General features: G+C 37.9%; 4 protein-coding genes, 1 long non-coding RNA gene and 1 pseudogene across 7 annotated transcripts in view; 4 read left to right on the forward strand and 2 right to left on the reverse strand.

Moving 5' to 3' along the window:
- Positions 1-14,760: 14,760 nt before the first annotated feature.
- On the forward strand, positions 14,761-15,624 carry LOC147494935 (uncharacterized). Its single transcript, XM_086568281.1, has 3 exons — positions 14,761-14,956; positions 15,179-15,249; positions 15,466-15,624. Exons 1-3 carry the CDS (start codon positions 14,761-14,763, stop codon positions 15,580-15,582), a joined length of 384 nt encoding a protein of 127 aa, XP_086424407.1. The 3' UTR covers positions 15,583-15,624.
- A 7,322-nt stretch (positions 15,625-22,946) lies between these two features.
- LOC147494936 (protein tesmin/TSO1-like CXC 2) lies at positions 22,947-38,287 on the reverse strand. Of its 2 annotated transcripts, XM_086566080.1 has the most exons (7): positions 37,915-38,287; positions 37,777-37,831; positions 37,341-37,482; positions 37,163-37,251; positions 36,771-36,837; positions 23,583-23,893; positions 22,947-23,495 (listed from the first exon to the last, which is right to left on the reverse strand). In XM_086566080.1, exons 1-4 carry the CDS (start codon positions 38,158-38,160, stop codon positions 37,164-37,166), a joined length of 531 nt encoding a protein of 176 aa, XP_086422206.1. In that variant the 5' UTR covers positions 38,161-38,287; the 3' UTR covers positions 22,947-23,495; positions 23,583-23,893; positions 36,771-36,837; position 37,163. The 2 variants fall into 2 exon arrangements, with proteins under 2 accessions (XP_086422206.1, XP_086422207.1); XM_086566081.1 differs by lacking the exon at positions 23,583-23,893 and having other exon boundaries at positions 23,476-23,495; positions 37,915-38,286.
- On the forward strand, positions 24,990-26,177 carry LOC147494937 (uncharacterized). Its single transcript, XM_086568282.1, has one exon. It carries the CDS (start codon positions 24,990-24,992, stop codon positions 26,175-26,177), a length of 1,188 nt encoding a protein of 395 aa, XP_086424408.1.
- A 4,251-nt stretch (positions 38,288-42,538) lies between the features above and the next one.
- On the reverse strand, positions 42,539-43,771 carry LOC147494938 (uncharacterized). Its single transcript, XR_015197529.1, has 3 exons — positions 43,585-43,771; positions 42,756-42,913; positions 42,539-42,715 (listed from the first exon to the last, which is right to left on the reverse strand). It is a non-coding gene; the product is annotated as an uncharacterized LOC147494938 (long non-coding RNA).
- A 488-nt stretch (positions 43,772-44,259) lies between these two features.
- On the forward strand, positions 44,260-46,244 carry LOC147494939 (uncharacterized). Its single transcript, XM_086568283.1, has 3 exons — positions 44,260-44,278; positions 45,214-45,896; positions 45,975-46,244. Exons 1-3 carry the CDS (start codon positions 44,260-44,262, stop codon positions 46,242-46,244), a joined length of 972 nt encoding a protein of 323 aa, XP_086424409.1.
- Positions 46,245-71,851: 25,607 nt separating this feature from the next.
- The window catches only part of LOC147494940 (uncharacterized), a 1,718-nt pseudogene continuing 1,480 nt past the window's right edge, over positions 71,852-72,089 (forward strand). Inside the window, exon 1 of the transcript XR_015199538.1 lies at positions 71,852-72,089. This exon is cut by the window's right edge and continues 240 nt beyond it. The product of XR_015199538.1 is annotated as an uncharacterized LOC147494940 (transcript).

Genomic DNA, 72,089 nt, shown 5'->3' on the forward strand with positions numbered 1-72,089 from the left:
TATAATAATAATTATGAACCGCAATTTTCAAACATTCATAGTAATCCATACAATCAAGAGTTTTCTAGTCATCCAAACTATGCATGGAGTCAACCTAACCTAGCACAGTACGAAATCAACCAGAGCTACTCAAATGCCAATAACTATGACTATCAAACACCGTACCAACCAGAACCACACCACCAAGCTTCCCTTCCGCTAACAACATTTGATAAAATAATGGTCTAAAACAAAATAATACTTCAGAACCTAGAACGAACAAGATTGATGCTAACCTCACCTACGCCAGACCTTTCCACCATGCCAGAAATCACCCACCCATCTAGCTCGCCACCCTTCCCAGACCAAATTTCCCAACAAATAGCCAACAATGGAAAAAAGTTTAGAGAATAAAATGTAGAAACCCAAACTATGCTTCAGAATCTATCCAAAATGATTCCCATGATCCCCTCACCTAACACAGAACTTTCAACCTTGCCAGAGACAGACACACAAGATGAACCATTACCTTCCCATGACCCTCCCATTAACCATTATATTAACTCCACACACAACCTGGATAAGGAAATTCTTGAAGACGACTCTATAGGACTTGTTTCGGATGACCATGATGCCATTGAGGAAACTTATATTGTTTTAGAGGACGAGAGTGAGGAAATAGAAATCAACAATTCTAATCTAAGGCATGAACAAGGTAATGTGTAGGAATTAAAGGAAGTAACATCTTTAGAGCAATATGAATCTAAATTTAGTTTGGCAGCTGAGGAAATAACAATGGAAAACATAGATGAAATTCTTACAGATAAAGCCACGAACCACAACTTTATAGGTTCAGCTAAGCTAGATGAAGAATTCTATGATTTCTTAAGAGCATGTGAGGATCCACTAACTGATAAACCATCAACTGACCATTATCCACCTGAGTTACCACCTCCTACAATCCAACCATCTACTACAACTAAGCCATCCATTCACCCACCATTTCAGAAGAACCTCGAATTTGCACTTGAGTCTATTGCCTCAGAGACCCTCTATAATTTTTTCAACCCTCACGGTGAAGAGTGTTTACTTAGTACACAATCCTATGAGTACACCATTCCTATAGTTGAGAGCCAAGCTTTGACCGAGTGTAGTGAGAAACCTAGTTTGTTTTATTTTTCCTCATCTAAGCCTCATGAAAGACATCAAAATCCATACTTCATTCCTTTCTCACCAAAAATATCACTAATTCATCTTTAGGGTCATTCTAACTCTTTAAAACAGCAACAACATGATGGTTTGCATATGTTTTTTGATGGGTTGCATAAGTTTTCTTTCATTCTTCTACATGATTGCTTCCAATTATACAACTTCATTCTGTTTGGATGTGCATTTAGTATCATGTTTTTATGGCTAGACCCCCCAACTCTTTCAACTATTAGTTTATAGTTGACCACAAATCATCTATTTTGTGCCACCCCAGTTTCTTGCTTGTTTAGGGGTGTGCACAGTCTAGGGGAATCTGACTTAAAATGACCCCATATTAAGTCTAGGGGAATCTAACTTTAAAAGACCCACATTTAAAACAAATTTTATAAACTCTGTTCTATAAAATTTGTTTGGGGGTGGGGTGTTTGGTTTTTCCATTCTTGATCACTCAACTTCGTATTCTTATCCCTTCCTCATCTCGTAGCTAGATTTCTTGCTATTTGTTGTTTTGATGTTGTTTTATTTTTTTTTAGTAGATTGGATGTTAAGTTGTTAAATTTGAATTTGGTAGTTAAATGTTGTTTGAATTTCAATTTTAATATAATGTGGTTCTTTTTTAATTGTGCATTGTTTTAATCATTAATCCCACCTTCCCGAATTGTTTGGGGGGTGGTATTATGTATTATAGCATAATTTTTGATATGATCCTCCGGTTTAGAATTTGTGTTGGAGTAAGGGTTGAGAATATTGCCGATATGGGCATCACTATGAATAGATATTGTGATAGGATGAAATCTCGATGAATTAGGCAGTATCTATCCTAAATTCAACCTAAAAGGAATTAGGTTTGTTTTGGAATAGAGAATATGGGTTGTTTTCGTTTTCGGGTTTGGAAATTTTTTGTTTCCGGCAAATTGTCTTAAAACTTTTTGGTAACTTCCCGATTCGTTTTAGCAACTTAAAACCTATAAAAAGTTCATTCATTCTACACTCACAACCCACACTACACCTCACTTTCATCTCTCACCTTTCACTCCCATGATTCCCATCTTTTTATCCATTTTGGCACTATCAAGCTCTCGAGCTCCTCGGGCCCCAGAGGAGAACTGCGCACCCTCCCTCGACAGAATTTCATCGAGCGACTGCCCCTGCTACCAAGCCCCGAAGCTGAGCGACTTGTGCCCACACCACTGGAATTCCAGCTTTCATCCTGAGCGTGACCCGCGCCCATCCCAGGCACAAAGTGAGCGCGACCTGCACCCAAGTGCCTGGAACTCAAAAATCACTAAGGCGCACCCCGCGCCCTATCCAGGCATAGGTGGAGCGCACCCCGCGCCCAGAACCCTGTAGGCAAGAAAAACTCTAATTTTTTGTGGGTTGTTCCAGGATCCTTCGCAGCTATTCCAGCAAGTTTATTGGGGATGACATTCCCTTGTATCATACCGGAACAGGCTTTTGAAGACTTATTCCAAAGTGACACCTATGGTGCGTGGTTTCGCGAAGTGATCATTCTAGTAGGGTGGGAGCAACTATTGGTAAGTCCTGATGAACTTTATTCTCCCGCACTTACATCTTATTTTTATGATAATTGTAAGTTTTTTGATAGACCAGATAGAGAACAAGTGTTCTCCATCACCATCGGGGATGAACCAATGGAAATTTCCTAGTTCTTGATAGCCTTTGTGCTTAGACTTGCTATGCCGGCCAAAATACAAGACTCATGGGCCTATTTGGTAGATAATATGTACATGTATAACTATGATGATTTGCATGAGCATTATGGAGCAGGAATCTTTAGGATAAAGGACTAAGGGGATTATAAAGTCGCCCTTGGTAGCCTGTCTATGAACGTGGGCACTATTATGTTTTGGATTATGCTCAACATTAGAGGGGAATGACGTTATTCTTCTGTGAATGACGAAACTTGTGATATTTTCCTTGCTTTAGCTGGGGGACGTACAGTCTATGATATTCCCCAGACCTTAATGTCTAGTTTAGCCTAAGCCCATGGCAAGAGGCATGAGTACCTTCTTATGCCTGTTTTAATTTGCCGTATAATACTATGTTTCTTCCCTATTTTTTGTGCCCGTTTCACGGATTGGGTTGGGGCCGACATTGTGAGACCCATCAATTATATTATTCGATCGTTCCGTGCAATGACTTGGCAAGGGTGGAGGATACAACCTCATCAGGTTGCGCCTTACACCCCATCCGACCAAGTGGCACTTGACAGGTTAGCTATAGTAGACGATAAATGGCGTGAAGCATGGCAAATTACCATGGTGTGGCAGGATGCGAAGGAACCTCATTTCTTTATTAAGGATGAAGAAGGAAATGCTTGAACGGGAGTTAAGGTTCGTTTTTATTTCAGTTAGTGTCTGCTTATGTCCCAAGCAATTTATTTCTCATTAACCCCATAACGGGTGGAACTCTTATAGAGTTGCGTCAGTTTTTCTTTTCTATATTAGTATGTTTAACCTTATTTTGCATATGCTCCATAATTTCACGCGTTTCAATGGTATTTCTCTACCCTAGTTATTTAAATACTTTGAGGACAAAGCATGCTTTTTGTTTGGGGGGGGGGGGGGGGCATAGAAACAAGTGTAATTAAGGCATCTATTAGGATATAGATATGTATAATATACACTTGTTTTCTAGCTAAAAAATTCAAAATTTTTAAAAATATAAATAAAAAGTATGCTATACACTTAGAAATATTTTTATTGTTTTCTTTCTCTATGCTTTCAATAATCTAGAAGTCTCTACGTAGCTTTTGTATTAGAATAGTTTGTAGAAGCTTAGGCTAATATGTAGGTAATAATCCTTGCATCTATCTATAAATATGTTACATGAGTCTCTATGATTGTTGGTAGTAAGTTTTTGAAATCTAGGCTAGAGTACTTATTCTACAAATCCTGTGAGAATATAGCCTAAAGCCTTATATAAGTGAACATTTGAGAAATGACACAAGGGAGAAGTAAAATCCGGATAGAAAAATCACACGTCCACTTGCTTGATTACTATACCATATCCTAAGCGAGAATTTAGGCCTTCTTTGGATCGATATAGCCAGAAATTCCAACTTATGAATTATTTTCCACTAGTCGCCCCTCTGAGCCTTTCTTTAGCCTTTCACTAATCACAAATCCTTGACCCTGTTACAAAACAAAACAAAATAAAAAAATCAACCTACCCAATTCTTTGAATAAGTTTGAGAATAGAGATGAAGAATAGAAAAGAGAAGAACCTTTGAAATCAAGAATTCATTAGTCGCCTCAGAAGAAAAAAAAAAGTAAGTTTCCATCCAAATAAAAAAATAAAAATAAAATAAAAGGAAATAAAGAGTTAGAACTCCAAAAATATAATCAAGGAGTCAAAAGCCAAAGAAAAAAAAATGGCTAAGGATGGAAACAAAGTGTAGAAGCAAAAGTAAAGAATAAAATTTTCTCTAGTTACATAATATGAAGACTTTATTATCTCAGGCTTGTCCTATTTGAATATCCATTTCTTTCCTTCTTAAACCATCTCCTAATCCCCGCAACACCTAATAAAGACCTCTAGCTCAATTAGGAATAGGTTAGTGTGATAGTAAGTGGAAGATGTGTTTGATCGACTCCGTCTTCCTTGTGTGTCATTGAGTTTGTAAGGTAAAGTGTGCCCACTGCACACTGGAGTAGCGAAACTTGAGCGTAAAAATCAGAGTGGTTTTTGTCTTGACATTTATGTGCGGACCTACTTAAGGACGCTATTCCGAGTTTTCAGAAACGGACCTGCTAGTTCACCTCATAGTATTACTCATTGTATATATGTTTATTCGTAGATGATAGATTATTATGCATATATTAGCTTATGTTTCGACTTGATTATTCTGTATTCATTGCTAGTGAGATGTATAGATAATTGAGACATAGATAAGGAAACAATAGTTTATTTTTGAGTCGTTGTAGTATAGATGAAGTTTGTGAGTACCTTCACTGGAAAACTCTCACGAGGCTATAACTCATCAACTAGGGAATTCCTAGTGGTTTAAGGCCTTGTTGCATATGGTCAATGCAATCTCACTCGGCAAAACGAGATTAGTTAGAACTCCATTTTTGGTCACTTATGCTAATTTCTCATATTTGCTTGAGGACAACCAAAATGCTGTATGGGGGTTGTTTGATAAGAGCCCAATACTGTAGTTTTAACCCCTTAATAATAATACTTTTAAACTAATTATGCGAGTAATAAATAAGAGTTCATGCTAATTATGTGCTTTTATGTTTTTTTAGGCATGAAACTTAATTATGTGCTTTTATGTTTTTTTAGGCATGAAACTTAATTATGTGCAGAAATGTGCTACTTTGGCGATATAAAGGAGCAAAGGGTTGGTTGCTAAGAAGTTCTGGGATTAAAGGCCCAGACGGGCAAAAACAGCACACAAAAGTCAGTAGAACTTCTGAAGATCGTATCTTTGGACTCAGGCCTCGGAATTGGGCGTACCTTATGTCAAAACGATCGTCTCGGAAAGAGCTTTCTAATGGTCTAAACCTTGACCCAATCAAAAGACCAAAAGTAGACGAAAAGCCTGTTGAATTCAAAGCCAGTTGAAAAGGGCCCTGTGGACTGAAGAAATTGGGCTTTGGGCTCGATTTTCAGGCCGAAAATATGGACTCTCAGCCCATGCACGAAAATGTGGATCTGGTCTCCTCCATTTCCACACAGAAGACTTAGCTCTGAAGTATCAATTAGTTTTAGGTTAGAAAGTAGCCATTGAAGTAGCCATTAAACCTTAGTTCTAGATCTAGTTTGAGATTTTAATTAGTTTATTAATTAGTTTTCATTCCTTATTTTAGATTAAGTATTTGAATCATTGTTTATCATTGATTAGAGAAATAAAATAGTTAGTTATTGTTAAATTCGATTTTATTATTTATTGAATTACTTAGATCTAAATTCAGTTATTAGTTATTATTCAATTCTTAGTTGTTAATTTAGATTTCAATTATTGTTTAGTTAAATTCAATAAAGGTAGAATTTTTATATTATGTCTTATTCAATTCCATTAGAGGGGGTTTGATGAAGCCTTGGTGAAAACTTGATTGTGTAGCGTAGAAACGTTGTAAGAGTTTATTCCACTCTAGAAGGAAGTTGATTCGCCATGAGAATGTGTGGACTTCCTCACATGTTAGTTATGAATTGGTAGAAATGCCATGTATAATTAGGGATTAGAAATACCAATTCTTACCGTGAGAACGTAACAATTGGATTACAACCATCTATGCTAGTCTCTTAAGTTGGAGTCGAGGTGGATTCAATACCCCCCTAATTCTTATTCTAGATTCAAACCTTAGTATTCCGTAGTATTCCGTAGTTGAGTTATTCATATCTTGTTAGTTAAATTTGCATCGTAGTATAATTCGTAGTTCTCTCATTGACTTTGGTAGGATTGATAGTCGTAGGAAACTTGAATGCTAAAGAACTAGGAGTGGAAGGAATCTTCTATTCCAACTCTACTTCAATAGATTCGAGAGTAGAAAACAAATATCTTTGATAAGTATAGTATAAGTTCAGTTTATAGTTTTACTTTCGTTTAGAGTTTCATCACTTTATTTGTGAGTAAAACTATCTTTTTATGATTATCAAGCAAACAAAGTCTAGAGGTATCCAATTAAATGAGGTGGTGGCACCATTTCTACATACTCCACAGATTCAAAAGCCGTTCAAATTGACTAGAGAGCATATGGAATCCTTTATGATGCAGAGGACCATTACATCTCAATCCGCGGCATTACATCTCAATCCTTTACGAAATGGGTAGATCCTTTGAATACATCTCAATCCGCGGCATCACAAGTTGGGTCAGAACCTCAAGGACCCGTGATTCACAAGAATCCAAGTCAGCAGCAGGTGATCCCAACTCCTATCACAATCCCCAAGGTCCAGTTTGTGCCAGCCAAGAGTCACGATACCGAGGAGGTTCTATGGAAGAAGTTAATTGAGCCCGAGAAAAGTAAAGATGACTCAGCAATCTCACTACATCAGTTGAAGCAATTAGAACCTAGTTTGCCAGAGGAATGTGTTGAGACTCACGGTTTTGACAAGAGGAGGAAGGATATACAAGCCACTACACTTACAGAAGGATCAGGTTTTGGCCCAACAGCCTGACCTGCCCACGGCTACTGAACCAAAGAAGCAGGATGGTAATGAAGTAATCCAACAATTGCAGAAAACCAAGTCCAACATTTCCTTATGGGGTTTACTCATGGCATCACCCCAACATAGGCAAGCAGTTCTTCAAGCCTTGAACCAGGCTCACGTTCCAGCTTCCATCCAAATTTAACGATTTGGCATGTATGTAAACCCCGGAAGACAAACTCCATAACATTTTCTGATGATGATTTGACCGCAGATGGAATAACCCACACGAAAGCATTGACCATTACGGTGCATTGCAACAAACATAAGGTGTCATTTGTACTGATTGACAACGGATCCAGTTTGAATATTTGCCCGGTCAATTCTGCAAAAGCCATTGGAATCATGCCGGAAGACTTCACTTTCACTAAGGATACAGCCAGAGCAGTTCATGGGTTTGATAATTAGAGAAGAGAAGTCCTTGGCGAGTTCACAACTGACGACCAAATAGGTCCAGTCACATTCTTGGCTATGGACATTGAGGCTAATTACAATTTCCTTTTGGGTAGACCATGGCTACACCAGGCTGGTGCAATTCCCTCTACACTTCACAGAAAGCTTAAGTTCTTATGGCAAGGGAAGATTATATGTATCACTGGTGATTCGGATGATTTGGATTCTTCAGAAGAGCATAAGGTAATACCAATGATTGAAGGAAAGTGTAACTACACTAAGGAACCATTAGGGATTGTGGAGTTTAGAGCACCCGACAAGGAGAAGCTCCCTACCCCGTTTTGCAATGGAAATCCCAAGACGACTCAGAAGTTCCGTGAACAGAACTATTTTCCAGGTGTTTGATTGGGAAAAACCCAAAACGACATCTTAGAACCGCTGCAGATTCCTAGTCAAGATGATCGAAAAAGGCTAGGCTATACTGAGGAGGTTGTGGAAGGACTGTCAGAATTGTTTATCAATTCTAGTGCCACGGTGAATTGTCTCGGATTGGCTCTACCTGATCTAGGGGCAAAGATTGATGCTATTATTGATTCTAACATGTTATGGAGTGAAGATGATGACCCAGATCCAAACTCAGAAGTTACTATTTCAGAGCCAAATATTAATTCCTATTTAGGATATTGCCAACTTAGGTTGGATCATGAGGCTAAACAGTTTAGTTGGATAAATGAGGTTGGATCGACATCCTCCTCGTCAGGTATGGACTATACTCTATCTTTTACTTTTGCTAGTTCCCCAGGGTTAGGATTTGACCCAGGAGACAAGATTGTCACACCTTATCATGTCCAATTGGACCCTCAGACCATACTTGATTTGGATGATCTGTTGAATATGGAATCTATTGTTGACCCAGTTCCAGTGGATGTTGAGAACATGCCACTTTGTGACTCCCAGACGTAATATGAGATTTGGGAAAGGTTTTTAGAAACTTTAGATTCTGATGAGAATCCATTCATTGATGGAGACTATGATGATTGGGGAACACAAGTCATTATTGATCCAATCCCCATCCATCATATTGCTCCGATTGAGCCACCAGATGAATCCGATAGGGCTTAAAGGGCGTGAAACTTTTTGTTCTAACTCATTTTGTATATAGTTATATTTCAAAAAAATCAAATATTTCAAAAAATCCAAAAAAAAATCAAATATTTCCAAAATCCAAAAAAATTCAAATATTTCCAAAATCCAAAAAAATCCAGATATTTCAAAAAAAAAATAAAAAAAGTTTCCAAAATCCCACAGAATATGATTTACCCACTTGCATTAGTGCAAGATGATTGAATGACTTGTGCAGATTATTATGATCCCTTCCCCCCGACGATGAAGAAGAAATGGACAATGAAGCTGCTGAGTCCATTCTTTCTCATGAGCAGTATGAGGATTGACAGACGTTAGTCATTGTGGAGACAAAGACCAGCAACCTTGGCACCACAGATGAACCACATTATGTGCAGATTGGTATAACCTTGATCCCCTCTGAGCATTGAAGCCTGATCAAATTACTGAAGGAATCCATAGAAGTGTTGATCATATCTATGACAATCTATTGTCTTAAGGTGGTACATGATTTTCATTGTTCGTAGGTAAGAGAATCACTCACCGAGAAGAAGAAATTGAGGAGGAAGAAAGTTTAGCACGCGGTTATGTTTGAGAAGATTTTTCAAATGTCTAAGATCACCAACATCAACATCAGCATTCAGCATTATGCATTTACCCTTGTGGAGAGGGCAAAACTCCACAACATCATTTGATCAACTACCCTCCTGAAGAAGGGGAATATTCTGCATTCCATCAATCAGCAGCTACTTAGCCAATCAACCAACCAGTTACCCTACCGTGGAGAAGGCAAATTCCATATTGCATCATTAGCCTCCATCGAAGACATGAGAGCTATCTATCAAAGAAGTCAGCTGACTCGAATCTGACTACATCAAAGAGCGGAATGCTAAGAGGAGTTCATCTATGACCAACATTCTTGAGAGCCGAGATATGAAGGAGGGCATTGATGTTCTACTGGGACTTAGATACCAATGGAGACAGATTGTTGCAAGTAAAGCTGAGCAAACGGATCCAGACTAGAGTGGAATCAATGAACTAGAAAGTTCAAACCCCAACAGTGAATGTCCATTCACTATGAAGATTCTACATGGAAAATCCTACCAATGCCGACCAATTAAAGAGGTACTACTTTTTACCCAACTTTGTTTATTTTAAGACGAAGAGTATAGTGGAAATCTTAGAGAGACGATGGAACATGCCATCTTTGATCGTTTTGTTTTTAGCCTCATAAGCCCACCTAATATCATATGTTCCCGATTGAAGCCCATTTGAGCCTTAGCATATTATTTTGTTTCCCACAATATAAGCCCATATCTTTTAGGAAGCCTAATAAATTCTTAGCCTACTCATAGATTACCCATACCCACTCTTATAGAACTTGTCATGGTCCAGGGGCATCATTCCATCTATCTTTGATCACGAAACAATCACCCCCATGTTATTTATCCCAAGAAGATGTTGAAGAAAATGTGCAAGGAAAAAAAAAAAATCCCCGTCAGAACTCAAAATGCTTAGAGTTGCACAAAATAATCAACACCGGTCCAAAATGGAAAACCTAAACAAGGGACAGTTTCATTTGAGATTTGGCATCTGTATCATCATCTCACTACCATCATTCCAATTACTCCTCCCTTTATATGACAAGTTCTACTCCAAAAATAAATTTTTGATCCTATCCCTTCTTTCTGAGCCCATCACCTAAGCCTACATTATAGTCCTATGAAAGTCCACTCTTGATCTCTAAGTCCACTATATCTCCTAGTTGAGAAGTACTCGAGGCAAAAATATATATATATATATATATATATGGAAGGCATTGGAGGATTCACTACTAGTGATTGGGATGTATGAGGAAGTCGTCTCCAGAAGATTGGTCCTATGCTTTATGCTCTATCTGTTTTGGAAGAAAGTTTTTGGGTGTCGTTCAGTACGTTGTGAAGGTCAAGTAATCAAAGGGAAAAGAATATCATCTAATTCATAGGTGCCAAGTTTGATCGTACTTCTATCCGATGGTCATCCTCATGCTCACATTCTTGTCGGTAACTCATTCCCCCACCTTCACTTGTGATGCAATCATTTGTGGTATTTCTTGTTCTGTGGATAAAAAAATCTTTTGTTTCACATTGTTTTCAAAATGAATTTCAAAAAAAAAAAAAAAAAAAAAAAAAAAAAAAAAATGATTTGTTTTCGAAAACTTGGTTTGCTTTGGATGGCTTATGATGAAAAATTTAGGATTTCAAGTACGTAGAAAATTCTGAAGCCAATATTCCTAACTAAACCATGTACTTGTTTTACTAACATAGCATGCATACACCACAATCTTTTTAACTATTCATGCTAACATAGTTGCATTGTTTTCATGCATATATCATGTATATTTCACTCCATTGTAATATGTGTAGAGAGAAATAAATTGGCTTCAAGGTATGTTTCAAGCCAAAAGAAAAGAAAAGAAAAGGAATGTTTCAAGGTATTGATACTGCCAAATTCCTTCTAAATGTGCAAATACAAGTGAACATTTTTCAGTTTATTTTGAAAGGGCAGCAAATTAAAGTTTTACTGAATCTACATCGGGTCAGTAGTTTTATCGGTGGGAACCTACTTACAACTTGGCAATGCAATTTATTTTACTCAAAACCACCATGATCTAACTCAAATTTAAAGGGAAATCTTCACAAGCAAACAAGCACAGCCTGTTTGGAAGTACATGCAAAACTGTGGGGATTAAAAGTAAGAATTAGAATAGATCCAGTGAAGACTACTTAGTACGTTCATTAGTTCATAGTACATTAAATTGTGTTTTTGGATTTAATCAGGAAATGTTACATGTATCATTTTGATTTTGATTATTACGACCAAAGAACATTAAATAGTTATGAAATGTTAATGTAAATGCAGAAAGCTTGTGTGTTAGAGCATTTTTAGGAGAGACACTATCCTAGCATCAAACACCAAATTTTTATCATCTTCAGGAGAGACACATGTTGATGAAAACACCAAATCAAACATCAAATCGGCACATGTTAAATTTGGTGTTTTATCATCTTCAGGAGAGACACATGTTTATGAAAAGACCAATCAAACACCAAATCGGCAAAAATTTAGTGTTTGCTTTGGTGCTGTATCAAATCTCTCTCGCGGCTTTGGATAAACCACGAGGTTTTGCGAACACCGTGTGGGCTTTGGTGTTAGTTTGGGCCTCTGTCTCGTAGTGTTTCGAACACCAAATTTTGATGCATTGCGGTTTACCAAAAACCGCATGGGCTTGGGCTTGGTCTTTTGCACCGTTTTGCGAAAGTCGCCAGTGTGGTGTCGAATATTTTATGTTTCTCCTGAAGTTTGGTTTGGTATTTGGTTTGGTTCAAATATTTGGTGTCTTTTTGGTATCTCTCCTAAAGATGCTCTTAGTTGTGCTTTATAAACAGGCAGGAGATAGGAACTTTGGCCTCTGAGGACGCGGTGGACCTGTGTTTATGTCTTGGTTGTGCGGTCTGAGGCTCGCCTAAGCTTGAGGTTTCACTCTTGTGCCTCAAGACTAGAGGCATCTAATGTCGCATAGGCACACCCAGCGTCTAGTCAACGACTGTGACTTTAAGTGCATAGCGTCTTGATATAGTCTCGCTTCAAAGTCATGACCAATGGTGAGCAGAACTTCATCAAACCTTCACAGCTTTGTTAGCAACCCAGCAGCAGCGAAGTTCGATTTAAGTTTTGCACCAATGATGACCTCACATTTTTTCTTTTACTGAAAAAAGTGTTAGTTTGTGAAGGCAATAGTTTTTACTAATCTTTGCTTGTTAAGCACATGTCTGGAAGTCTAGTTGCAGTATAGTATTGTCCTTCGCTCCATGATTACAAAACCAACTGCATTTGCCTAGTTGGGGACTTGGGGGAGAATTCCTGCATAGCTGACGATTTTCCTTTTCCTACCTTCATTATCATAAAAATATCATCCACTGACCACCATTTGAAATATTTAAGATTTTGTCCAACATGTTGTATATAATTCGATTAAGAATAAAACAAAGAGTTTGAATTACATTTCCTAGAGTTCATATATATTGTAGAGTGCTCTTGAAAGAACTATAGAGTATAGACTATGGAGTTCTCTCCCCCAGATATAATAATACACCATCACGATGAGAAAAAAAAGACGCTTACCACTAAAACACCATAAGCATTAAGCAGTATGGCATGTCCTTGTTAGTCTATATATATATTATAGCTCTCCCCTCCTCAATTGAGGAAGCATAGCTAGAGTGTCCACGTGTCCAGACTAATTACGATAAATCCGGAGTAAAACTTGCCGATAGAAAAACTGCTCCAACTCAAACTCAAAATGGAAACCCAACAAAACCCACGACTCTCATACGAACAGATCTCTCTCTCCCACTCTCTCTTCTCTACCACCCAACCTAAATCGCCATATATTAATTAATGTCAATCGTATATCAAAGTGAGAATAGTTATTTGATGCTCCTTTTACCGGGTTGTTCTCAAAAACCCCTTTTTTCTCCCATCAATGCAAGAAGATTTGTACAATTGCAAACTTTTGATTAAAGAGAATCTGCTTCGATATTATAATTCCAATCTAAAGTCGCAGTATCCAGTCCTACTTGGAATTTTATAATTTGTTCCTGATGCAGTATCCACTCCTAATTTTGGGATAAAAGAGATTATTGTCGCGCATTACAAGATTGAATTTTACAATTTGTTCCTGATGCAGCATCCACTCCTACTTCCCAAGAGAATATGATAAATTGTCTTGGTCATTCTACTCATATATTCTTCAGATATAATTCTACTCATACCAAGTTTTTTTTTTCAATAAGCGCCTATGCTATTAGCTAGCGGTGACACTTAATTCAATTGATTGATGCTCGACTAAATGCATCACTTTGTTACAACAGATTCAGCACCATGGTTGTGAATGAAAAACTTTTGAAGTAGTCGACCCGCACGAAGGAAGACTGATGCATCATGTGAAAATAGAAACAAGTAAGCTGATGAGGTATTTCCGACTTAACCAAGATATGTGTCATATACGGTTCATTTTTCTTTTTCCTGGATAGAAAAAAATAAATAAATAAAACAATAAATAAACAAATGAAAGGGAGACAAGTCATTGCAAGATAAGTTTTTCTATTGACCAGCATGATTGTGTACTTCTTCGTCTCATTGAGATCTATCTCTGTTTCTGCAGGCTGATGTGCGCGGTTATCAGGTTAGGAAAAAGTACAAGGTAATTATATGGGTTGTTCGTGTTCTAGATAAGGTTGTATTGTGATGGCGTCGTAGAGTAGTGGGTTTACGAGGATACTGTCCAGAGTCAGAACACATTGAAGAAAACGAAGATGAGGACATCACCATGATTTCCAGGAAACAAAAAGTAGACACTAAGCTCTATCTCGCATTAACTCTTCCGCTGTGTTACATTCGGTGCAATTTAAATTATATCCTTTACAAATATATACATGCATATATGCGTGAATATCATATATGCACATATATAGTTGTATGCTTGGAATACAGTTTGTACCTGTAAATCCTTCATTACTTCTTTTCTCGACCTACTTCTTCATTTTCTAACGAAAATCTTTCACTTTATTGTTATAAGTAGAAAAAAAGAACAACTTAATACTGCAGCAGAGGGCCTGCCACCTAAGAATTAGAACAAAATGTATATATATATATATATATATATATAAAACTCTGAACTGATTGAGCTATTAATCAAGAAAATGATTGATTTTGCTTTGAACTTCCTTGCCAATTACAAGATAGGAGTACTCTTTGTTGATTATCTTTTTCTTTTATATGATATTTGCTTTCCAAATTATGTTCTCTTTTGCTAATCAACTCTAGTGCAAGCAATAGATGCTAACAGTTCATGGCATGATTTTAGCTTCAAATACATGGATATCTCCAAGTTTGGGTAGTGAGGGACCAGATGCACGAGAAGGACATAGCGCTGCACTTATTGGGAAAGACCTATTTATATTTGGTGGCTGCAGAAAATCTCCAGATAATTCAAATGAAGTTTATTACAATGATCTTTACATATTAGATACAGGTAAGTTTATTTTTTTTGAAGTTACTCTATAGATCAGTAAAGAATTGAAAGAGGAAGTAAATTCCCCCCTTCCCTATCCAAGATTCTTTTGGATAGGCACAACTATTGTTTATTAGGAAGAATATGCCAATATGAGTTGTATATATCACTGTTCATTTTTCAGATGCAATGTAAGTGTTGTTTCTTTTGTATACTAATTTATGATATTTTCTTTTTTAAAAGTCAATATGGTTGAGTCTCCTGATGCTTGCCAGCAATACAGACGCATACTTGAAGGCTATCGCCAGCCTAAGGTAAACTATGCCATTTACAGCTGTACGTAGACCAAGTTAAAATTTAAACAAATGAATGGGAGACAAGTCATTGCAAGATAAGTTTTGGTATTCACCAGCATGATTGTCGAGTGTTTCTCGATTTACCCACCAGAAATATTTTTGTAATGCTTGGTGAAATTAAAATGACATGTAAAGTTTCATGGATCTCACAGTTCTTCCTTTCGAATTTTGCAGGGTCAAATGCTAACATTAGTTGAATATATGGTGCTTCTGTATCGTGCATTTTTTCCAACTCTTGTCTGGTATCGGTTCTTCTTAAACAAAGAATATATAAGCCTTTTTCATCACTAACCACAGGGTTGTACCTCACTTTCAAACTTACGTCAGTTGTTCAAAAGGTACAATTATTTATTTTGTTTTGAAGACCCATGTAGGACTTTAAGGTAAAGCCAAATACTAATTTAGTAGGTTTGATTTGTCATGGCAGGTCCAATCCTTTTTCACTGTGTTGAAAGCATTGTCACACAAAGAGGTTCATTATAGGTTTTATGCCACTTCTGATCAGGTCAGCTTCCTAGCTTGCATAGATTGTGGCTCCTAATGAAAACAATTTTCCCTTTCAAATGTCGTTAGTTAGAATTTCAAATTGTGAGGTTATAAGATTTTTCTTCTAATTCTTTCCCTGTGGCATTGTCTTATATTTGCCTTGAAGTAACTAATTAGAACATTCTTTTTTTTGTAAAATGGTTGTAGTTTTTCCAAGTGGTATTGGTGCGAATTCACTCTCAATTTGTGGGACGACGATGCTGGATCTAAAACCATTGTTAGTTTTTATCTTTATACTATATTATTTTTCAATTTTTAGGTTTAAATATCAAGATTATGGGCGACTTAGAGCATCTCTAGGTGGACGTATTTATGGTCGCATCCTTCAAATTTGAAGGAATGCGTCGGAATTTCCCGAAATACCATCTCTAAGTGGTCGCATCACCTGTTTGTTCGCATTCTTGTTCGCAAATTTGGCAATTTGGATGCGGATGCGGTGCGACATTGGTAATGTCGCGTGCCATTGCAAATGTCGCCCCACAATTTTTTTGACTTTGACCAGCACCACGCGCGCCAGTTGCACTGTCGCGCGCCACTCTAATAGCGCGTGCTCCAACGGGAAAAAAACGGGCAAAAAATGGCCGGATTTCTACATCCATATATCTACACTCATCTCCTTCTTCATTTTCACATACAACACTCTCAATGTCACAACCAAAATAAGGAAGGGGTCAAAGTTGGACAAATGAAGAAAATATTGCTCTTACTAAAGCGTGGATTGAGATTTGAGAAGATCCTATAATAGGTAATGATCAATCGGGACAAGTTTATTGGGAACGAATTATGGCTAGGATGAATCCAATTCAAGGTTTTGACCGCAACCGTAAGTGGAAAGGAGTCTAACAATGTTGGTCGATTATTTTACCGTTCTTCAACAAATATCATGCTTTACTAAGAAAGCTTGAAGAAAAACCTCCAAGCGGGTGGGGACGTGAAGACATTATAAGATTCGTTTATACTTTGTTTAATTTATACTTCGTTTTATATACTACTTGATATTGATTTTTTTTTTTAATAAACGTAGCTTTCAGACGTGGCAACAACTTATGCGGCTACTACTGGGAAACCATGGATATGACAAGATTGTTATAATCTAGTAAAAAATACGCCAAAGTGGCAAAGAACTCAATTACGTAACAAAACGCTTGCTCCAAGACCAAAGAAGAAAGCAAGATCCGGAGATGTTGAAGGTTTTGATTCTTCACCCTCAACCCCAACCCCTTTCAACGCCTTACTCTACCCCTTCACCTTCACTGTACTCGGAATACGATCCTAACAGTACCGAAGGTTTTTTGGAGAGGTCAGTCAATAGGAAGCAGAGCAAAGATATTGAGAAGAACAAGAAAGTTGCTTCTACTGTCGAGGGTAATGTTGCATCCACTGCTAAAAATATGGATGACTTTCTTGAAGCTTTTAAAGTAAGTCGAAGAAATAAAGAAGAGATTCTAAATGAGCAATTTCAAACTATGATGAAATTGAAGCAAGAGAAGACACAAAAAAAGTTCTTTTTGAAGCAAGAAAAACTCCGTGTTAGAGAGGAGGAAAATGAGACTAGGTTGTTGGCAATGTCACTTTCGACAAAAAGTCAATCCTCGCTTCTTGAAAGGTTTTAGAGCTAAAACAAGATGCAATTGTAGCTAAATATGAAAAGAGGGCTGGATCAAGTAGTACAAATGAAGCTTCCAACGACGAAGAAGCTAATGATGAAGAAAATGATGACTGGCTTGATAACTAGAGTAACTCTAGTAGTATGTAATAGTTGTCTTTTATTTTTTTATTTTTATTTTATGTATTTGCAATCATGTATTAGTTGTCATTCTATTAATAAAAATTACAATTCATTTGCTAAATCAAAGGAAGTAAATTAGAACTTATCAAAATGATCAAATGAACAATCCTAAATCACACAACATAATAATAATCGTCATACACCAAATAATATTATAAATCATCAAGTCCTCACTTCCTACATATGCCTCCTCTGCCGTGAACTCCTCCTCGACTGCCCTTGTGTTGAACTCTCCGACTGGCCATGCTGTGATGAACTCACCCTTGTGCGATCAATCTGAGCCTGTAACTCATCAACCTGGCGTTGCAAATCGTCATAATCCACATGAGCACGGGAAAGAAGTCTCTCTCTCAAACATCAGAAGCGAATCGAGGAGCCAAGCCATCATTTACACGCGAATGCATGTCTCATATCTCATGCATAGCTCATCCCGAAATAATTATCCATTAATAATTTATGACATTTTTATAATAAACAAAAATAAAATAAACCAAAACCAAAAAATAATTACCAGGTAGATGTCCAAGTTCAGCTCTAACCGTATCGACGCGAAAGTGTCATCAATAGAAGAAATGGGTCGGTAAATCGTCCGCCCACTTGGATCACTCAAACCGAAAACCCAAGGCCACTCGGTGAGGGGATCCGGCGGAACAAATGTGTGTACTGGTCCATCTTTGAAATGTCGGTTGTGATAGTGGCCAACTGAATTCCGCCCGACACCCAAATTGCTAACCGTATGAATGTTGCTCAGATGATCCACGGGAGCAAATGACCAATAGATACCCTAAACCAATAACGATAGTACTGCTCATAAGTCTGCAATGTAACTAGGTCAGAAGCCTGTAGCCAAGTCTAATGCACGTTTCTCTCGATGACTTGCTCTAAGGTCGTGTCCTTAGCCTCGATATACATGGGTAGCGGATCGGGGGATACCAAAGCATGGTGTGAGTATGCGTAACATCTATCCCCTAAATACCACTCCATATCACTCCCACAAGTGAATACCATCCTCCTATGAGAAATCATCAATGCGTATCTACAGTCATTCGCGCCGATGTGCATAGATGTCCTCCAAGGCCTCCAAACAATAGAAGCATATGTGCTAAGCTCGATCTGGGTTCGGACAGAAGTTATGTTATGCCTGATCTCACTGGTCAGATGAGCTCTACGAGGTCCATGCCAAGCCCTGAGCCTAGGCCTCTCATCGGTATACTCTGTGAGGATTGGATTTGCAGCACGGAAATACTCATAAAATCATACCTCTAAGAGAATGACAAACCCTCCCATTTGGGGACTACTAACAACACCAGTCTGCCGAGAAGCCCTATCTAAACAACGCAACAAATGATAGTATATGGCTCCACCAAAATCAATACTGCCTAACTCATGCAAGTGCTCAAAGTTGGCTAGATACCCCAAGTTAATCGTGGAATGGCCAGAAGAAAAAAAGAAGACACACATCAAATACATACAGAAAGCTCTTACATACTCATCAACATGTGCTTGACCATCATCAGAATCAAGTGACAAATAATTTATCAAAAACTGCAATCCTGAATCAGTATGCAATGGTGTAATGTATGCAGCCTTGATACCAGAAATCCTAACACCAGCACTATCATATGACTCCTCGGTCAGACAAAGGAAAAAACTCATCATTTGGGCACAACTCTGGAATTCAGTGCTACATCTCAACGGATTACCTAATCCTATACTCAAACCAGAAATCATGGTAAAATCTAGTGGAGTGAAGCCCAACTCTCCCTAAGGGAAGTGAAAAGTATGTGTACTCCCACCATCTCTCAACTAAACCAGCAATAACTCCCTGAATGTCAGTCTTACTATAAGGTATGTCAACTAGATGGCCAAAGGGAGTCGCTAAAATTGCATCTCTAACATGGTCAAGTGCACCGACTTTCTTAATATCATCCCACCATGTCTTAAGCGCACGTGGAGTGCACCGAACCGGATACATAACATATTTCTGATGTACGCAAAATGAAACTAAAATTAAAAAAATAAAAATAAAAATAAAAATGTACGTATTTATAACAACTAAAATTAACTACTACTACGACTAATATATGAAATTAAAATACATACCTGTTGTTCAAGAACAACTCTTGAGACATGCCTATCATGAAACCTCAATGACACCGGCCTAAGATGGTTGAAATCAATAGCATCAACAGGAAATTCAAAGTTGACTTGCTGATACTGAAACAGCAATGGATCGTCAGCCTCAGTGTTTGGTTCATCATCTAGATCACCAATGGGATTGTTCCAAACGTATGCACTATTACCACTGTTTTCTTCTTCCTCACCGTCACCACTCTATCGTGTTTGGTTATTATAGACGTATTCGTCGTCATAATTCATTTTTTTACTAGAACTAGAACTAGAGTAAGTTGAAAAAAAAGTTGTGAAATGACAAAGTCCGACTGTCGCGCGACATTTTATTAAGCATAGCAAGCGACATTATTATTAGCGGGCGCCCGAAGATCATTTGTCGTCGACAATGGTAATCGCCAAGCAGGTGGAGTCTACAATGAATTTTGCGGTCGAAATTTGCGACCACCTAGAGTTGGTCGAAATTTGTGACCAGTTTCTGTGGTAGCATTCTTCAAATATGAAGAGTATGCTACCACCACCTAGAGATGATCTTAGCTTCCATTAAGTTTATTTATCTTTAAGCCGATATAGGATATATATGTTGAGTTATGGTTATTAGTTTATTTATTGTTGAGAAATTCTTGGCTGATGATTTGGAATTGGCAGGAGTAGAGGAAGCACAAAAGAGGGAATTTAATAAGAATGGTAGAAAGAGATCAATGCTGTCCGACTCCAACATGCTGCTGATGTCTCAGCCCTATAACTTTCTACTGTAAGATAAGTTTTGGTATTGACCAAGATGATTGTGTACTTCTTCATCTCATTGAGATTCATCTCTGTTTCTACAGTCTCATGTGCGCGGTTATCAGGTTAGGAAAAAGTACAAGGTAATTATATGGGATGTTGGTGTTCTAGATAAGGTCATATTGCGATGGTGTCGTAGAGGAGTGGGTTTACGAGGACATCACCGGGATTTTCAGGAAACAAAAAGTAGACATGGCTATTGACGAAGCTATTTCCTGGGTGCTGTCTATGGTTGAGTCTCCTGATACTTGCCAGCAATACAGACACATAATTGAAGGCTATCACCAGGCTAAGGTAAACTACTCCATTTAGAGCTGTACGTAGACCTAGTTAAAATTTACTTGCATCAAGATTGATGGTTGTGACTTACTAGAAAGTTGGACCATTTGACGAAACTTCCAATCTTCTCCCCATGCTCCAGTTTCTTTTTGTAGAAGAAGATTGTTGATCCTGTGTTTGATAGCATAGGAAATGAAACTTGCTTCATCAATCAATAACTTCTTTTTCTACGTGTTTAATGTTGTGAGAATGCGTGAAACTCAACAACTGACAGTGTCTAAAACTCAATGTTGCCTCACCTCATGCAAAATCATCTTTAGCTCTTTTGAAAATATGTTAGACCTACAAGATGTATAGACATCTCTTTGTACATATTTGTATACATCTCGCTTTTAAAAGTGGAATTTTGAGAATGAATTTATGAATGTTGATCTGACAGAACATTTCATAATAGACAGGGTACTTTTCCTTCTTATAAGTTTTAGTTTTTCTCTTTATGATTTGTTAAAATTATATGTTTTTTGTTTGAATTGTAAGTCTTTGAGAGTCGTGAAGAACTTATCAGATGGGCTGGGCAAATAGGGAAGGAAACTGGTTCCATTATTGTGATCACGAAATCTGATCATTCTTCAAAAGGAAGGACACCCAGGTTGTTCCTTGGTTGTGAAAGGAGTGTGAAGTTTCATATACATAAGAAAATAGTGACGGATTCAAACTCCTTTAACACATTAGACTGGAAATGGACCTTCCTGTTATCAGTGAGTACCATTTCCTATTAAAGATGTCAGCTCTTGCACTTTATAGACGAATTCAAACTTTCTTTTTGCAGTGATGTCGACTGACGGGAGGACAAGTGCGGTAATGAGAGGAGTTAAGCATGGAGCCTATGATTATTTGATTAGTGTGCAAGACTGGAAGAGTTGAAAAATGTATGGCAGCATGTCGTTAGAAAAAGGTGGAGTGGAAGTAGAGATCCTGAACAATCAGCTAGCATGGAGGAAACTGATCGGCATAAATGAGCTGGTGATGATGTTGAATATGCTTCATCTGCTAATGAAGGAACCGATTGTAGCTGAAAAATTCAGAAGAAGAGGAAAGATGCTAAAGAAGAAGAAGATGAAGGAGAATTGGAAAATGATGACCTTTCTACGTCTAAGATACCACGTGTAGTGTGGTCAGTTGAGCTCCATCAACAGTTTGTCACTGCAGTGAACCAACTTAGAATTGACAGTATGAACTTTGAGCAAAATATTTATGGTTAGGAAAGAATTCTGTTGTCATTAATATGTAATGGTAATGTCAATAGTTTAGTTAATGGATGTGGTTGGCTATTGGTATAAAATTTTACTCCTGTGGACATTTCTCATATTTTTTGTACAAGGTTTTCAAACATGTTTCTACAATTAAACATATTAGTTGTTGTTTCATATAGGAGAACTATTGCCGATTTATTATTGATATGATCAGATGAGCTGTTGCAATCAGGATCATCAGAGAAGTCAGTATTTCAGATATTAACTGAGAAAAAAACCCTCTGTGCTTGCCAGTCAGATTTACTGATAGTAGGAATTATCATGGTTTACTCCAACATCTCAATGGTCTATTCCCTTGATTATGAAATGTTTTGTTCGCTCGAATCATTCACAAAATCACAAATTATTAATACTTTCTTGCAACTTATATGTACCTAATGCAAGTGATAGATCACAAAGAATCCTTTTTTTCATAATCCAGCCATGAGAACGTGGTGAGAAACTAACAATAACGCAACGAATGTATAATGTCCTAGCACAACAGAAACACCGAAGGAACATACAGAAAATGCAAGTAGCAATTCATAAAATATACGTGTAATACAATCGTCTATAGTTGCCATTAGGGTATCCCGTGAACAAGTTCGACAATATAGGCAAAGCTTATAGTGCTAAACTGTTAGCATATTGCTTCGAGTTGCTTATACCTGTTTAAATTTGCTTATACCCATATTTTCAGCATATTACATTAAAACACTAACCGCCCAACTCTTAATAGATTAGTTAATTGATATGTATTAGTTATTGGATATGGATATGGATTAGTTAATAGATATGGATACGGATTAGTTAATGGATCAACGACAAAATTCTTATGCTATACAACTGCTGTCATATTAAAATATATATAAAGACATCAATATTCACGAAGCATTCAACAAAAACCTATTGAAAGCATACGTCAATATACAGAAAGAAATCCTAAGAAAACACATCAATATTCACGAAGCACACACCATCATTGAAAGGTTTACGAATTCCTTCTACTTCCTTCCACTGAAGGTTCATTTTTTTTTCCTAGACTAAAGGTTTTTCCCTGGTACACCATCCTTGAAAGGACTCCAAATTCCTTCCACTGAAGATTAGTATTTTTTTAAGGTTAGTATTTTTTTATTGTTAGTACATATTTTTTGGTACATAAGAAATATAAACACACTTAATCAAAATGTTTTCTCATGCTTCGACCTCATGCATGGCAAAGGAAAAGCCTTTACTTCCGCTTTCCCTTTCAAATTGGTCACTGCAAGTTCTATCTCGACATACTCTCCTGCAGATGTGGATGGGTAATTGGTCGCCATCGAACTCTCGCAAAAGTGGACTAGGGACTTCAAAGATTTAATCGAAGCAATATGTGCAAACAGCTGAGTACATCAGAATAAACACAAGTCAGTTGCTTATAAAGTAATATGTGTCAAGTATTATATAAAGATTGAGCAAATTGGCTTCACTCAGTATTGAAAAAACTCTCCACAAGTTGCGATTTTGCTGTTTTGTTGATTCTATTGCTTCACCACTCTGACCACCACCATCACTAATATGCCCCAGTCCACCAATTCTAGATTTATCCACCTCCAATTAACATCGAATTTTATAGTGTTCAACTCAAATTTGGTCCAACACAACACATTTGGGTGCTTCTGAGTTAACTGACTCCTTTTCTTTCCAGGCTTCCAGCAGTATTCTATTATAAATGATTTCGGTTGACGAGAATTTATCCAGCAAAAAGCGATGGACACCAACAACAATCCAACTTGGAAAACTACATCAAGTATTTGATCAATTCAATGGAAGTCCAAATAGAGTGATGATTAACAATTTGAAAGCTGAGCTAAATCAACACGGTAATGTTTCAGAAAAGAAACATAGTTACTTAGTTTTGCAACATGCGTGCTAAGTTGAAAAGAAAAGCACTCATTAACGCAGAGAAAGATTCGGATGAAATTCAAGTAGAGATTCAAATTTCTCCAAAGAAGACCAAGCCTAATAATATGGAAGAAACTTCTGGTGACATTGTTCCTTCACAAAAAAGTATGGCTTAACTTACAACGATTCTGACAAGTACTTTATATATTCATCATACTAATATTACTCTTAAATTGCAGGTCAGCATTAAGTATCAGTTAGAAGAACAACAATTACAAAGTCTACCCCAGCCAAAAGAAAACAGGGGAGGAAAACACAAAAAAGAAGTTATAAATCTAATCGTCTTAGTAGAATGGAACATTTTGGTAAATATTTTATTCTTATGTATTCAATTTATTGTTCTTATAGCATCAAATACTTTATTAAATGACATATTATTATTTTTTAAACAATATCTATGCCCGGAACAAGTAAAGAAGAAGCTAAAATAAATAGAGCTAAACGAAAAGAGATGCTGAATTTGAAGAGCATTGGAAACGATAATTACATTGATGATGAAAGTGATGATGATTACCTATCACAAATGAGTGGATCAGATTCCGACATTGAAGTGGACAATGAAACCGGGTTTTCCATTTAACGGGAATAGATGTCTCACATAAAAGTAATTTTCTTACAAAGAATGTTTTATATTCTTATTATAATTAAATTTTTAATTTTAATTAACTTTTGCCTTGCAGAAGTTGTTTTGAGCCTTTGGATTTTGGATGTCCAACATCCATATGTTCTCACCGTTGAGCTATTGTCCGTACTACGAAGAAAGGAATGATAGGAGCAAAAACCTATTAATCCTAAATTCTACATATGTTGTCGAATGGAAAGGTTCAATTGCCTCTTCTAAAAGATACTCCGCATTTTTGAAGAATCTTTTGATTGCAATGGAGAGTCAAAATCGTTAAATTACATGGAAAACATCAAAGATTTATAACTCAATGTTCGCGTTCACATCTACTGGTGGACAAGTTCAGAGCTCAGTTAATGATGGAAAGGCACCCTTTGTTTATAAAATAAAAGGGCAAAATCACCACAAAATTGGAACATTGCTTCTAGCTGAAGGAGTACATCCAAGGTTTGCACAGTTGTACATACATGATACTGAAAATGAAGTCACCCACAGGTTGAACTCTCTTAGTAAGAAAATTGTTAAGAGGAATCCAAAATATGCTTTAGATTCTAGCATTGTTCAAGGATTGATAAATATGTTGAATGTTACCAACGAACTCACCAAGACTTATAGAATGGCAAGGGATATATTTAAAGAATGTGATGTGGCCGACGTCAGCATACAATTGATTAATAGAAGACAAAAAGATGGAAGACTTTATAATTTGCCATCATCAAAGGAGATAGCTGGTCTAATCGTTGGCAATGGTGATGGTTTTAACGAGCACAGAGATGTTATTGTGGACAAGAAAGGATTTGGCTTGAAGAGAATCAACGAATTGCTTCCAAGTTTCATGGCAATGCAGTATCCACTTTTGTTCCCCCATGCTGAAGATGGATACAAACTTGACATTCCATATAGAAACAATGCAGTAGTTGGAAAAAGAAAAAATATTAGTATGAGAGAATACTATGCTTTTAGATTACAACTCGGATGCAATGAAGGCCAGACTATAGTTCATGGGAAAAAATTGAGACAGCAACTTTGTGTAGATGCTTATACAGCTGTTGAACAAAATAGAATGGATTGGGTTCGAAATAATCAACAAACGATTCGGGTAAAATTGTATCAAGGATTAGTAGATGCAGTTGTTATTGGTGACACGAGGCCTGGTACTGTAGGCAAACAGTTAGTTCTTCCTTCATCTTTTACAGGTGGTCCACGGCACATGGTACAGAACTATGAAGATGCCATTGCAATATGCAAACACATAGGTTCCCCAGATCTCTTCATTACTTTTACATGCAACCCTAAATGGCCAGAAATCCAAAGATGTATTGACATGATAGCTCCTTGTTATAAACCAGAAGACTTTCCCGATATTGTTATAAGAGTTTTTGAGATGAAATTGCATGAACTGATGACTGATTTACAAAAGCGCAAGAAATTTGGGAAGGCTTGGGCAGGTAACATATATGAGCTTGGGCAGAAATTTTGCAACATTATACACTACTGAATTCCAAAAAAGAGGTTTACCACATGCTCACATTTTACTTTTTCTGGACAACGCTTCAAAGCCTACTACTTCACTAATCAACAAGCTCATATCAGCAGAGTTACCTGAACCAATTGGTGACAAAATTGCCTATGATTCAGTTCTATAATTCATGATACATGGGCCATGTGGAATAGAAAACTTAGATTCCCCTTGCATGAATGAGAAAAAGTGTACTAAGTTCTATCCAAGACCGTCTAGTGAAGAAACAACTATTGACGACAATGACTTCCACAGTTCAGAGGCGAATAACAATCGAAAGGGAATGAAGAAGAATATAGAAGTTGATAATCAGATGGGTTGTTCCACACAATGTTGATTTGATAGTTAAGTACCAAGCTCATATTAATGTGGAACACCGCAACAAGGGAAGATCAATCAAATACCTTTTCAAATACATTAACAAGGGAAGGGACAGGATTACCGCCATTATTGTTGAAAACATGGTTACGCATTAAAGATAGTAATCATCAAATAGTAAAGGACGTCGATGAAGTTGCAAATTTCTTAGACTGCCGATTCTTATCTGCTTCTGAAGCGGTTTGGAGACTATTTGTAGTGGCCGTATGAATCAAGTGAAGAGGAGTAGTGGGTTGGGCGGCAACAGAAGCTTGAAGTCCGCGATCCACCGATCGATGACAAAGATGGCGTGGCATGGTACCGAAAACCCTACACATGGAGCTAATAGGACCGCGAGATGGAGGGACAGGTGGAAGGCCAGGATGTATGGAAAGAAAGGTATAAAGGGGAATAGTGGGTGAGAAAAAAAGGAGGCGGATTCATTAACCTAAGGAGGGGAAGGGACCTAGGGAAGGAGAGAGAAAAAGAAAGCCGAGAGAGAATAGGAGGGAGGGGTAGTGAACGGCCTCTTGAGAGAGTGTAGGTTGTAACATTTGGCAACCGCCTCGTGGGGAAGTAGAAATGGCACCAAAGAAGGCGGCCGAGGCCACGAAAGATAAGGGTTCCGCAACGGATGCCCGGCGCAGGTAGAAGAAGGAGAAGGACGAGGAGAGGAAGAGCGTAAGAGGAGACGCGGCTTATACGGGAAGAGATTGAAAGGTCGAGGGAGGAAAATGAGGAGCCGAGAAGAGAGAAGGAAAGGGTGGAGGAGGGGACCGAGGAAGAAACAGGGGAAGAAACAGAAATGAAAAGGGGGAGGACGGCGGGGAACAAGGACCAACCTCAGTGGATAATCCGGTGACCGTGTTAACGGCCGAAAGCAAGTGCAACAAATGATCAACAAAGGACCGAAAGTGGCTTAACCTTCATCGGATTGCGGTCCAAACAGGCGCCGCCGCCAGTGGTGGTGGGCTGAACCGCAACCCACTTGCGATGCGATATGGACTTCGAGGTACCAAAACGCTTTTAACCAAAATTCGAGATTCGAGAGATAATGATGGAACGGGGACCCGGGATCACATCCACCATTTCAGATAATAGATGCCCTTTGGCAAGAGGCGCGAGGTATCGATGGATCATGGGTGCATGATGTTCCCGGCCGATTTAAGGGCTGAGCTTCCGACCGGTACTACCGGTTGCCTTCAAGAGCATAACCAATTTCCAAGAGTTAGAGCAGCGCTTTGTTGATCACTTTATACATCGAAAAAGAGGGTGGTGGATATCGCGTCCTATTCAACGCCGACAAAGGTCCGCTGAATCGGTTAGAGAGTACCGGTCGCCTGCGCAGACCCTAAAAAGGTAGAAAATCCGATGAGAGGATCGGGCGTAATAGCATTCGAAAAGGGGGTCGCGACTGAACCGCAGCTCACCACCGCGGCAAAGAAACGAGATAGCCATTAATCGCACGAAGTTATATCCAAGGGTAGAAAGTATATAAGATATGAAGACACCATGCGTATGAGTCAAGAAAGGAGCCAAGACAAAGATCGGGCGGTAGAAAAAGGGAGTGAACGCAGAAAGGCCGAGGGAAATAGCCGAGGAGGTCCTCGAGGCCAGAAAGAGGAAGGGAGATGGCTCGGAGAGAGCAAAGGGAGCGGAAGCCATACCGCGAAGTGGAGCACGTCCCGTTGGTGAAACCATTGAGTGAGATACTACCGCCGATTAAGAATGTGCGAGGATATGAAGCGGTCGCGAACCGCTCCAAATGAAATGCCAAACAAGCCCTACTGTGAATATCACCAAGTGCGCAATCACGAGACCAATGATTGTTATGCCTTGAAATGGTTAGTTCAGAGGTTAGTAGAGAAGGGGATGCTGAGGGAATTCGTGGGGGAAAACCCAAACCGAGCCCGGCCCGCCAAGTAGATCGGATATTGGGGACCATAAATGTTATCTTCACCGGGAAGTCACCGAGTCACAATGCCCACCGAGATATGGGTGAGAAGGACGGCGAGTATCCAAGCCAGTCAACGGTAACCCATGGCGACGAGATACCGAAAGCGTAATCGGTGAGCGGGAGGAGAAAATCACGCTCTCAAAGCGCACCTCCGGCGTGGATACGCCTACACGAGGACGCTGCTGGTCATTACAAAGGCGATGGGCAATTATGTGGTCAAAAGTGGTAATCGATAGACGGCGGTAAATACCGCTGATCCGCTATTCAGGAGCTCTTGAGGAGATGGGATCAACCCGGCAACTTTAGCCTCCGCGACAAATTTATACCGGATTCAATGGGAGTGATGAGCCTATGGGAGAACTTCACGCCGGTAATAACGGGCCCGTAATGTATTCTCAAGGTTCATAGTGGGTCGACTCCAATTCAATACAACGCAATCTTGGAAGGAGATGGATACATGAGATGAGGGGCGGTGCGCCAACTTATTATCAAGTTATCCGATTCCCCACCCAACGGGAATATATGAGGTCCGCGGAGATCGTGGCATCCAAGAACACCATCAAAATACAATCAAGAGGATGGCCCGCGGACCGTAAGAGGAGAGTCGACGGGCTTCTAGAAAAGGCCGGCATAGCAATTACAAAGCGGGGCCGCGTGGGTGGGAGGGAGGTCGAGGAGGATCCCAAGACTTTAGATGAGATAGAGATAGTAAACTTGGGAGAGGGCGAGGAGGAGAAGTTCACATCGATAGGGTCGAAGTCTTACAGAGAATGGAGGATAAATTGGTTCACCGCCAGAGAAACGAGACGCCTTTGCGTGGGGAATAGAGGATGTTACCGGTTAACCCGAGTTTGCGCGGTCATCGTCATCACCGCATTAATGAGGGAGGATGCGGCCCGAGACGAAAATGAGAAGCATGAGGCCCAAAATATGCGGAAGGAATCCGGAAGAGGTGGCGAGGCTAAAGCGGTGCGGGATAATAAGGGAGGTGGAGTTCACGACCGGTTGTCCAACGTGGTCGCGGTTCCAAAGAAAAATGGAAAGGTACGGATGTGCGCGGATTTCACCTGGGCGTGAATTCGTAATGTCCGGGCGACGGTTATCCAATGCCGCGAAATCGATGAGTTGGTAGACGGGACGGGGGTTTAGCTTCTTCTTGTTTATGGATGCATCCATGGGTACAACCAGTGGCGATGTATGGGCCCGATCAGAAAAACGGCCTTCAGAAGGAGAGGGGGGCACATACCGCTATACCGTAATGCCATTTGGATTAAAAATGCGGGGCCACCTTCTAGCCATTTGGGGAGAAGATGTTTGAGGGCAAGATCCGAAAGCGGCATTGAGATATACATTGATGATATGGTAGAGAAGAGCATGTCCGAACAGAGCACTTGGAAGGGTTGGAGGAGACATTTCGATACTACAAGCGCCATTAATTTGAAACTCAACCCCGAAGTGCACGCTTTGAGTCACCACGGAAAATTTCGGGGTATATTGTGACACAATGAGGTATAGAGGCCAACCCGAGCGGATAAGAGCATTGGTGGAGATGCCATCACCTAAGACAATGAAGGGAGGTGCAAATGTTAGTCGAAGGGTCGCTGCCTCAACAAAGTTCATATCAAAATCATCCGACAAGCAAAGTGTAGGCCGGTATTTGATCGGCTGAGAAACACCACGATTTCGATGGATCTACGGAGTGTGAAAGCGGCATTCCAGATCTCAAAGGGTATTTAGAGGATATGCCGCTATCCAGATTTGTACCTAGGGTCTCGATTATGCAAATCACCGGGTCCTCGCTCGAAAGTAGTGGAGAAGATTGAAAGGCCCGTGATACTTCCGTGAGTAAGACGTTGTTGACGCAGAGACCGAATGCGGTACGGGTGGAGAAGTACGCCGCTTTGATCTTTTCACTCAAGTTGAAACCCTACTTTGAAGCCCACGCAGCGATCGTGGTCACTTAACTTGCGGCACCGGGCTGAGCTTTGCCGAGAAGTTGGGAAAGAATGCCGAAATGGGCCGCGGATGCTAAGTTCAGTATGACATCCAAAGATCGTGAGAACAAATGAGAAGGCTCAGCGGTGGCGGAGTTCTTGGCGAATTTCCCTGAGAAGATCCGGCATACTGGGGAGATGGTTTTGGAATCGAGAGGGAAGAGGAGCCGGATAGCTTGAACCCACGGGATGAACGAAACGGTTGGAGAGTGTTTGCGTATGGGTCCGCGACGGATGCGGCAAATGGATTGGGTAGTATTGGTCACGCCAAACAACAACAGCTCGAAATGACAATGAAATCGGGTTTCAGCGGCATCCAACAACGGCTTTAGTATGAGGCGTAATTGCCGCATGAGAATGGCCGAGGGCCTGGGGTGAAGGAACTCGTTGTATACTCGATTCTAATTTGGTAGTATGCCAGCGAATGGAGGTTCATACCGAGGTGCCCCTGTGATGGCGAGATATTTGGGAGTCTTGCGGTCAAGGCCGAGGTTCACAAGAATCCGCTTTTCACATTTAAATCGAGGGGAGAATCGCCACGCCAGACGCCTCGGGCGTGCGTGAATGGGCGGCCATGTCGGGATCCGAGGAAAGGATCCTCCGCGTGAAGAAGTTGGATAGGCGAAAGTGTCGAGGAGGCATGGGGAGTGATGAGCACCGCAGAGTGTGACGAGGGATGGATAATGCCAATCAAACGGTTTTGATAGGGGTGAAGGGATCCGCCCCAAGAGAAAGACGAAAGTCGAAATGCACATCACGTAGGTAATGCATCATGGGAGGGGAATTGTATCGGAGGAACTTTAATGGACCTTTGTTAAGATGCTTGGGGCGAACGGCTCAAGAGGTGCTCGGTGAGTTGCAACGAAGGGGACCGTGGGAGCCACTCTTCAGCGTGACAACGGTACACCGCAGTTGTTAACACAAGGCTACTTCGCCTCACATGAAAAGAGAGACGTAGAATTCGCCAGAAAATGTGAGAAATGCCGAGGTTTTCTCGGTTAATATTGGCCCCAATGAGCCGTTGCCTGGCGTGTCTAGCCCGTGGCCATTCGCAATGTGGGCCCTTGACATAGTGGGACCGCGCCCCATGGCTCGGCAAAAAAGGAGATTCTTGTTAGCCGCGACGGATTATTTTACAAAGTGGATCGAAGCGGTGCCATTGCAGCAGGTAAAAGAGGTGCAAGTGATCAAGTTCTTATGGGAAAACATCATATGCCGGTTCGGGGTGCCCTACACCATCATTACGGACAACGGAACCTAGTTTACGGGATCAAGGGTTAAGAATTTTCTGCAAACATATCATATCAAACAGGGGTTCTCGGCCCCCTACAACCCCGAGGGGAACGGGCAAGCGGAGTCCTCAAACAAAACCATACTCAACAATCTTAAGAGAAAACTGGAAGGCAAGAAGGGGGCCTGGGCCGACGAATTAAATCGGGTGCTTTGGGCGTATCGGACGACCCCGCGGACCTCAACCAAGGAGACCCCTTTTGCGTTGGCGTATGGAGTAGAGGCCGTGATACCGACGAAAATGGTGGCAACAACCACTAGGACCGCGGCCGTAAATGATGGATCAAACTGGGGCATCCTGGCTAGAGACATGAATCTAGCGGAAGAGAGGAGAGACACAGCTCGCATCAAGTTGGAAGAGTATCACCCGCTTGCAAAAGCGCAAAGACAACAAGAAATTGAGAGTGAGGAAGTTTGTGGTGGGAGACAAGGTGCTTAGCGAAAGTGACACCCAAAGACCAAGAAGGCCGGCGAAGGAAAATCGGGTCCGACACGGAAGGGCCATATGTGGTGATCGAGGTGGGGAACGAGCACTTACCGGTTACAAACCTGCGGAGGGCAATGATGATGGATAGGCCGGGAATGTAAGGTTCTTTGAAGAAATTTCACGAAAGTAGATGTAATGGGGAAGAGGGGAATAGTGTGAGCTATCCGTACATATATAAAACCGTAGCACTTTTGAGTTAAATATTGTTGCTTGAGTTTTCTTTGCCCCTCGAGTAAAGGGAAGGGAGGGGTGAGCCTCCGGACGAGGTCCAACTTTAGTGAGGCACGCTTAGGTGCCTCGCGAAGACGAAGTTCCATGGGGGTCGGGCGAAAGTGGAGTTGCCCCGACCTATATGGGACAAAGGCTTAACGGAAGCAAAGAGGCTTCCACACGCCAAAGCGAAGTACCGCCGAGCTAGAGAAAAGTGGTGGAGGCCTAGTCTGGGCGTGGGTCAAGCCAATCAACCACTCCCCACCAATGGGGTCGAATACACTAATAGGGTCTTGCTATTGTTCATGCATGAGTAAGAATATTAGAAGAAACACCCCAGACAATCAAACATAATATAATATAAACATCCCAACAAGAGGGGGTGGAAAGAAAGAAAAAATTGTAGCCAAAGTAGTGCTACAAAATAGTGTCAAGGGAAGCCTAGCCAGGGCAAAAAAAAAAAACAAGCTAATTTCCATCTGCAGTGCTTTCTTTGATCACGGACTCGGCGGCCTCAAATATGATTCCATCCGCCTTTATTTATCGCGATCGAGACCATCGCAATGCATCTTGCATGGCCGGGGAGTCCGGGATAGGGCACGAAACCTTGGGTATGGGCCGCATGGCGGGGGCTTCGGGGAAGAAGACGACCCTTTTGGTGGCGAAATGGCAAATTCCTCCTTGACCTTCTTGGCCACCCTCTTTTCGCCCGGGCCCGAAAGTCATCCCGGCTTCGTCCATATCAGCTTTCGTGTTGAAGTCGAAGAGCCGACACCTCCCTCCTCGATGCTTCCGGGAGAGGGCATCCGTGAGCAGCGCGTCTCGTCGCTTGGAGGGTCTCGCTACCGATTACTCGCCGTCATTAACGTTGTCCATGTATGCAAGGTGGGCGGCCGCAACCTTAAAGCTCATCCCGGGCCTCGGTTTGTCCATGTCCGTGGCGGACTTATCTTTTTCCACCGGTGGCGACCTCCCTCATCCGGTTCATCGATCCGCCGCAATCGGAAATAGGCCGCGGATCATGAAGAAGATGTCCAAACTCATCCGTGGAAGAGAATAGAAGTTAGAATACTTAAAGAAAGGGGAGGGGAGACACTAGAATGAAAAGAGAAGGTTACCTTCTCCCCGCCAATAGAATGAGGTCCGATGAGATTCGGTTGCCACCTTCAAAGATATGCCATGTCTTTGGGGAGATGGGACCCAAAGAATAGGGAGGAAGCCACCGCCGGATTTTCCAAGGCGAGTCGTTGATGGTTAGGTGGCGGTTCACGGTTTGAAGGTGGGGCGTATGGGGAACTGAACCGCGCGACCCCTTCTCCGGTCACAAGCGGCCGCCCTCCTTCAGAGACGGCATCGCTGAGGAAGCGGGTGGGCTGAGGTGCATTGGTAGCGAGGGGACCCTCTCAGAGCCGGGCCGTGAACGCTTGGAGGCGGGAGGGAGGAGGAGGGGAGCAGCGGCAGCCAGGGGGGTCATGAATGGGACGACATCGTCATCCGAAGTCGCCGTCAAAAGAGCTTGCGTTTGTGGCACCCATATCCGAAGTCTTGGGGGCGGTGGAAGGAGAATGAGAGGGATGAGTATTGGTCTTCCCAGTGGTCGGGATCGATAGGGAGTAGGGCTCTTGGCGGAGAAGCGGTTCTTATGAGCCGACTTGGGGCGGAGGGGTGGTTTCGCGGGTAACGGCGTTTTCCGCGGGTGGGTGGATTGTTACGTGGTTTTCTTTCCTTGGGAGGAGGGGGACGGAAAAAGGGGGCGTAGTATTTCCCTATGGATCGCAGTTCAGGATCGGCCAATAGCGGGGTGGCGGTGGCAGGGTCAATCCCAAGTATCACGCTGGCGAAAGCAGTCCCGTGTCGCGAGCTTTTGAAAGGTGGTGGAGGAAATGTTGTCGTAAGGGCGCGACTTTGAGTCGGGGTGCCAACCTGAAAAAGAGAGCCGACAAGTCAGTTGAGAAAACAAAATATATGCATCTGATGGGTGAAGATAAAGAGAGACTCACCACTAGGGACGAAAAGCCAAGTGTGTAAGGTTCATTCGGAGGGAAGATCTCTGCGGAGAGGAAGTTGCCCGAGACATAAAAGAGGGTAGTGGTGCCACGATTTGTCGAGGAAGTGATACGGAGAATAAAGTGGCGCTTTCTAGGGCCGGACACGTATGAATGGTAGCCAACACCGACCTCCTTGGTGCTCTTTTGATGAAGAAATGAGCGGTCATGTCGCGAACCGCTATCTTGGGAACTTCGAACGGTTGTAGTGGTTCGCGGCATACATGACCCTCCGTGTTGCCAATGCCTTGGCAAGGGGATGTTAAAGTGATTGCACACCCTCGACGCCGAGGCGGTGAGGGGCAATCGCAGGTCGGCAACTATTTGGCCTACCGCGGGCCCGAAGGCACCCCGCCCGTAGTAGGGAACTAGGTGGGGAAGTGAAGTTAGGTCGCACACATGCTCTAGGATGGCGTCGGCCGGTATTCCATAAGCCGCTTTTAATGCCTTCAAGGTTAGGTCTACGGCCGGGCTGAGGCGGCGAGAGGGCAAAAGCTTGTCCGAAGTTGAAGGGACCTCGGTCACGGTTGGGGAGAGGGGGAGGCAACGGCTACGGACCGGAAGAGGAAGAGGTGGCGGATCTCGTGGGCCGACATCGTGGTCGGAGTGGAAGACACACGATTACAACAAAGCGGAGAAGGAAGGGAAAATGAAATGCACTTCTACGCCAAGAATCAAGAAGAAATGCACAATATAGCAAGTAAAGGGGCTAGAGAGAGAGAGAACCAACCCGAAGTTAGAAGAAAAGCAAACCGGAGTAAGAATTCCCATCGAGAAAACCGGAGAAACGACGATCACAAAGAGCAATCGGTGTTGAAACTAAGAGAAAAGGTAGGGGAAGTTGAAAGAAACCGAAAGGCAAGAGAAAGGCAAAGTGAGAGAAGAAAAAATCGAAAGCGGCTTTTTTAAAAAAGAGAGGGTAAAAAGGTAATTTGAGGGGAGCTGAAATCGAGGGGACACCAAAAGGAACCACCAATGAAGGGACGCGTGGATGCACAAGAATTGAGGGGGCCACCGTAGTCACATGGGAACTTCGTGAATCCAAATGAAAGGAAGATGGAAGCGGTACGGGAAAAGATTAATGTAGAGGACTCTCGACTCCCCGACCGACATACCATCGCGGACTCGAGGGGGGCATCCAGTAGTGGCCGTGATGAATCAACCGAAAAGGAGTAGTGGGTTGGGCGGCAACAGAAGCCGAAGTCCGTGATCCACCGAGATCGATGATGAAGATGGCGTCATGATACGGAAACCCTACACATGGAGCTAATAGGACCGCGAGATGGAGGGACAGGTGGAAGGCCAGGATGTATGGAAAGAAAGGTATAAAGGGGAATAGTGGGTGAGAAAAAAAGGAGGCGGATTCATTAACCTAAGGAGGGGGAGGGACCTAGGGAAGGAGAGAGAAAAAGAAAGCTGAGAGAGAGAATAGTGAGGGAGGGGTAGTGAACGGCCTCTTGAGAGTGTAGGTTGTAACACTATTGAAATTTGATATTCAATACAGAAGACCAAGCGTTGAAAGGTTACCATTCCATCTTGAAGGTGAGCATTTGGTTTATTATAGTGAGAGAGATGATGCAAGAGATGTAGTAAAGAGGAAATCTTCATTAAAAACCAAGTTCACAGAGTGGTTTAAAGCAAATGTTGAGTATCCAGAATTAGCTAGGGGTCTTACGTATGTCGATTTTCCTACTAAATTCATATGGGATAAAAAGGAAAGAAAGTGGAAGCCAAGAAAAAATGAGAAGAAAATTGGACGTGTCTACTATACACATCCTACTTCAGGAGAGAGATTTTATTTGCGGCTGTTGCTGAATATCGTCAAAGGTCCTTTGTCTTATGAAGATATTAAAACTGTTAATGGAAAAGTTTATCCAACTTTCAGAGAAGCATGTCAGGTATATTTCATTACATATTTCATATTAACTTTTTTTTGTATATTATTTTCTCGCCTAAAATCTGTCACATATACTTTTAGAAGTTCAAACTGATTCATATGTACTATTTACAAACATTGTTATATATTATTATGAAATTAAAAGTGATGCATGCAGACCAAAAAACATATTTATTTCACAATTTTGACTGATAGGGAAAACTAATTTTATAGAATAGATGCAAACCTCTCTATTTATGAATTGATAAACACTGTATTTATAAATTGATAACCACACATAAAAGCATGTAGCATCATATAGAAAAAACAATACATGACAGATTATAGAATGATACCTCAACAAGGAAGTAGTCTGCATAAGCCACATCACATATTTCCTGTGATTTCTCAAAAACCAAATGACTAGCAAACAAGAAACATTCAAAATGTTAGAGAGACATACTAAATAAGAGATACCAGGGGCGACTCTGATGGGTAGTCTACCTACGCAGCATCCTAGGGCCCCCACAGTATAAACCAGTAAAAGGGCCTCCACTCAAGTACCTTTCAAATTTTTGGTATGCAAAATTACCATTGCAGGAGTCGAACTTGGGATAATTCTAAAAAAACCAAAGCCATTATCCCTGAACCACACACATTCTGATGCTACAAAGGTCTACATAACACATTCTTACCCTTTAATTTTGCATATGAAGTACCTGAGGTCAGTCATATAAAAATTTAATACCTCAACAAGGATCACTTCGGTTAAAACTTGGTGGTGGACAAGAATGCACCGGCTTGATAAAAGAGGAAAAAGGATGTTGAACTGATGTTCTGAAATCAAAATACAATTCAACAATAAAAACTTTGATATAAGAAAATATTATGTCAAACCAACATTCATTAGAATTTTAAATGTCAACCTGCAAATTTGGAAAGAAAACGTTAAAGACAAATTAGGATCTGGGCATTGATCTTGATCCTTCCTTAGATCCTTAGTCGGTAAATTGCTAAGCAAACCATTCTTTTCAGAAGCTTTTGTTTCTTCCCTTTCTGGCGTGGATCCTGTGTTTTCAAAGGAAATATGGTTAAATGGTTTAGGTAAGCCGTCTAACAGAAATAAGCGCGAAGGATAACAAGAAGAAACCAGTTAGGAATAGAGCTACAATTGAAGCTAAAGAAGCACAATTGTCCTAAGTCCCCAATATATCTCACCTATAATGACTAATGAGTAACAAAAAGTGGTTGATCTCATGAAGTAACCTTTAAAATTAAGTTTTGATTAGATAATTTCGTGCAATAAGCAATTATAAAAAGCTTAAAGTCAACAAGCAAAGACCTACTCGCCATCTTTCATACCAAATGCATTCTTACAGCCCTCGCATCTGCAGTTGACGGAGCATCCAACTCCACCCTTTAAAGACAAGACAACAAGTGAGAATGAGATAATAATTAGAGCATACCACCAGAAAACAATTAGGAGTCACGGGACAACACCTGGTAGCATTCACAGTACTTCTTCAGACAAATTGATTTCTTGCAGTTGCATCCTCTTTTATGCATAGCAGGTGTGTTGGAAATAAAGGTCTTAACGAAAAACATAATTATTTCACAGAAGAACATCGATTCGAGACCAAAGAGAACCATTAATAGTGTCATAAGAGTGAGTGAAAATGTCAGATGCAATGATATTATATTGCTCCATTTCTTGTTGTGGTAATTGTACATACGTAATTCTTTCATTGTTTTTTTAGGTGTGTATTACTATTGTTAGTAGGAAACACAATTTACCAACAAGGGCACATAGCTTTTAATACCATTTAGCATGATTTTTATTTTTATTTCAATTTTTCATTATGAAACAAAGTTTGTTATCAAGTCACTCTTTTCTCTCACTGTCCTCATTCACTCTTCTGATCAGTTATGACTTCCTAAACTTAGTCTATAGCTGTATACTCAGTGTTGGGCCTTGATCCTATTTCTATTATCTGTTGGGTCCTATTCTTACTGAATTTGGGCAAAGTGGTGGCATCTGGTCCCATGGGCTACGTAAATGATCAGCTTATCTATTGTCATCACTAGATCAAACATACAAAAAACCTTTCATCAGAAAAAGATATTGAAAAAAAAAATAGTACGTATTAATCATAAAACCTCAACTCTTTTATGATGGTTTACTATTAAACTGCAATTCATATTGTTACATTATTATTCTAATGTTTCATTTTTATATCAAGGCACATGGATTACTTGAGGATGACAGCGAATGGGATGACGCTATAGAGGAAGCAAGTCATTGGCAAGTTCCAAAATCTTTGAGACAATTGTTCGTCACATTGATTTTGTTTTGTGGGGTGACATATCCTGAAAAACTTTGGGAAAAACATCAAAAGCACCTCGGAGAAGATATTTTGTTTCGATATAGAAAGAAGAACAATAATGAGAATCTCCAACTCACTGAAGAACAGATTAGAAATGAGACTCTCTGTGAGATTGAACAAATTATGGCTGAGAAAGGATTATCTCTCACAAACATTCCCGATTTCCGAAATTTAATATTTCTTCAAGGATCTCTACGATAATGATTGATTCTTTGAAGAATTAGACTACTTTGCAGAATGAGTTGCGAAAGGAATATAAAATTCTTAACAACGGAATGAACGATAATCAACGTGAGGTATTCAACTCTGTTAATGATGCAGTTCAATCTCAATCAGAAGGTGTTTTTTTCGTGTACGGATGCGGAGGAACTGACAAAACATATCTTTACAAAACAATTATATCTAAACTTCGGTCTGAAGGAAAGATTGTTCTTGCAGTTGTGTCGTCTGGGATAGCTGCGCTCCTACTTCCAGGTGGAGGAACAGCTCACTCTAGGTTTAAAATTGTTATTCCGACTGATGAAAACACCAATTGTGACATCTCTCAAGAGACATTATTACACAACCTTATCAGACGGGCTGATCTAATAGTGTGGGACGAAGCACCAATGACTCATAGACATGGATTTGAGGCAGTAAACCGTACACTAGAGGACCTTTTTAAATCACAAGGCAAAGAATTTGGTGATAAAACATTCCTAATGGGAGAAGATTTCAGACATATATTACCAGTCATCCCAAGAGGCACAAGAACTAATGTTGTTGATGCTTCTATCAACAAGTCAAAATTATGGAAAAACTGCAAAGTCTTTCACTTAACTGAGAACATGCGACTGAAGAATGGAAATATAGAATCAACTACAACAAAGTCTATTGAAGAGTTTAGCAAATGGGTTTTAGACCTTGGAGACGGAAATCTTCCTACTTCTAGAATGAGTGACGAGGTGGAATCAACTTGGATCAAAATTCCCGAAGACCTGCTTATTCCGGATAGTGATGATCCAGTAGAAGATATTGTGTCATGCATATATCCGGATTTGGTCAACAAATATACAGATATTCAGTATCTTAAAGAAAGAAACATTCTTGCCCCAAGGAACGAAACATTTGATGAAATTAACTCCACAATAATTTCAGAACTCCCAACATAACTAAAGAGATACTTACGTGCAGACTCACTAAGTCCAATTCAAGGTAAAAGTGTTGAACAAGATGTTTTATACCCGACAGAACTCTTAAACACTCTAGAATTTTCCGGCATACCGAACCACAAACTGGATTTAAAAGTTGGTGTTCCGATCATGTTAATGAGAAACATTAATTAGAGTCAAGGACTGTGCAATGGGACTAGGATGATCATCACAAAATTGGCTTCCAAAGTGATATATGCAGATATTATTACAGGGAACAGAGTAGGAGATCCAGTTTTTATTCCAAGAACAGTTTTTCCCCAAGCGTCTGAAATGGCCATTTGAATTGAAGAAGAAAGCAATTCCTTGTTAAAGTTTGTTTAAAGCTATGACCATAAACAAAAGCCGAGGGGACAAACATTCAAAAAGTTGGAATATATTTGCCAACGCCGCTTTCACTCATGGCCAATTATATGTTGCGTTTCAAGAACAAGCTCACGAGAGGGACTTTGAAGTTTTTAATCGAAAGGAATGGGGCGAGCACGAAGGACATACACGTAAACATTGTATATAAAGAAGTTTTCAATTCAATCTGAAGATTATTACACTCAAAGGTATTTTCTTAAAACAAATGATTATTATATTTTTTATATTTTAGACACTGATTTTATTTTATTTTACATTGTTTAATAGGAAAATCTGGTGCACTGACTAAGCAAAGAGACTGATTATACGATTTTTGGCTCCTTTCAATGGAATATAGGGAAACAAATAGAGGCAATATGGGCATAAACAGCAAAGAGATCAAATCCTCCTTACTTTAATGTAATTGATTATCTCCTAAGTGTTTTGCTACTAATCCCTTTTTATAAGCCATGTAGTACTAGGGACAGTAGGAGATAATGTTAGCTACCTTAACGTTCCCTTCTACTCTGTCTTCTTCATGGTTCTATTAAATCATATTGTATTGAATCTTATCTATTCTTAATTATTCTTCTTAATGTTTGGAATTCTTCTTAACATGCCAACTTTATTAAGTACATTAATGCTTGGATTGTGTACTCATTCAACAATGCAGTGAGAAGACCATTTTGGAACTGAAGGTGATGATTCTAAACACTCGATGCTTCCAAACACACAATTTTTTTGTTTCTATGTCCTGATTTATGTTAGTGCAAAGCAAAGCTTGACCTGATGCAAATGCTTCCAAAACACTCCACATTTTGATTAATGCGATGTCCTGATTCATGTCATGGTAAAGAGAAAGTTTACCTGATAGTCTTTCCACAATTGTTCCATTTCCTTGTAGTAGTTCTGATCAGACTAGGATGTGAAATGCTTCCCTGCCCTAGGAGCATATGCCAATCCCTTGGGAAGCTCTTTCACTATTTTCACATCTCCTTGCAAGGTCGTGATAAAATGATGTTTTCGTCGAATATATCTGAGAACGTACTGTATAGTCCCAAGACAATGGTAAATATAAGTGAATAGATCATATAAAGATGATATAAACCAATTCAACAAGTTTTAGAAGCCACACAAACCTTGAATCCTTCCAAAATGATTTTTTATCCAGCTGAGGAACTACCAATGTTGCATTCATAATGCGTGCCACAGCAACCATATCAGAAATCTGTAAAGAGAAAGTCAACAATGATTGTTAAAAACTAGCCAGCTTAGATGTATATAAGTAGAAGAAGTGTAGTAAATTTTGGCTCATGAAGTGAAAGTTACCAGTAAAGAGTAACCTTATACTTGCAGTGTGACGAGTACCAAAAGGTTTCCAACATAATTGATTGCCTTATTTTATTTTATTTACTAAAATCAAATAGCTACACATGAAAGGATTACAACTTACAAGTCAGAATCCTTACCAAAAGTGACAACTAGAGTTGTGTCATCAATAGCTCCCATGTAACGCAGCATCCCGTATTCAAGTTCGGCAAAACCCTGCCACACACTAACATATCTATTTATGTTTATAGTAAGATTGTTCACAAGGTCTACTTAATTTTATGCAGAGCACACTACTTCTGGTTTCAAAGAAAGGGGAAAATCTTCAAGGCAGTTTCAATTAAGGCAATCATTGACGATGAATATAAGACACAAGAATACGCCTACATGTCTTTTCCATGAGAATTTTGAAAATTCAGGAATGACTCACAAAATCATTCTACTATTTCTTTGAGGTTAAGAAATGGTAGGATACATAAAACAAAATCATTCTACTATTTCTCTCAGTTATATTGCATCCTGGGTCCCCAATTAGTACAACGACGACAATAAGCATTGCAAAAAGCCTCAGTTTGTGGAAGTATTCATAACTCAGGAGGGGATTGTCAATTCTCGAGCCCTAAACAATCGAATCTGAAAGACCACGGACATGGAAAAGCTGTAGTAATATAGCTATATACATGCCCACTAAGACAATATGAGACATTGTACTATGAAGGCCCAACAAACTGACTGCTAAATGTTACTCATTCCCAAACAAATAATCCAAATTTATTCACAACAGACAAATATTCAAATAATAATCAAAACATAATAAACTACATGAACAACATATATCAATAACATATGATATGAGAAATAAAATTATACTGTGTTCTGTCCAAGTGGAGCTTTGAGTGAAAGTTGATCAAAAGTGAAACATTCTCCAGCAGCTTTCTCAATCCTAGTTCTAGCAGTCTCAGTAAACCTCAAAGCAGTAATCTTCAAAGCAGGAACTTCATAAACTCGAGTATCATCAGTAACAGTTCCAACAAGCACAACAATCTTACTCTCCTATAACAAAACAAAACAACCCCATCACTATCAAATCAACCTTGATTTTATCATCTAAACCAATTGACCTTCAAAACTTTGCTACACCAACAGATGTACAAGCTTCATTAATGGTAGGAGGAGTAAACATATTAGATTCCAGCATCAAGAAAAACCCCATTCTCAGACGTGGTTGTGGAATCAACAACTGCTTCCCTCCTGATTGCAGATAATCGCGAGTATATAGTAAGAAAATGCTCAAGAGTTTTCTTATAAGAAATTAGACCAATTGGCGAATGAAAAAATCCTCATTCCTAATGTTGCAACATAAAAGTGATACATCAGAATTACAGCTTAAGCTCCTGGGATCACTCTATCCACTAAAACAATATAATTAACATAAAAGATTATGAAGTATCCTTTGTATGTCAACAAGCATCCCCTCTCCATCCAAACACCCCGACACAACCACAGTCCACACTTAAGTTAGACATTTGGTAAGTTGAACAAAAGCATCTCCAATGAAATAAACGTAGGAATGTCCAGAGCTCCAACTATACATTCAAATATTCAATGTATTCGCCTAAGCTGTACTATACAATGCCCAAAAGAGGTACCAGCTGGTGGCAAAGACTATGCTGGACAACCCTCAATTATAAGATTTTGCCGCAATGAGGCATAATCTATGTTTGCCCACTATGTGTTTGGTTAGCCATTTGCGAGCTGCCCAAATATAAACAATTGTGCAAAACTATGAAGTAAACAAATTTGTACAGCATTGAATGTGCAGAAAACCAAAATCAACAGAGATATTATAGCTATCACACATCATTACAGAATTCCCCATGAACAATATCATACTAAGTAACAAGGCAAACAAAACAACTAACCTGAAAGTGTAAGGAACCGAACATGCTTCTGTGGTGAATCTGGGTTCACCTTCACACACTTAGCTCCCTTAAACATTTCCAATCCACCTAACTTTCCACATCCAACAACAACAAACAAAGGCACATCAGACAAAGCTAATGCAGCAGTAAGTGAGTCAGCAAGGAGAGGAACTTACATTTTGAGCAGCAGAAGCAGCACCAACAAAGTTAGGAATACGATGATGAACAGGGCGCACCAAGAAGTATTGCCATGTGTGACACCTCAAGCTCAGGGCACAACCTTAAGACTAGGCTTTACGGCAAAGGGGAAGGAGGTTGTTGGAAAGCCTTATTACAGCTAAAGTCTTGAACCAGTGAGAGAATCGATCCTGTTCTGAAATTAGCAGAAGCCACATTACCCAAGATTAGTTCTTACCCTATTACTGGAGCAAATCAGAAATGAGACAAGTGGAGTAATGTTTAGAACAGAGATAGAAAGTCACTTTAATAAAAGCCCACATATCAAATAGACTCCTACTTATGTTGACGCACAAACCAAATTTGGAAATAAACATCATGACTGAATTAGAGTTTTAATAAAAGAGAAACACTATAAAGATGAGTTTAACTAAACTTCTAAAACCATATCACAATAGATCCTTATAAATTTAACAACACAACTTCCCGTATACCACAATGGCAGTAGCAGCAAAAGGTTAAAAAAAACTTTTTATACTGAATTTTTATACAGGCTTATCATAAGTACCGTAGTGAATATTTTTTTAAAACTTACACAATTTTTATTTTCTTTTGCAGATTATTAATAAGAGATAAGATCATCTACGAGGTAATTTCATAATCTACCATAGTATTTATTCCCTGTATTTGTTCTTAGCAATATAAATAATAGTGCATGTTTTACAAGCTAATACAGTTAAAAACCTAATTCGAATAATAAGAAAAAGATAGTTCAGTATCATATTCATATTTTCTATTATATATGAATCAAATTTTATATTAATTGTGACTAAAATTCGATCAAATAATGCAGGTAAACCACATGGATAGCATAGATGTTGACGAAAATAGTTTCAACTGCAATGGAATGATGATTACTCAAAAATTAAGTGATTCGTGGATTATAATTGACAAAACAGACTCTGTTACTACAGTATACACAAGAATACTATTTATTATGAAGACTACAAAGGATTGACAGATGAAGTGAAAAATAATGTCCGGGGAGATCGTTTAGAAAAAAAAAACAGAAAAGAAGAATTTAGAAGAATAATAGGGAGAAGAAGATGAAATACTGATGAAAAGGAGTAAATAAAAAGTTGTGATGTTAGACTTACCTTTTAGAACAGATTAATTAAGATCTTCTGTAACCACTACTTTTTCTAAGTTCTTTTCTTGCATTCAGAACTCTTATTGTTTCAACTACATTGCATAGAATAGGGCTGTGAATTTTTGTGTCTTGATAGCAGAACTTGAAACACTTCTATAAAAAATAACTGCCTTCCCTGGAATATCCTCAACATCAGTTTCTAAACGATAAAAATAAATAATGTTATGTTAGAGGACTAAGGCTAAACATGGAGTGTATATGAAGTTCCCATTTTCAGTAATTCATTGTTACAACATAAACAGACAAAAAACTCATCAATGGAACCAATAGCAACTCATCATTAGAGACAGTTTTTGGTGGAATAGAGTCATGGAATTCAAGTTTAGATTGTTGTCAATGGGACTTGGTCACCTGCAACCCCCGCTCACCTTCAAGAAATGTTGTCGCTCTTGATCTTTACGCATTTGTTACTTCACTGGCTCCAGAGGTTGTTGTAAACTCAGCAGTGTTAGCGCCATTGTTTCGTATAACAACCTTGACGAAGCTTGACATCTCCTATAATTCTATACAAAGTGAACTCCCAACAAATGGGATTGCCAACTTTACCAAGTTGCTTCACCTCGACTTGAGGGAAAATAGCTTCAAGGGATCCATTCCTACTCAATTGTTCCATTTACAAAGGCTACAATACCCAAATATAAGTAGTAATATGTTCAATGGAATCCTGAGTCAAGAAGTAGGTGCCCTTCGGAACTTGAGAGTACTGAACTTAGCTGAAAATTTCCTTTATGGAGAGATTCCTATGGAAATTGGAAATCTAACACAGCTTCGGCAATTGTCGCTTCGCCAGAATAGATTCTCTGGTAGGCTTTCAAATTCACTTTTGCATTTAACTGAGCTCCAAGTCTTGGATTTGCGCAACAACTCTCCATCAATGGAGATTCCTACCAACACTAGAACTTTGTCCAATATTTCAAATATAGCCGTAAGCAAAAACCAGTTGACTGGTGGAATCCCTTTCTCATTATAGAATTTGAGCAAGTTATGGTTACTGGATATCAAGGCACTGGGGGTTTTGAACCTTAGAGGAAACAACCTTACTTGGAACAACAATGCTAATGTAGCTCCAAAGTGCATGTTGTCTCAGTTATCTTTAAGGTCATGTCGTGTTGCTAGACCAATTCCTAAATGGCTCTCTACTCAAAAGATTTTTGATTTCTTTGATCTAAGCGAGAATGAGCTCGATGGAAACTTCCCTGAATGGCTTGCTGAACAGAATATCGGAACTATAATTCTATCAGATAACAAGCTCACACTCTGGCAAATTGCCTAGAAACATGGGAGATACAACTTCCGTCATGGTACTTATGTTGGCCAGCAACAACTTTTCAGATCCCATCCCTAAGACGATCTCAATAATTTATCGACTACTGATAAAACATAAAATTGAATAATTTACCTACGAAATGAACGATGAACTCAAAACGTAAGTAAACTAAAACTATTTACGTGCCTATATGCTTATCAAAAATTTCTCTACTCTCAATCCTATGAGATATAGTGGAGTAGGAAGTTCGTTCCACTCCTAGTGCTCTAGCATGGAATTGTTTTATAATCTAATTAATAGGTCTTTAAGTCAATGAGAGCTTTACGAAGGTGAATTATACTACGATGCAATATGAAAAGCCATATGTTGAATTTAAACTACGAATGCTATCGAAATATGATTGTTTTTGAATCTAGATAAAGGATTAGAGGGGAATTGAATCCACCTCGAATCCAACTTGATAACCTAGCATAGATTCTTGTATCTTGATTCTTACGTTCTTACGGCAAGAATTTCGAGTTCTAATCCCTAGTGTTCATGGCATTTCTACCAAATACTAACTAGTATGTGAGGTCCTCCACCCATTCTCATGGCGAATCACAACCTTCTAGAGTGGAATAGATTCTATAACACTTCTACACTAAACCACTAAGTTTTCATCAAAGCTTCATCAACCCCTCTAATGGAGGTTTTAGCCTTGAGTCATCAACCCATCATTTCCCATTGAATTATAACTACACATCATATCAAAATTCTAACTTTACTAATCTAAATTAAACAATAATTGAAATCTAATTAATTAACTAAGAATGAAATAAAAACAAGAATTTAAACTAGATCTATAAATGCAAATGACAAAAATCGAAATTGAATAATAATAACTATTTTATTTATCTAATTAAATGACGAACAATCATTCAAGGAATTAAATAAAAACAAGATATGAAACTAATTAAATTAAACTAATTAAATCTAAGGAAAACTAGATCTAGAATTAATTAATGGAGGCTACTAATCTAATTCTAATCTAGGTCTAACTATCTACCATTAACAAAGAGCTAAGCTTTTGTTTTTATACATTCAGATCCAAAAATCGTGCATGGGCTTGGATCCATGTCAGTCCAAAAAGTCATCTTCAGCTGCAGTTGGCTTCAACAGACTTTTCGTCTACTTCTGCTCCTCTGATTGGGTCAAGGCTTGGACCATTGGAAAGCTCTTTCCGAGCCGGTCGTTTTGACATAAGGTAGGCTCCATTCCGAGGTCTGAGTCCAAAGATACAGCCTTCGGAAGTTCTGCTGACTTGTGTGCTGTTTCTGCCCGCGTCGACTTTTCAGCTTTTGACCGGGCTTTAGAAAGGCTTTATATTCTTGAATCTTGGCCTTTAATCACGGAACTCCTTAGTAACCGACCTTTGCTCCTTTATCTCACTAAAGTGGTACATTTCTGCACATAATGGACTTTGAAGCCTGAAATGCATAAAACAAATGTCGGTGTTAACTCTTAATTATTACTCACATAATTGGTCTAAAAGTATGATTATTAAGGGGTTAAAACTACAGTTTTGGGCTCTTATCAAACCACCCCCAAACAGCATTTTGCTTGTCCTCAAGCAAAGATGAGAAATTAGAATAAGTGACCAAAAATGGAGTTCTATCTACTCTCGTTTATTTGAGTCGCGATTGCATTGACCATATCGCAACAAGGCCTTAAACCACTAGGAATTCCCTAGTGGGCGAGTTATAGTCTCGTGAGAGTTTTCCAGTGAAGATACTCACAAACTTCATCTATACTACAAACGACTAAGAAATAAAACTATTGTTTCCTTATTCATGCTCTAAATTAACTATACCTCTCACTAGCAATGCATATAGAGTAATCAAGTCGAAACCTAAGCTAATATATGCATAATAATCAATCATCTACTTAATAAACATATATACAATGAGTAAGCTATGAAATGCGATAACAGGTCCGTTTCTCAAACTTTGGAATAAGCGTCCTTAAGTAGGTTCTCACATAAAAGTCAAGACAAAAATCACTCGATTTTTTTCCACTCAAGTTTTGCTACTCCAAATGTGCGGTGGGCATACTTTACCTTACAATCTCAATGACACACAAGGAAGCCAAAGTTGATCAAACACATCTGCCAGTTACTATCCCACTAACCTATTCCTAATTGAGCTAGAGGTCTTTATTAGGTGTTGCGGGGATTAGGAGATGGTTTATGAAGGAAGGAAATGGATATTCAAAAGGGACAAGTCTGAGATAATAGAGTCTTCATATTATGTAACTAGAGAAAACCTTGTTATTTACTTTTGCTTCTACACTTTGTTTCCATCCTTAGCCATATATTTTTTTTCCTTTTTCTTTGGCTTTTGACTCCTTTTATTCTATTTTTTTTTTGGAGTTTTTATTTTATTTCTATTTTTATTTTTCTTTTCTTTGGATGGAAACTTCTTTTCTTTATTTTTTTGAAGCAATTAACTAACTTTTGTTTACACAGGTTTTTCTCTTCTTCTTTCTTCCTTATTCTATTCTCATACTTATCTAAATTGGGAAGGTTGAATTTTTTTATTTTGTTTTATTTTGTAACAGGGTAAAGGATTTGTGGTTTATGAAAGGGCTAATGAAAGGCTCGATTAGGGCTTACTAGCGAAAAATATACTTAGGTCAGAATTTCTAGCTATATCGATCCAAAAAGGGCCTAAATTCTCTCTTAGGACATGGTATAGTGGTCAAGCAAGTGGACGTGTGATTTCTCTATTTGGAATATACTTCTCCCCTGTGTCATTTCTCAAATGTTTCACTCATATAAGGCTTTAGGCTATATTTTCACAGGATTTGTAGAATAAGTACTCTAGACTAGATTTCAGAAACTTACTGCCAAACAATCATAGATACTCATGTAATATATTTATAAATAGATGCAAAGATTATTATCTACATATTAACCTAAGTTTCTAAAAACTATTCTAATGCAAAAGCTACGTGAGACTTCTAGATTATTAAGAGCATAGAGAAAGAAACAATACCAATATTCCTAAGTGTATAGCATAAACTTTTTATTTTTATTTTTATTTTTATTTTTATTATTTTTAAGACAAATAATACGTAATATACAACCTAATATGTGCTTAACATTTACATCGTGTTTCTATACCACCCCCAAACAATTTGGGAGAAGGGGGTTCATGAAACAATTCAATAGCACAATTAAATTATGTAACTAACTAATTTTTATAATTTTTAACATTTTATAAATAAAAGTGCGTAATTTACATCCTAAAAGTGTCTAATTTTTGCAAATGTTTCTATCCCACCCCAAACAATCGAACGCTTTGTCCTCAAAGTGTAAAAAGAGATAAGGAAAGAATTTACCATAGAAGCGTGGCAAAAATTGGCGCATTATGAATGAAATATTGTAAAGATGATATGATAATATGAAGCACAATTAAACCATTATTACTAACTAACACAAACTCTCTTGGAGTAAACATGACAGGCTTAGGGTGGCAACAAGATTTGAAATGAATACCAAAATCGCCACCCCCAAACAAAATTGGAAAACTCTTTTTAAGTTTGAAATTTTTGTTTGGCCTATACTCCAGAAAGTTGGTATTGTACGAAAACTTGGGTCTTTTAAGGTCGATTCGAGACTTGCTAGATTACTATTTTTATAGCTTTAAACTTTTTACTTTTTTATGAATTAGGTTTAATATAAAGGAAAAAACAATAAGCAAAGATAAAGACATAATTCACACCATAGAGAAACATGACTCAAAAACCAAGAAAACATGCAAGAGTGGAAAACGTGAATTATGTGAACCGTGGACTTAGGATCCGGTACTTACAACCACACACTCCATAGGGAGGGCCCGGTTACTTGAATGGTGCATTCACCAATATATGGAAATGAAAGGAAATGCACCAAACACAAAATTTGAGTCGTTTATAGTCAGATACTCGAGACTTTATCTAAATATATGTATGAATATGCAGTTTATCATATATCAACAACCGAAATAGTTGTGGATCGTTCCATAAATAAATATCACAGAAAACATATCCAAACAGAATCAAGCACCAAGATTTCCTACGACGCTACCTAGTGGAATGAAAGCGAAGTCAGATAGACCTATAACATAACCGAGCATGCACCTTATGTTTCATCTTTGAATGAGAGGGTGTCCTAGTGAATAAGTGTGGAAAAGTGAATGGTTGTGGAAGATATGGTGGATTGGGATAAGTTTTAGAGAAAAAGCATGGAAAAAATGAGGATGTGGGTTTAGCACAAAACTCATTCATAGTGTAGTTAGGGACTGTCTCAAGTCTGAAAATAAAGGTGTCAAGTGGTTTATCCTTGGGAAGTATTTGTTTACTAGGTGGATTAAAAAAATCATGAAGCATAGGAGAAACTAAAGGATCGAGTGCAAACTCGAGGTTCCTTTGAAAAGGTGGAGGGTGGGGAATATTGGTGATGGAAGGTGAATGATTCTCAGCTAGAGCTCTCAAGTCCATATCATCAGAAATCTTGATATATACAAGACATTCCTCAATAGGTGGGTCAAAAGGATCACTGGGATAGAGATTGAAAAATTCATCTTCCGTCATAGCATCAAGGGATGAATGGTTGTTGGCAAGGGGGACTCGCTGGTGGTAAAGAAAGCGGTGCAAAAGAGTTCTTGAGGAATTCTTCTTCGATTTAAATCTACTACCGAGGAGTCATTGTTAAAGTCGGAATTTCGAAAGGAAAGGAATTTGTTAATTTGTTTCTCCGAAACATGTTTTGAAGTAATCTTGAGCTAAGCTCTCGATCATGCTAACCTCGCCATTTGTAGATGAATCGGAATCTTTGTGTCCTCGTTTTGAAAACATTTACCTCAACGTAAAGATGGCCAAATGACAAGGACATCGAACCATCATGCGGCGGTTTATGGCCGTTGGCGTGTAGAAGGGGACCCCCCTAAAATGATAGGTACAGAGTCGTTAGTGACTTACGTGGTCGAGGATAATGAAGTCGGCTGGGTAGTAAAAATTTTGGACTTTAACCAGCACGTTTTCAACCACACCCTTAGGATACTTAATAGATCGATCAGCTAATTGTAATGTCATTTTAGTAGGTTGCATCTCCTCTAGACCTATTTGTTTATACAAATAAAATGGGAGTAAGTTAACACTAGCCCCCAGGTCTAGTAGCGTGGTTGTTGTGTGAGAATCTCTTAAGGTGCATTGTACAGTAGGACGACCAGGGTCCTTGTACTTAACAATTCCATTATTTTCGGATAAAGTTGGGAACTGTTCAGTTAGAAAGGCGTCTTTAGGTATGTTGGTCTTACGCCTAGTAGTGCCTGACTCCTTAAGAAACTTAAGCGTGGTTAGGTAGCTTTTTATAGCTTCGAGAAAAGGAAGGTTTATCGTTAGATTTTTTGAAACGTTCCTAATCTCCTCAAAGTTAGTAACCCCTGGTTAGCATGGCTAATTTCGAGGGAACGATGGTTTAAGCTCTATATTTAGCGTATGGCTCGACTTGATGTGTAACCTTGGCTTTGTTTCTTAGGTTGTGGTTTAACCGGTACCTCTACGGTGGTAGGTTCTTCGGGTTTCTATTTGGTTATCTAGTTCGATATCCGGTGTAGGGAGTATTGATGGGGTCACTATAGGCATAGTTACTTTGTTATCAACCACTCTTCCAGAACGGAGAGTGGTGATGGCATTTAGCTCACCTACGGTTGTAGTTTTCGTACTAGTATTACCGTTTACCTCAAAGGCTGTGTTTGCTGTTCTAGGGTTAGGTATCGTTTGGCCTGGAAACACGCCTTTTGGTTGGGCTTTCTCTTGGGCTAACTGTTGGTTTAAATTATTAACGGATTGTAGAATGTGTTGGTTAGATTGAGCCATGGTTTGGAAAAGTTGTTGGCTCACTTGTATGAAGGTGTCAAGACGCGATCCGTTGTGTGGGGGTAGTAGTCACGGGTGGTGTGGACTGAACTATCTCGCGTTGATTATTTATAGGCGGATTGTGATAGTTATTATTTACCTAACGATACCTCTATTAGCATTATAATTATTATAACTACATTGACCTTGTGCTTGACTTTGTCGAGGTTACGCTTGGTTGTTATAATTATTATAATTACCCTGATCCTGTCCTTGTTGTGGTGGAGCTTGGTTATAACTGTGCGTTGGCCTAACATATTGATTATTGTACCCTGTAGGTGTGACTTGTTGGTTATTTCTCCAACCGAAGTTGGGATTTTGTCTCCAAGGGCGTTAGGTTCACTATTAATGGAACAAGAATGTTCATAGACTATAGGGACGATGGGAGTCGGGATGCTTTCGGGACTCCAAATGAAACTACATGGATTTGAATTTACATTCATTCGGGGGATAGGCTTTTGTTGTACGAAAATGGCCTCTACCTTTTTTGTGAGGGATTCAATTAGAGTTTTAAGCTCAGGATCTGATTTAACCTCAAACATACTGGTAGCCTTAACTGTTGAAGAAGAACTAGCGGAGCGGGAGTAATCGTCACTACCCCCCCAATTATTATTACGCTTAGTCTGATCTTCCAAAATTTATATGCCTCTGAGGCTCCTTTACTTAGGAAACTACCCCCATTCATTATGTCTAGGACTTCTTTATGGTGGTGTAGAAGTCCTTTGAAAAAGGCACGAACTAACGTGTCTTTTGCTAGGTGATGGTGTGGACACTCTATAAGGAGATCGGTGAAACGATTCCAAGCCTCTGAAAATGATTCATGAGGATTATGTCGAAAGAAGTGAATCTTGGAAAGCATTTCATCCGTCTTTAGGGGTGGGTAAAATGTTCCATAAACAATTTGAACAAGTTTGGCCCACGAGTCCATTTAATTAATTAGCTTTGGGCGATTAACCAAGACGCCTTATCAGCTAAGGTGAAAGGGAATACCCTCAATTTAATTTGTTCCGCACCAACCGTAGGATGGTGGAATGTTGTAAGGACTTGTTCAATCCTACGCATGTGCTGATAAGGTTTTTCATGGTCTAAACCATGAAAAACGGGTAACAAATTAAATATATTTGGGGGGATGTGGAAATCCCCCACTGGGTCTACTAGAATGATGCAAGATTTAGGGCTATCGCTCAAGGCTTTATAAAAGTCAGAGAGAGGAGTCTCTCTTTCTTCATCCATAATATCAGGTGGTGTATGTGAAATAGTAGCTAGAGGTGTAGTGGGTGGGAAACTAGATAGACTTGTTTGTTGACGTTGCCGTGTAATTACGTTAGTTGTTTTTCTTCGACCATACCTTAATCTCATGCAAGACTAAGTCGAACTGAACTAAACATGCAACACTCCAAACAATTCTGATATACTAGTATAAACCTCTAACTGGAGATGCGAGGTGTAGAAGAAAGGAATACCTGATTGCGTCCTTGCTTTGCTTATGAATAGCGTCTTGTTTACACGTGTTCAGTGTAAATAACAAGTTAGAACACTGAAAAAACTTAAAAATCGAAGTTTGAAACAAACCTATTGAAATCCGGGATTTTTGGCTTAGGGCGCAAAGTGCTTCGCGCATAGAAGCGTGATGATGGCTCTCCTTGTTCCAGATGACTTAAGCGTGGGTCGCTTCGGTATGGGGCGGTCGCTTCGGTATGGTATGGTCGTCTTCGGTATGAGGGCGGGTGGTCGCTTCGTGTTCCAACTATAGAGCGCAGTGCGCTCCCTTATAAGCCTTGATGTATTCGAGTATTTTTTTGTCGCGGAATTTTTCGACGCTGAAACGGATAACCACAGTATGAATCAAACAAGGGTGGGTGGGTTTAATGGGAATTAAAAATGACTAATTCTACTATGAAAACAATGCTAAAGTGCAACTAAGATGGCAGCGACGCCATTTGATAAAACATAAAATTGAATAATTTACCTACGAAATGAACGATGAACTCAAAACGTAAGTAAACTAAAACTATTTACGTGCCTATATGCTTATCAGAGATTTCTCTACTCTCAATCCTATGAGATATAGTGGAGTAGGAAGTTCGTTCCACTCCTAGTGCTCTAGCATGGAATTGTTTTCTAATCTAATTAATCGGTCTTTAAGTCAATGAGAGCTTTACGAAGGTGAATTATACTACGATGCAATATGAAAAGCCATATGTTGAATTTAAACTACGAATGCTATGGAAATATGATTGTTTTTTGAATCTAGATAAAGGATTAGAGGGGAATTGAATCCACCTCGAATCCAACTTGATAACCTAGCATAGATTCTTGTATCTCGATTCTTACGTTCTTACGGTAAGAATTTCGAGTTCTAATCCCTAGTGTTCATGGCATTTCTACCAAATACTAACTAGCATGTGAGGTCGTCCACCCATTCTCATGGCGAATCACGACCTTCTAGAGTGGAATAGATTCTATAACGCTTCTACACTAAACCACTAAGTTTTCATCAAAGCTTCGTCAACCCCTCTAATGGAGGTTTTAGCCTTGAGTCATCAACCCATCATTTCCCATTGAATTATAACTACACATCATATCAAAATTCTAACTTTACTAATCTAAATTAAACAATAATTGAAATCTAATTAATTAACTAAGAATGAAATAAGAACAAGAATTTAAACTAGATCTATAAATGCAAATGACAAAAATCGAAATTGAATAATAATAACTATTTTATTTATCTAATTAAATGACGAACAATCATTCAAGGAATTAAATAAAAACAAGATATGAAACTAATTAAATTAAACTAATTAAATCTAAGGAAAACTAGATCTAGAATTAATTAATGGGGGCTACTAATCTAATTCTAATCTAGGTCTAACTATCTACCATTAACAAAGAGCTAAGCTTTTGTTTTTATACATTCAGATCCAAAAATCGTGCATGGGCTTGGAGCCATGTTTTGGGCTGGAAAATCGGGCCCAAAACCCAATTCTTTCAGTCCAAAAAGTCCTCTTCAGCTGCAGTTGGCTTCAACAGACTTTTCGTCCACTTCTGCTCCTCTGATTGGGTCAAGGCTTAGACCATTGGAAAGCTCTTTCCGAGCCGGTCGTTTTGACATAAGGTAGGCCCCATTCCGAGGTCTGAGTCCAAAGATACAGCCTTCGGAAGTTCTGCTGACTTGTGTCTTTGTTTTACGCCAGCGTCGACTTTTCAGCTTTTGACCGGGCTTTAGAAAGGCTTTATCTTCTTGAATCTTGGCCTTTAATCATGGAACTCCTTAGTAACCGACCTTTGCTCCTTTATCTCGCTAAAGTGGCACATTTCTGCACATAATGGACTTTGAAGCCTGAAATGCATAAAAACACGTGATCAGTGTTAACTCTTAATTATTACTCACATAATTGGTCTAAAAGTATGATTATTAAGGGGTTAAAACTACAGTTTTGGGCTCTTATCAACTACTATTGTTAGACCTGTCACAAAACAAATTTTCTGGTAACACATTCCCAAGCTTTGGTCCAGATGCTTTACTTGCTTATGTAGATGTCTCTTCCAACAGATTGTCTGGTGAGGTTCCAGTAAACTTTACATTAGGAACAAAGATACTTGCATTAGGTCAAAATGAGTTTTCAGGTCCCTTACTCAGAATCTTAGCAGCCTGAGTGAACTCAAGCACCTCGATCTCCATAACAACAATATAATCGGCGAATTGCCAGAGTTCCTCTACCAAATGTCTAGCCTTCAAGTTCTTAATCTTAAAAATAATTCTCTTGAAGGCCGGATCCCAAATGCTCTTTTCAATCTCAGTAGCCTTCGCATTCTTGACCTCTCCATCAATCATCTCACTGGGTATCCTTGGAAATGGCACAAGAGTAAAAGGCATTGGATTATCAGGTATTTGTAAACTCCAGAATGGATTGCGTTAATGGTTTTGAAAATGAGTCTAATTATGATCAAACAGGACCAACATTTGGAAAGGATCTTTTCCAATTTAAGCTGGTTTTAGCTAAAGATGCAGTGAAGGTAAATGGGAGTTTTCCACGGACACCAGAGTATGTCACATTCTCGACAGGGTTTTACAACCAGACCTCTACTATAACTGTTATTATTGACATGGCCAAGGCTCTAGGATTCATCGGTTTTACTTTTGTTGCAAATCCCACCTATGGAGCCTTCTTAGCACAACCAATTCCCTTCTCTGTTCCTGGCATTATGATTCCAAAGATCGCAGATGTACTTAATGTGCAAGAATGATCACACAAATAGATTTGGTAGGGGGAACTGGGCATTGATACGGTGTGCTGTCCCACTAGAGCTGCCAAAATTTGATGATTCAATTAATATAGTAATGGCCTGCCAGCAAGAGGAGGCCAAGTGTCCTGAGTTTAAGAACATTGAAGAGCACCTAGAGTTTGAGCTGTTCTAGCAAATCTCTGTACAAGTTTAAATTGTTGTTAAATCAGTTAGATTTTCACTAAATACTATATAGAGTGGGCCAAACTTGGATTGGTCCGGCCTTTACCATACTAAAATCAATTCTATTTTATATACTTATCCGTTTCTAATTCAGATAAGTATTCCTTAATTCAACTTCTACATACGATCAATTTCTAATTTAGATAAGTATTGCTTAATTCAACTTCTATATACGGTACAAGTCCAAAGCAGGTATACTTCTAAAATTCAGATAAGTATTCCTTAATTCAACTTCTACAAACGATCAGTTTCTAATTTAGATAAGTATTGCTTAATTCAACTTTTACATACGGTACAAGTCCAAAGCTGGTATACTTCTAAAACTAGAACAAGACCTTCAGAACTTATAAATACAACACAACAATGCCTCCGAGTAATATAATTTTCAGAAAACTAGAGAGCTACTACAGAGAAAAGGTACACATGACAATAATTTCTTTTTGCAATCTTATTAGATTTTTTAATAGTATTAGTAAACATGTGTTATTTTAATCCATGAATTCAGCATAAATAATACATATGTCCATGCATACATAGCAAAACGGTTGTATATTAATCATAATTGTGATAAGAATTTTAATTCTAATATCTGGATATACTGTAACATAACATTATGACTGGAAAATTCAATTTTTTCGATGAGGTGAACGACAAATCTGAAAGTTGGAAGGTTTGAGCACGCATAAGCAGAATGTGGGAAGTTGTTAATCTACAGGACAAGACACAATCATATGGTCTACACATGCTGCTACTTGACAAAAAGGTAGAACAAACTCAAAAAAATTACTTCTTTTATATCAAAACAATTTTTGAATTTTAATCCACTTATATTACATTGTGCTGTCGAATCAAATTCATGCAAAGATTTCACCAGCAATCCAACACATGTTTGAAAAGAAACTGATAGAAGGAGACATATTTGTAATTGATAAATTTGAAGTCAAAGAAACAACTGGAAGATATCGTCTATTAAGATCTAAGTACACTATTTCTTTCACAAAAGATACTATAGTATCTCCTTCGAAAGAAATTGGGACGACATTCATCAAATATAATTTTTCGTTCGTAGAATTTGAAGATCTTATGAAAACAAAGGATATCTCAGTTTTTCATACCAAAGGTGAGTTCTTTATACATACCCTATTGTTTATTATAACTAATTTCTAACAATGTCTACAAATCAGATTTCATAGGAAAACTTATCAGAGTCGGACCAAAGAAACCTCAAGGATTTAGGGAAATCACAATACAAAACGAAATGTAAACAAAATCTACATAAATTATTTTTTTACATAATTTCTTACACAACTAACTATGTAAATACGTAATCAGGGGAAATGGCTTACTATAGCTTTATGGGGTGACAACTCCGATAGATTGACAAATATCAGCAATCAAGAAGAAGATATAATGCTCATCATCACATCATTATACCTGAAAATGATTGGAAGTAAGTACAAATCTTAATCATCATTTATATAGACTGTTAAACATATATAATGGAAGTAAGTACAAATCTAATGTTTTGAATTTTCATATTTTACTGAGAAATACAAACTTTGTTTAACATCTACAACAAAGTTGTACTTGAATTTGGAACATTTTGGCCACGTTGACCAGATGAGAAACAGGTGATATTCGTTTAACAAAAGCATTACTATTCCTCACAAAAGCATTAACAAATATGACTTATCCCTAATTTGTTTTTAGTAGATATCAAATTAGAAATACAAGAGTTCAAATTGAACAAGCAATGACAGACGAACCTACTTCAATGAAGGAACTAATGAATCAAGATAGAGTCTCAATTTCGGAGCTAATTTCACTAGGAAAAGAAACACACAATCAGGTATACCAAGTAAATGCTTAAATAATACCATGCTGAAATTAATAAAAACTGAACTAATAATACAACATAATTTTTGCAGGGAAAGCAATTCACTTGTCGGGCAAAGTTTGTGAAGATATTTGGAAACCAGTGGAGCTACAAATCATGCGAGAACTACACTTATAAGCATGTTGACAAAGGATCGAAATCTTTTTGCACTAATTGTGAAACAACATACAAGACTCCACAAAACAGGTAAAGAAATCACTAACCACTAATCAATACTCCATCTTCGATTTTATAATTCATTACTAATTCCAACTTTAAAACATCAACAGGTACCTACTTAAACTATGCGTACAAGTTGAGAGTGGAGATCAAACAACTTTTGTCGTCTTTGGTAAAAAAGCACAGAAAATAGTCGTGTTTTCTATCTAAAAAATAATGGAGCTGACTTCTGAGGCAAGTACATGACTTAATACGAAAAATTATTTAATAGAATGATACAAAGTTTGTAATTAAACCATACCTATATTTATTTTGTTAAAAACAGGGAAAAAGTACTGAATAAATTAAGGAAAAGCTTTAAAAGAATGTGGGGAAGGAGTATATTTTCAAAGTTAAGCTAAATGAGTGTAGTATAAAAGAAAAGTTCCCTTCATTCAGCGTTACGGATATATTAGAAGACGATGAAGACTCTGTTGAAGAAAATCATCCATCAAAAAAATCCCATAAAGATTCAGAAATGGAGGAAAATGAGGACAACAAAGAGATCAAAGGATGAAAAATATTGCCTTAGGATGGAAGATTAATAGGAATTCTATTAGGATTTATTCATATTTCATCAACAACATCTGTACTTTGAGATACATTAATGTTGTTTAGGTTTTAAACTATTTGAGGTATTTAGTAGTGTCTTTGGATTAATTTACTTTAATTCATTAATTCAATTTGAAATTTGTGAGTTAAATTTGAAATCTTTAGGGTAAGTTATTTGTCCAAGTTTGTGTACGCAAGTCCTACATCTTGCAATTGCTGCATGCCATGAGTTGTGTCATGGCAAATTCTTAACATGATTTTCTGGAAAAGGTTCCAATAAAGTTTACTGAGAAACACAAGGAAGCTTCAAAATAACTACTCTAGATAACCAATGTCTCAAGCAAATAAAAGTGCACTTAAATCTCCTACTATAGCTGGAAAATGTTAGATAAAGGTTTACTTACTACAGTTGTATCACAACACCACCATTGTGCAACTTCGTAGTACGAGTTCCAGCTTGAAAATACAAAGTTTGCATACAATGATAAAACTATCGTCTCTCATCAGTCAATCGGTTCTGAGCAAAGGAATAAGACAGTCACTCACAGAGTCATAGGTCAGTGTATCTCTCGAGTCCAATCTACACAGCTATGTTACACTTTCCAAACTTCTACAGACATTCACAACATGTTTGTAATCTAAAACAAGTTACCTCTTTTATAATGCTCTCACGCAAATTATGAGCATGCATTGAGCCATAAGACAATTCCTGTTTCAGATATTGATGGGTCCAGGATTTCAGTTTTTCCAAAAACAGCTCATTTGGAAGTGCAATGCGTGAAGCTTGGTATAACTCTAGAACACCACCTGTGTCCTTTTGATATCCTTCAAGTGTATTCTTAAATACCATCACTTTCCAGTTTATTTCTCACACGGATTTGAAATACTTATGGATCCTCTGTGAGCAAAGGAACGCCAGGAAGCATTTTATAAATCAACGCTGAAAAAAGGTTCTTAGAGGCAAAAATGTGAATGACTGTAACACTGGTTCTATTACAGGTTGGTCAACTTCCCCTGTACATGGTTGTTAGAGTTCTAAGACACATCTCCCAAGAGGACCCGAATTTTTAAGGAAGTTTCTATTATGTAAAGATACAAGGCTGAAACCAAGTAAGGCTGTATCCTCATTTTCTCTCTTTTATCACCAACCTTCTTCACCATTAACAACTATATAATATTAGTGTGGTTACATAAACAATGTAGTTAACTCTTCAGTTAAGAGCATGGCATCTAAATCATTTTTGAAGATAGGCAGCTCTATGTGCGTATGAATATTTGAGCTTTTTTTTTTTTTATGAAAGTACAAAATCAGCATAATAGCGATCAGTACCAGGTATGCCATCCAAGCAGCCTTCCCAGAGATCAAGCATAGTGCCATCAAAGGGTGTCTGGGTGACTCAGTGTTTGTATGGAAACAAGTTACAATCTATCATACATTATTATTAGTCATAGACTTATATCCATAAAAAAGATATAGTTATTGGTTTATAGCAGTTTTCAAAGATAACTCACAAAGGATAAATTGCTCATTAAGTATCTAGCAGAACAACAAAAAGAGAGTGAGAGTTTAATGCAAACCTTAAGGAGAAAATAGAGTGATGTTGGAACTAACGATTCCCCCGTAGCAATTGCGACATCCAGTTGCCTATAAAGCAATATCTACAAAAGCCCAGTATCAGTTCACAAAAAATACAAAGGAAATCTACAAGACAGACAAAAATTATAAATAATCACTTCAGTGGCTTTATTTCAATGCAAGTCACAAACCTAAAACTAATCTGTTATTATAATCTATCTGCCCTTTACAGGTTTTATGGCTTCAAGTTACTTAATCACCATAGTGCCAGTAGCATCATCTCTTACAAGTATATCTACACCCTTTCATGGAGATATGCAAAATACCAAAGTTCGTCATTGTGTTATGAAGGATGATTTAGTTAAAATATTCAACTTAAGTTCCTACTTCTCCATGTCTGAAGGGTGCAATCTTAGAAAACAAAACTTTGAAATTCCCTCTTTTATTCCCAATTGATGTCTCCTTAGCTGTCAGTTCCCTAAATAATTGTAACCATACACAAAACACCACTTGCTGAAACAAAGAGAGCGAAAAATGAAGTATAAGTGTCACAAAAAATGAGCTTCAAATGACTCAGTGAATTCCCTACAGCCAAATTATCAATAGCCATTTTGCTTGGCCAGTAGTAGTGTCTACGTACCAACATCATATGTATTTCTACAGAGAAAAAAGTAAACTGCTAAAACTGCATCTCTTATTATTGAGTACCAAGTGAATATTATACATTGGCTCTCTTTTTTTCCCCTTTGATCAACCATACTTAATGCCTGATTGTAGGTTGTTCGTGAGTAAAGATCAGGCTAGGGGCCTAGGGCAAGAACTTAACCTGACTAAACATAGTTGAGGGAAAATAACAAACACCAATTAACATTACAAAATGTAATTGAGAAAAGTACACAAGTTCCTTCATATGAAAAGGGTGAATATATAACTGACCGAGTCTCTCTCTCTTTCTCTCTTAAAATCTCCAAAGTACTAAAGATTAGTAATTCTCGACAACTTCATCAAAATTGCTCGATGGGGATACAATCCCACTCCGACTCACGCCATAACTCTAACCATGGGACATATCATTCTTGAGAAGCAACATAATACTCACCATCAGATTGTTCTGAATCTGAAATGCCAACCATCTTCTGAATTGAATCAACATCCCCACTTGAGGCGTGTGTGTCCAAGAGTAATCTGCGTCCTCATTTGCGTATGAAAAATTAAAGATCAATATAGATAACCTAGGATGGCTCAATTAGATTGTACAAGAGTTCTAGCAAAGGACCATACTCTGTAACTCCAAATATCTCCTTGATGATTAAGGAGCTCTCCCTTGAAACGAAATTACGGCGGTGGTCCACAATCCCCAACAAAAGGAATCAGTTCAATATGTGATATACACAGAAGATGCTTTTCAGTTCAATGTCATCTAAAATAACCTAAATCAAGCAACTCAAGAATGAAAACCAAGATCCAGTATCCACGACAGAGTGTGGCTTTGAACACAGCTTGAGCACATTTACTCGGAATGAGTCGTTAGGGGAATCTAACTACAATCAAATGACATCTCTACCCAAGGACCAAACTAATAATGAAAATTTCAACTACTATGGTCTATGGCCAAATTGATAGAGTCCAATAAGTTTTATGAGCAATCAAACAGAAGCTTTGCAGATTAGCAATGTAATTACAAACTTCAAAAGCCAGATATATTCACACAGTTACCTCAGATAGATAAAATATCTTCCCAAAGAGTGCGTGCACATCAAGTTTTTTCTTAAAACCCTTCTCTGAGTATCCTGAAATATCCATGACAACTGGACCGGAAATGGATAGCAAGTTGTGATCAGAACACCATTACAATAATCCTTAAGCATTCACGTTCTTATGTCACCCTTACTACATTCTGAAGTAAATCCTCTTTTTATATGAGATACTTCTGTTAAGATATCCAACAGCATTCCTTCATTTCATTAAATCAAACTTATTTACTGATACCGTCTAACGTATTCTATTGTCTACCGTCAAACCATATACTAGGTGTTTTCTTCACTTTTCCAGGATTTTTCATATTTTCAACGGATGTGTTGACCTCAACAAGTTCAGCTGGTAACATCATAATCCAAAACAACATCCCGCATTTGATGCTTCTATATCTCCATTTTGTACCAAACACAATAAGTGGTATCATATTGGTCGGTGATCACAACTCACTAGAAAGAATCATGATACGTACAACCATACCCCAAGTATACCATTCAAAATAATATACTACAAAACAAAAAATGTACCGACCCTTTTCAACTGTTGTCTCTTATAAACAATAGGGTAGCCAGGTAGGATAGTACATTAAAGAACAAAGTATTATACCTGATATTTGTTTGATATGCCTATATAGTTTCTCTTAATACGTAAAGATGCAAATGTTGTTAAATGCAAATGGAAAGGTGGTTGAGATAACCACGGTAATACAAGTTAGAAAGCTCATAGGTGGAGGGGGGGGCATCAAAACACTAATCCTCATAGTACATCCAAAAGTACAACACAGAGTAGTGGGTGAGTTTACTATTCAAATTTTAAATTATTTACAGCTTGCCACTTCATGAGGATGCTACATTTTTTCAATACAGAAGGTTATGGCCCCGTCACTCTAGAGGATTTTCTCAACTCCAAGTCGAAGGAAGGTGTGAGGGTGCGGCTTTTGATATGGGATGATCCTACTTCAAGAAGCATCTTGGGTTATCAAACAGTAAGATTTACGAGCTCTTCTTGGATTCATGATGTTGCTGTATTTTATATTCAATCAATTTTTTATTTATAACCTCTTCATAGTAGAGATTGTTGATTACAGCCGAACCCAAGCAACGTCAACAAAATCCCCCCCCCCCCCCACACACACACAATACATATTCAAGAATGCAATGAAGAATTAGTAGCAGGTTTAGTAAAAGTTAGCCTAGATTGGTAGTCTAAAATTTTAAATAACTGTTGCATATGAAGAAGAAAGGTGTATAGCCTGATCTCATTTTGTGTTTATGCATTTGTGCATGGATTCTTTCTTCTTTCCTTTTATTTTCTTCTCTTTAGATATTTTTGTATATCACAAGAATGTATTATCTTACACGGACCTTTCATAAAGTATTTATCAACTTTGTACCCAAACTTCACTGCCTGAGGAAGATACCAATGTGATTTGTTTTAATCTCCTGGACTAGCAAGGAAGTATACGGTCTAATTCCCAGGCCTACATAAGGACTTCTTCTACCAAAAGAATCCTATTTATACTTAACTTCCTAAACAAACCTATCTAATAAGAATCCTATTAATACTAAACTTCTAATGACATAAGAAAACCTAATCAATTAACCTAAACAAACATATATATATATATATATATATATATATATATATATATATATATATATATATATATATATATATATATATAACCAACGATCCTCCTAACACAAAACAAAAAACAAAGGTAAACTTTCATTTTTTTCTTTTAGTCTGATTTACATTAGTTTTACATATATAACTGAGTTCTTTTTCTTTTTTTCATTGCATACAATATAAGATATTCAATCAAGGCTTCAGGAAGAGTTAACAAAAATGGATAAGGTAAACTATTTCTTTTCCAGTATCTTATTTAATAATTTTGTTGATTTCTCTTTTATGATTCAACTGATGATAAAATAATAATAATATTATTATTATTAAAGTTTAAACACTTGAGATATTAGCATAAGCCTGTAACGGTTTGTTTTTTATTATTCTTTTAATTCAAAATTATATTGAACTATATTGAACTTAAGACTTGTATTAGTGTAACAACCACTCACTATTAACTGTTCCTGGAACCCCTCTTACCCCTCCTCTTTATAATTCTTCTCAATATTGTGAAATCACTGGGACTGTGGGAGAGACAAGTCTCGAGTTGAAGCTATTGAGTCAATCAATCCAACACCACAATTATTTTATCTTAAAGAACTTCAACATCAAATCTTCCATTATATAATTTTCTATACTCAGCAACATAACTTCGATATGATGAAATTATATGAAATATAAGAGCAGGTCTAAGGAGAACATATCAACTTTCAAATCATCCATATGCTTTAAAATTTATTTCAAGGGGGAAAGGTGTGTGTGTGTAAGGTACGGTATAGTATATATATGTAAGTAGAGTATAAGAAAATGCATGTTTTTATATCAAAATTATGTAATGTTGGAACCAAATTTAGTGGTATATATATACCTGCTTAGAGTCTCCCATAATATCGGTTATAACTCCATATCCATCTTCTATGACATTTCTCCTTCCTCTCCTACTGGCCACAAAAAAATCTTTTCCTTCCATCTCAAACTTAGGAAAAGTTCCGCAGGAAAGTAGCACCTATTCACTATAGCCCACTTTGACACACATTTGGTATCCTCCCACAAAGCCTACAAAATAGTAAAAGATCTATCAATAAAACAAAACCGAAAATTTGCATGTTCTAAAAATACCAAATTACTATATGCCCTGACAATGGTGAGACTGCATATTTCTGGATAATATAAACTAATGTAATTTTTAAAATGCAGCTCATGGAGTATGAAACCAAACACAAAATTTCACTCAAGACAACGTTGAGGGAAATTCTAATCAAGGAAAAAAATTCAGGGAGAACCAGTTTACATATCAAAGATTGAAAACAACCAATACGTTGCAGATGCCATAATAAATTTGCCGATAATGAGAGAAATCTTCAAAAATCCGAATTATCCTATAAGCCAATCATTTCCGGGGACGTATCAAACTAAGAAAGTGAACTCATAAAATGAGGCTGCAGGAAACGCTATCCGCTTTCTACATCAGATATACAAATTTGAGGTTTTAGACGTCAACCACAAATAAGTCATTACTAAACGTGAAGTGCTACATTAAGCAAATACTAGAGAAAAACAACTTCATCAATATATTGAAAACTTGAGAAAAGAAAATGCCTATTTGAAGTCAATAAATGAAGCATTGATTATAGGAGGACCAAATTGGGATATGGACTACCTAAGCATCCCAAATAATTCATCAGATTTGGATGAGGATTAACGTAGTGTTTTTCAAGCTGAATTCTATATTGGATGAGGATTAGCACAGTGTTACATCCATCAAATTTATGTTTTTGTTTTTTTCAATTTGAATTATCTATAGTTCATCATAACTTAATGAAATATTTATTTTAGGACATATACAGAATCGTTCAGAATTTTCTTTTGATGACATTAAGAACCTGTTTTGGCTTGACTCCACGTAAGGTCATCTGAAACAAAACCTTTTGCTCCTCACGTGTTAGCCTACCCCCATATGTATGACCCCCTAAGTCGGTCTTCGGCGGGTGGTTGTGGCGACCACATTCAACACTCACCTTCCACTTATCATCACGCCCAGGCAAGTAAACCCCCCTAAGCAAGAAGGGACAATCACACTTCTTTGTGCCACTCTTTATCTTTCTTTTCTTTTTCTCATGTTAATCCTTCACTATTTTCTTATGTCTTTCAAAGTTCACTTCATAGTCAATATTTATTTCGATAGTATTATAGACAAATTAAGATAATTACAAGACCAATACAGTTCTTACAAGAAACTCACATTGAGCACACAAACATAATATATGGTACATTAGCTTTGCAATCATAGATACATAATTGCTAGTTTTATGTATGTATTGGTAGCATGCCAGTTTTACAGATAATGGAATTAAAAATGCAAATACACTAGATTTTGTGTTTCAGTAGTCAGGTACTCGAGAATGATACTCCGGGATTGGTTGAATAACCATAATTTGCTGAAATTTGGGAAACAAGAACTAAGAAAGATCAAGAAGTATACTGATATGGCACAGAAAAGCTGCTTCGACACAAATTTTCATCCATTTAATGACATCGGTAGGTTAAAAAGAGTATGTTCAAATAACCATGTCCAAGGATCAGGACGTGAAGGTTCACTGTTTGAGATTGAAAGTCTTCCACCTATGGATTATAAAGTATAAACCAGCACAAGTTTCTAGGTTTACTAATTAAAACCTATAAATCAGAAAAACGATGCTTACAGTCCTCATGAAGATAAGCAATTCCACGAGTTGCACAAGCAACAAACTTAGACCTGGTTCCCCATTCCATAACAGGCCTCCCGTCGCCTGAAAAATGTGAATGAGAAAATTAAGAGAAAAGCTAAAGATACAATTCTTGAGAACACATCCACATAATCAGATACATATCTTACCATGAAGATTGGAGCAATTTAGTGTGAAATGAAGCTGCGTGGGAAAAAGAGGTAGCAAGTCAAATTTGAATTGAATTTGAGATACAATACCCGCTTAAAACATATGTTATAATTTGTTGGGCCTAGGCCCAACAGTAATAGTAAACTTAGAGGTTTCTAAACCTAATAGCTTCTACCTAATTAAAAAAAAAAAATCTAATTTAAAATAAGGTGATTTAGCTTTAGGTCGTCACAATAATATGGGTATTTGCGTTGGACCCAAAGTTTTACGTTTCTTAGCTTTAGGTAACCTTATCGTTAGTTAACGATTCATTTACCAAGTTTGACCGTCTATTGTGGTGTGTCTGGTGTTATGCCCTTTCAAAATGCCACAACTACCACTCACACGTTTTGCACGTGCCCATGCCATAAAACTCAAAATCCAAATTTCAAATTACCCGACACGTGTCATAATTCATGCTCCTAATAGAGTGGAGGCTACAAAAAAAGGAGAAGCTCGCTGTTCCAAAATATCAAAATTTAAGAGATATACAAAACTAGAAACCTACGAAAAGTGAACTTCCAATCACTTAGTAAAACATAATCTATTAACCTAAAAAAAACAATTTAACTACACATATCGAAAAACCAGGTAGCCTATTTTCTTCCTCTTCTCCATTATTTACAATTATTTATTGACTTCATTTTCTTATGTATATTGACTTCATTTTATTATGTATATTGCAGATAATGGCGTATGAAAATTACAACTTATGTTAAAAAAAATGTTAAAGGAAATTCTAGAAGCAAGACTTAACATTCAACAAGATCCAGTCTACAACACAGAATTAGAGAGCGGACGATTCAAAAGCACTGTAACATTAAAGGTACCAAAAGACTTATTCTTTAACAATGAAGACGTCATAGTTAAAGAAATTAATGGAAGCACCACATATTCTGTTGCAAAAGCAGAGGATTCAGCAGCTTTTCACGCAATACAGTTTATAAATGATGAACGTGATATGGAAATTGAAGACTTCAATTTCAAAAAACTTATGAAGAAAAGAATAAAAGTTGAAGAGAAACATAATCAACTCGACATCCTCAAAAATATTATGCTAGATTGTTTGGTTGATGATAAACACAACAAAGATCAAATATATTATCTTGAAGAAAAAATTAAAGGAATGAAGGGCATGGAGAGTTCCATAATAAAGAAAAAAAACCATGAGAATTAGTACTTTAATACCAAAATTTTATTATGTTGGTCACATAGTATTTTTTTCTGTTAAAATGCTTATTTTAAACTTTAGATATGCATTAATTTCATTTATTTACTTCATTTGTAGCAAAATAATGTTGTTTTAAAATATATTCGTAGTTAATGTACTATTCAAACTGCACCATTACAAAAGAAGTCTTTTGATTTAACTGAAGTTCATGCATGAAACGAATGAACCTAAAAACAAACGGACATTAATCCAAATTTATTGGAGGAAGCAATGAAAAATTAAATCTTATAATGAGTAGTTAAGTGGGTCAAACAGCGCATACTTGAGGATTTCGAACATCATCTCCCAATAACTAAAAAATAAACATATTTAGAAATATATGTGGGCCTAAAAGAATGCCTAAAAATCAAGAATAGTGCTCTTTTATCTGTTTTGTCTTCAAAGATCGTGAGCAAACCATTTTTCGTATACTTTACCAGTAGCCAAGCTAAATTTAATAATATAAGCATATGCCATGGTATAAGATTTTTTCAAACTTGCAAAGTATCAAGACATATTATATTTCAAAACATAAAAAAGTGTCATCCAAAAACATAAAAACTAACACTAACTTTTTAAGACTAACAAAACAGCAGTTAGTATTTCATAACAATATCCAAAGCTAGCATATGTGCTTTAGCATTGGACTTTGCTATCCATTTCTATGTTTGCAAAGCCACACAGTTGTCTTCCAAATCCATAATCTGAAATATTACTCCTGATGCAGGTCCACTACTAAACCTGTCAAATCAAACATAAAATATTCAATTAAGCCAAAACATAAATTAGGATAAAGATAGCACCTAAGTCCTCAAGACATACACATGTACAACTAAGCCCATTTTGTCTCTTAAGTATCTTAAGCAATTGGACTATCCATTTCTGTATTTGCAACAGACACACATTTGACTTTCCTATCCATACTCTGATATATTACTCCTAATGATCTTTTTCCGGTTTATTAGTTTTGTAATGAAAAGTATAGGGTTTTGTCACCTCTCCAACCATCTCTCTATTAGGTAAAATTTTATTGGCCCAGGCACTTATTTGTTGAGGAGAAACTAATCCAATTCGAAGTTGATGCAGGTTTACTACTAAACCTGTCAAATCAAACATAAAATATTCAATTCAGCAAAAACATAAATTAGGAGAAAGAGGACACCAAAGTCCCCAACACATGTACATATACAACTCAGCCAATTTTGTCTCTTAAATATCTTAAGCAATTGGACTAAAACAATATTTGACTAAAGAAACTTACCCATCCATGGTGTCTACGGTAGTAGATAAGTAAGACTACAATGAATATGAAACCAAGAGAGCAAAGAGCTAGCGACAACTATGAGTTTAGGGGAAATGGGTTTGTGGATGGAGGTGTAAGGAATGATGATGGAAGAACTTCTACACTTTGACCGAAACAAACTTCAAACATCATAAATTCCTCTCTTTTTTGTGTTTAAACAATTAAATCTCAGTTCACGTCGACTTCCAATGACAAATAAAAAAAACGAAATAAACCGAAAAAACAAAATTGAAAATAACCAAAGTCCAAACCAAAATAGCATAACCTATTTCAAAGCCCATTTGAAATCTCATAGACAAATGTTTACAATATGTCTTATTTTCAAAGCAGTAAATTTACACCGAGCCACTTATTTAACATTTTAACCTACTATTTAAATCTACTGATGTATCAAAACTCCTAATAAGTGCAAATTTATATATCAAAGTTAAGATAGTTGTTAATCCTAATAATTCAAACAACAAACCATTCGTTAGACTTAAAAAACCAATGACAAATGAAATAAACGAAATAAACCGAAAAAACAAAATTGAAAATAAGCAGAGACCAAACAAAAATAACATGACCCATTTCAAAGCCTTTCACAAACGGGGCAATTATATGATAAAGCAGAACATGTGGATAACAGTTACACAACCGAACTAGAGAAGACAAATAACCATCCACATCAAAAATTTAGTGAAAGCCAATATAATATTCATATCTCATAGCTTTACATAGTTGCTAATAATTTTCATAATAATTTAATATACTCAACCACTCTTTATTTTCCCATGAATTTTTGTCATAAATCAAATTAATTATGTTTGTTGAGATTTTTTTTTTATTTTTTATTAATACTATGTTTTTTTTTCTTTTTTCGATAATAATTATTAATACTATGTTGTAGTATTAGTGTTGACATCAGTCGAGAATTCAATGCATTAAATTAATCTCAAAGAATAATTAACGGAAAATCATAAACTGGATGCAATTGCATTAAACTAAAATAAGAGATTAACTAATGAGTTTTATCAAGGTATGGTGCTTCTTTTTTATTGGAGTAGTGCAAGAAATTTGAATGAGTGATTAATATAATTTTCATATCTCATAGCTATGCATAGCTGCTAATATTTTTTAGAATAATCTAATAAAACGACACCCGTTCATAGGACGGGTTCGAAAACTAGTGTAAATGTATAACTGATGCCATCTTATGATTCCTCTAAATAGATGAGTTTATACTTTGACATAATATCTCAACAAAAGAAGTGATTATTTAGATTCTCTACTCGTGGGAGTCAAGTGGCAAGCATACTTCAGTTCAGTCTTCTTAGCATGCTATGCTGCATTCATTTTTACTTCGCCTTGATTCCCCTGAATCGTTGGCACTTATGCTTTTGGCTACGCACATGAATAGATTATTTGGATTGATGTTTTAACTATATCGCAGTGCCGGGTTTGAATTGATGTTTTGGCTCCATTAATGCTTCAATTTGATCGTTTAAAATAAGAATGCATACCGTTTTTTCCATTCCTAATTAATGCCTTTACAGATTTCATGATATCAATTTTTGGATGCAGAAAATTTTGATGGTAGAGGATCAATATAATCGATTTAATGTTCCGGCAAGAAACTAGGTACTACAGGATAGGAACTTGCAAGTAGCAAAAACGAAAAACAGATAGTAGTAATAAACAAATAGGTGACTTTGTTTTGATTGAGTAACAAGTAAACCTATGCATGATACTTACTGGAGAGAACGTAAGAAGGAACATTCATTCATTATATATGAATATGCTAGCTTCATGCGAAAGAATAGAAGTATAATAAAGTGATTAAAGTCCCAAAACCCATCCTTTACAAACTCTATAAAAGGAAGTCTGATGACTTGGTAACAAACAGTATCATAATTGGTACTGTGTTATAAGAGTAAGACTTAGAATTTTTTTTTGATCAGGGTAAGACTTAGAATCATTATACAGTTGGTTAGTTGTTAAGAAGGTTGCTGCAATGGCTCACCTTATGGTGAGCGTTGTCGTCCTGTTAGCAATACTGGACTAGTGGTGGTGATTGCAGAAGCAAAAACCCAGCCAAGTTTTGCAACCTGTACAGTAAAGAAGTACAAGTACTGTCACAATACAGTGCATGTTTGCCCCAAGTTCTGCCCTTACTCTTGTACCGTTGATTGTGCTCACCACCTAAACACAAATCTCCTCCCCCACCTAAACAAAAAAGTCCTCCTCCACCACCTAAACACAAATCTCCTCCCCCACATACACCCAAAACTCCACCGGTGTATTATACACCTCCGCCCCATTATTACACGCCACCTCCTGCCCCTGCCCCTGCCCCTGCAACTCCTCCACTGGTTTCTACTACACCACCACCTTCTCCACCTACACCTCCAACTGTACCAACACCTGAAA

This window comes from Coptis chinensis, chromosome 6 (assembly GCF_015680905.1).
Source record: "Coptis chinensis isolate HL-2020 chromosome 6, ASM1568090v1, whole genome shotgun sequence".
In the NCBI taxonomy this organism is placed as follows: domain Eukaryota; kingdom Viridiplantae; phylum Streptophyta; class Magnoliopsida; order Ranunculales; family Ranunculaceae; genus Coptis; species Coptis chinensis.

Bases quoted from the DNA above. Each gene is read 5' to 3' on its own strand.
- LOC147494935 (XM_086568281.1), top strand. From the start codon at position 14,761: ATGCTAACAGTTCATGGCATGATTTTAGCTTCAAATACATGGATATCT. The intron at 14,957-15,178 runs GTAAGTTTATTT...CTTTTTTAAAAG, and splicing joins TCTTTACATATTAGATACAG to TCAATATGGTTGAGTCTCCT. The intron at 15,250-15,465 runs GTAAACTATGCC...CGAATTTTGCAG, and splicing joins AAGGCTATCGCCAGCCTAAG to GGTCAAATGCTAACATTAGT.
- LOC147494937 (XM_086568282.1), top strand. From the start codon at position 24,990: ATGTTCGCGTTCACATCTACTGGTGGACAAGTTCAGAGCTCAGTTAAT.
- LOC147494936 (XM_086566080.1), bottom strand. From the start codon at position 38,160: ATGAAAGAATTACGTATGTACAATTACCACAACAAGAAATGGAGCAAT. The intron at 37,832-37,914 runs GTGTTGTCCCGT...TTGTCTTTAAAG, and splicing joins AGTACTGTGAATGCTACCAG to GGTGGAGTTGGATGCTCCGT. The intron at 37,252-37,340 runs GTTGACATTTAA...TTTTGATTTCAG, and splicing joins TTTTCTTTCCAAATTTGCAG to AACATCAGTTCAACATCCTT.
- LOC147494939 (XM_086568283.1), top strand. The intron at 45,897-45,974 runs GTAAGCAAAAAC...CTGGATATCAAG, and splicing joins CCAATATTTCAAATATAGCC to GCACTGGGGGTTTTGAACCT.